We start from the raw sequence: 72,089 nt of genomic DNA on the forward strand, positions 1-72,089 counted from the left end.
CTCGACTGGGCCACTTAAACAGACATGAACATATTCATACAGGAGTGAAGCCTTACTCCTGCCCTGACTGTGGAAAGAGTTTCTCTCGACTGGGCCACTTAAAAAAACATGAACTTATACATACAGTAGTGAAGCCTTACTCCTGCTCTGACTGTGTGAAATGCTTCATTACATCAACTGATCTAAAAGTTCATCAGAGAACACACACAGGAGAGAAGCCTTACTCCTGCTCTGACTGTGGAAAGAGTTTCTCTCTACTGGGCAACTTAAAAAGACATGAACGTATACATACAGGACTGAAGCCTTACTCCTGCTCTGACTGTGGAAAGAGTTTCTCGCAAATGGGCCAGTTAAAAAGACACCAAGGTAAACATAAAGGAGAGAAGCCTTACCACTCGTAATGTGGCAAGAGTAACTCAAGTGAAAGTCACCAAGTAAAATACTACTTGTGTAAAAGGCTGAAATTATTTGGTTGTAAATATACTTATGTATCAAAAGTAAAAGTATGAATAATTTGAATAGAGAGAGAATTACCATTACTTGGAGCTGAATAGAGGGAGAACTACCATTAACCTCTACGGGATGGGTGTCCCTAAACCAGGACGGTTGTTGCTAACGTGCGCTAATGTGACTAGAATGACGTTGAATACAACAGCTAACTTTCCGGGACATAGACATGTCTTAAATGGTCAGAAAGCTTAAATTCTTGTTAATCTAACTGCAGTGTCCAATTTAACAGTAGCTGTTACAGTGAAAAAATGCCATGCTATTGTTTGAGGAGAGTGCACGACAATAAAAAAACGTATCACGGCAACTGGTTTGATACATTCACCTCTGAAGGTTAATAATGTACTTACATTCAGTAATCTTGCTCTGATTTGTCATCCTGGGGGTCCCACAGATAAAATGTAGCATAGTTTCGTTTAATAAAATCAATGTTCAAATGTAGGAACTGGTTTCTACATTTTGAACCCCTGCTGTCTCTGGCTCCACACCCACTCCGCCCGGCCATCTAGATGTGTGAAAGTTAGTGTATAAGCTAATGGCCCATCATGTATGACATTCCTGGGAGTGTGTAAACTTAATTTTTTTATTACCATAGCATTTTTATATGTTCTCTATAGTTATGTACTTAAAGGACCAATTCGGGAAACATTTGGGAAAACTCCTGGCAGACTTGATACAGTGCAGTAATGTAATTCTTCACTGCATCAGTCAAACTGGTGGCCAAAATCTAAATTACACGTAGACTCCTATCTGAAAGTATGGCCTTTCTCTTCCATTTCAAAGATGAAAAAGCTTTTTTTGTTTGTATGATCTTTTACCAGATATGTGTTATTCTCATACATTAATTTCACATTTCTACAAACTTCAAATTGGTTCCTTTCAAAAGGTATCAAAAAGATGCATGTCTTTGCTTCAGGTGCTGAGCTACAGGCAGTTACATTTTAGGTAAAAATGTAAAAAAAAGGGTACGATCCTTGACTTCTTATGGATGGGTGGCAGTATTGAGTAGCTTGGATGACTGACGTGCCCAGAGTAAACTGCCTGCTACTCTGGCCCAGAAGCTAAGATATGCATATTATTAGTAGATTTGGATAGAAACTGTTTGAATGATGTCTGTGAGTATAACATAACTTATTTGGCAGGCGAAACCCCGAGGACAAACCATCCAGGATTTTTTTTTTTTAGGTCACTCTCTCTTCAATGGGTTTTCATTGAGAATCTAGAATTCTAAGGCAGTTGCTTGCAGTTCCTATCGCTTCCACTGGATGTCAACAGTCTTTAGACATTGGTTGATGTTTTTCCTTTGTGTAATGAAGAAGTAGCCCTGTTCAGAATGAGGGTAGAGGGAAGTGTACTTTTTGATAGAGGCGCGCGACCTGAAAAGCACACTCCACTTTGTTTTCCTCCGGTATTAAACGCAGTTTATCCCGTCTTAAATTTGATTGATTATTTACGTTAAAAAATACCTAAAGTTGTATTAGAAAAGTTGTTTGAGGTGCTTGGACAAAGATTACAGGTAACTTACGAGATATTTTGTAGTCATGTTGCGCGAGTTGGAACGGGTGTTTTTCTGTATCAAACGTGCCAAATAAATGGACATTTTACAACGGGAATTAATCGAACAAAAGGACCATTTGTGATGTTTATAGGACATATTGGAGTGCCAACAGAAGAAGCTCGTCAAATGTGAATGAATTATATGTTATTTCTGAGTTTTGTCGCGCCTGGTGGGATGAAATATGATTGTCTGTATTTGTTTGATGGGGTGCAGTCCTCAGATTATAGCATGGTTTGCTTTCACAGTAAAGCCTTGTTGAAATCTGACACGGTGGATAGAATAACGAGAAGTTCAGCTTTTAAGTTGGTGTATTGCACTTGTGAATGTATGAAAGTTAAATATTTGTAATAATTTTTTATTTTTATTTGGCGCTCTGCCATTTCACCGGATGTTGTCAAATCTATCCTGTTAACGGGATTTCAGCCATAAGAAGAGGTTTTTAAGTGAACCAGACGGTACAATTGTGTCGTTGTTTTTTATATTACGGATAGCCGGGGGCACACTAACACCGTTTACAAATGAAGCATTTGTGTTTACTGAGTCCGCCAGATCAGAGGCAGTAAGGACGACCAGGGATGTTATCTTGATAAGTGTGTGAATTGGACCATTTTCTATCCTGCTAATTATTTAAAAAAATGTAACGAGTACTTTTGGGTGTCAGGGTAAATGTATGGAGTAAAAAGTACATTTTCTTTAGGAATTTTTGGGAAATAAAAGTAAAAGTTGTCAAATACCCCAAAAAACGACTTAATTTTTACATAAGTACTTTACACCACTGCATGCATCCATGCCGTGTGTCAGCATTGCAGGCTGGTGGTGTAATGGGTGGGGTGTGTTTTCAGGGCACACATTGCTCAACTTTTATCAAGGGGACCAATGTTTGAATGCCACAGGATATCTAAACATCATTGCCAATCAGGTGCATCCATTCATGGCAGCAGTGTATCCATCTGCAAAATGATTTTTTTCAGCAGGATTATGCCCCATGCCACAAGGCTTGTCCAGGAATGGTTCCAAGAACATGACAGTGAATTCAGCTTACTGCAGTGGCCTGCCGAGTCACCAGATCTCAATCCAATTGTGCATCTGTGGGAGGAGATGGAACGAGCTATTCGGAGTAGATCCACTCCCAGCCAACTTCACACAATTGTGGGAAGCATTGGAGTCAACATGGACCAGCATCCCTGTGAAATGCACACAACACCTTGGACAGTCCATGTCCTGCTGGTCTGAGGACAAAGGGGGTGCAACTCAATATTAGGAAGGTGTTTCTAATGTTTTATACACTCAGTGTATATCAGATAAAGATGGTGTAATGATCAGTTTTTAGCATTAGTTTGGGGGGATTGTTTTATATTTCTAAACAACTTTTGTTTAATGATAAACAGACTATGAATTGTATTTTAATACTGGATGTATTATTTTAGTCATTGATGAATGTATTTGAATAACTGTGTTGAAGTTAATTGATCTGGCGGCAGGTAGCCTAGCGGTTAAGAGTGTTGGGCCAGTAACTGAAAGGTCGCTGTTCATCTAATCGGCTCGGGACCAATCTGCCACTGTGCCCTTTAGCAAGGCAATTAACCCTTTTTTGTCCTGTAAGTTTCTCTGGATAAGAGCATCTGCTAAATGACAAGAATGTAATGAAAAATGTTTGTACGTGAATTTGTGCTGGGCAGCCACTTCTCTTGTGTATAAATAAATGAAATAAACAGTTTGAAGTGAAATACTGTATATACAATACACAACATTACCACTTTGTTTACCCTGGTCAGAGGGACAGGACCATAGTAAGCTAGACTATGTAGCTGCTGTTGTTAGTAGCCTACAGTTTCCACGCAATACAGCATGTCAGATCACTATTGATTAGGTGTACAGGCTGCTACATTTATACAAGAGTTTCTGCCTGTGTCTGTCAGGAGTGATGTGTTATCAGGCTTGTTAAATAACTACTGGAGGGAAGTGGAGAGCCGCCTTGACCTTTGTGCCCGGCCCACCCGACATGGTCAAGAGAGGCAAAGGACATGCAGCAGCACTCCGATGTGAAGCACAGCTGTCACAAAAATGTACGATTGTAGTACATTGAAAAATATATAGCATGGTATTTTCGTGGAATGGTAGTGACCAAAAAAACATATGTTTTTTATTGTACTAAACCTAGGAACATAGAAGAAACTGACAGATGTGTCATAATAGCCTGGAAGTAAAGCTGCACTGGGAGACACATTTGAAATGGATTACATAGAATACATGCAGCAGGGTGGAGACAATCACAGTAAAATGTTATTTAAATGTATTGTTGGAAGGGCTGTGGTCACCATTCATGTAATACATTAAATATATACATCAGATGGTATTGGGGAGCTATTTCATAGGGTTTTCATGGGTACATTATTTTCCCATTTCAATCTTTTACCAACCAACAATATGCTTGGTGTGACTGTTATGGGCAGAGCAGACCATCTGATATGCCCTTAAATATTGTGATTATCAACCTGGAATTAAAATGTACGAGGACCAGTGCTTCTACAGTGAAACACATCTCACATCTGTGCTGTTTGAGAGTGATGTTGTTGGACTACATTGTATCATTGTTTCCTCTTCTGAGGTCACTGGTGGGGAACAACATAATTTAAATTCACAGAGACAATGAGTCCTTCAAGTTTAGCACTATATCCACACGTTTAAATGATCTGTTTGATGATGAAGGGGGAGATTGAATTTACAATGGGGGTTGGCAACTAGGTTTGGCCTCCAGTCAATTTGTTGCCTAACTTGTTATCAGGTTTCAGGTAAGACCCAAGTGCAGACTGTGTAGAAGTAACAATGTTTATTGTAACAGTGGCAGGCAAACGACAGGTCAAGGCAGGCAGGGGTCGATAATCCAGAGTAGTGGGGCCAAGGTACAGGACGGTAGGCAGGTTCAGGTCAGGTAGAGGTCGGTATAAGGTACAGGACGGTAGGCAGGGTCAGGTCAGGTAGAGGTCGGTATAAGGTACAGGACGGTAGGCAGGGTCAGGCAGAGGTCGGTATAAGGTACAGGACGGTAGGCAGGGTCAGGTCAGGTAGAGGTCGGTATAAGGTACAGGACGGTAGGCAGGGTCAGGTCAGGCAGAGGTCGGTATAAGGTACAGGACGGTAGGCAGGGTCAGGTCAGGTAGAGGTCGGTATAAGGTACAGGACGGTAGGCAGGGTCAGGCAGAGGTCGGTATAAGGTACAGGACGGTAGGCAGGGTCAGGCAGAGGTCGGTATAAGGTACAGGACGGTAGGCAGGGTCAGGTAGAGGTCGGTATAAGGTACAGGACGGTAGGCAGGGTCAGGTCAGGCAGAGGTCGGTATAAGGTACAGGACGGTAGGCAGGGTCAGGCAGAGGTCGGTATAAGGTACAGGATGGTAGACAGGGTCAGGTAGAGGTCGGTATAAGGTACAGGACGGCAGGCAGGGTCAGGTAGAGGTCGGTATAAGGTACAGGACGGTAGGCAGGGTCAGGCAGAGGTCGGTATAAGGTACAGGACAGTAGGCAGGGTCAGGTCAGGCAGAGGTTGGTATAAGGTACAGGACGGTAGGCAGGGTCAGGTAGAGGTCGGTATAAGGTACAGGACGGTAGGCAGGGTCAGGGGTCGGTATAAGGTACAGGACGGTAGGCAGGGTCAGGCAGAGGTCGGTATAAGGTACAGGACAGCAGGCAGGCAGAGTGGTCAGGCAGGCAGAGTGGTCAGGCAGGCGGGTTCGGAGTCAGGACGGGCAGGGGTCAAAACCAGGAGGGCGAGAAAAGAGAGACTGGAAAAAGCAGGAGCTGAGACAAACCGCTGGTAGGGTTGAACAAACAAGACACACTGTCACAGACAGACAGAAAACACAGGTATAAATACCCTGGGGATAAGTGGGGAAGATGGGCAACACCTGGAGGGGGGTGGAGACAAGCACAAGGACAGGTGAAACAGATCAGGGCGTGACACTTGTAGCTAGTCTGTGGGCCAGAACATAATTAACCTGTTAACAAATAGCCTATAGCTGCCCAATTCAAAGTCCGACACAGTGTAGGCTACACTACACATTTAACACGTGGTTAGTGGACTAATCAATTCAATGACCATAACATAATACTGTTGATCTGATTACAGTGGTAAAATCACCAATGTCTATATTATTTAAAAAAAAAATTTTTAACCAGGTAGACTAGTTGAGAACAAGTTCTCATTTACAACTGGGACCTGGCCAAGATACAGCAAAGCAATGCGACACAAACAACAACACAGTTACACATGGAATAAACAAATATGCAGTCAATAATACAATAGAAAAAGTATATATAAAGTGTGTGCAAATGAGGTAGGAAAGGCAATAACTAAGCCATAGTGGAGAAATAATTACAATATAGCAATTAAACACTGGAGTATGCAGAAGATGAGTGTGCAAGTAGAGATACTGGGGTGCAAAGGAGCAAAATAAATCAAATGTATAACAGTATGGGGGATGAGGTAGTTGGGTGGGCTATTTACAGTGAGGGGGAAAAGTATTTGATTCCCTGCTGATTTTGTACGTTTGCCCACTGACAAAGAAATGATCAGTCTATAATTTTAATGGTAGGTTTATTTGAACAGTGAGAGACAGAATAACAACAACAAAAATCCAGAAAAATACTTGTCAAAAATGTTATAAAATGATTTGCATTTTAATGAGGGAAATAAGTATTTGACCCCTCTGTAAAACATGACTTACTACTTGGTGGCAAAACCCTTGTTGGCAATCACAGAGGTCAGACGTTTCTTGTAGTTGGCCACCAGGTTTGCACATCTCAGGAGGGATTTTGTCCCACTCTTCTTTGCAGATCTTCTCCAAGTCATTAAGGTTTCGAGGCTGACGTTTGGCAACTCGAACTTTCAGCTCCCTCCACAGATTTTCTATGGGATTAAGGTCTGGAGACTGGCTAGGCCACTCCAGGACCTTAATGTGCTTCTTGAGCCACTCATTTGTTGCCTTGGCCGTGTGTTTTGGGCCATTTTCAATGCCCTGGCTGAGGGAAGGAGGTTCTCACCCAAGATTTGACGGTACATGGCCTCGTCCATCGTCCCTTTGATGCGGTGAAGTTGTCCTATCCCCTTAGCAGAAAAACACCCCCAAAGCATAATGTTTCCACCTCCATGTTTGATGGTGGGGATGGTATTCTTGGGGTCATAGGCAGCATTCCTCCTCCTCCAAACACGGCGAGTTGAGTTGATACCAAAGAGCTCCATTTTGGTCTCATCTGACCACAACACTTTCACCCAGTTGTTCTCTGAATCATTCAGATGTTCATTGGCAAACTTCAGACGGGCGTGTATATGTGCTTTCTTAAGCAGGGGGACCTTGCGGGCGCTGCAGGATTTCAGTCCTTCACGGCGTAGTGTGTTACCAATTGTTTTCTTGGTGACTATGGTCCCAGCTGCCTTGAGATCATTGACAAGATCCTCCCGTGTAGTTCTGGGCTGATTCCTTACCGTTCTCATGATCATTGCAACTCCACGAGGTGAGATCTTGCATGGAGCCCCAGGCCAAGGGAGATTGACAGTTATTTTGTGTTTCTTCCATTTGCGAATAATTGCACCAACTGTTGTCACCTTCTCACCAAGCTGCTTGGCGATGGTCTTGTAGCCCATTCCAGCCTTGTGTAGGTCTACAATCTTGTCCCTGACATCCTTGGAGAGCTCTTTGGTCTTGGCCATGGTGGAGAGTTTGGAATCTGATTGATTGATTGCTTCTGTGGACAGGTGTCTTTTTTACAGGTAACAAACTGAGATTAGGAGCACTCCCTTTAAGAGTGTGCTCCTAATCTCAGCTCGTTACCTGTATAAAAGACACCTGGGAGCCAGAAATCTTTCTGATTGAGAGGGGGTCAAATACTTATTACCCTCATTAAAATGCAAATCATTTTATAACACTTTTGACATGTGTTTTTCTGGATTTTTTTGTTGTTATTCTGTCTCTCACTGTTCAAATAAACCTACTATTAAAATTATAGACTGATCGTTTCTTTGTCAGTGGGCAAACGTACAAAATCAGCAGGGGATCAAATACATTTTTCCCTCACTGTACATATTTTATTGTTATTTAACCTTGATTTAACTAGGCGGTTCTTATCGACTTAAATAAATCCACAAGGAGTCAGTAGAAACCATATTTGTTTAAACAAGTCAGCCATATCAGCTATGTTTTAAAAAAGGCAGTAAATGAGGCCGAATGAACTGCCGGACGAGGCTCCGGTGGCTGATAGCCAGGTGCAGCGGTGGTAAGGATTCACTCCATGGTGCTGAAAGCAAAGCATTATGTTGGACTAACTGAAATTCAAATGGTTTATTGGAGCTGTTATTGCCATAATATAGACTTGGTACTTTATCAAATCTTCTGTATACCACCCAGTGGTGTAGCTTCAGCCGGTGTGGTTGCACCAGGGCCCGCGGCGTACATGAGCCCGGTGACGAGCCCGGATCTACGGAGCCACGGGCCCCCAACGTAATTTGAATTCCGCCCTACCATGACCAATTATTAATTGTTGACGTGAGCCCATCATGCCCACGATTTGAGGAGAAGATCTTTCTTTAATGTCAGCTATATGATAAATTATCCCACTGATGGTTTCACCAACAAGATGTTTTTTGACACTACATAATTGGCTAAATAAATCATATTATTCAATAGTTTCAATACCATGTTAAGATAATGAAATGCATTCTTGGATTCATTGTGCAAATACTCTCCATAGCTTTGTTGTTTCTGTCATCGTTTAAAGAAACAGTTGAGTTAGCTATCAAGAGACAACGGGCGCAAAGAAAATTGAGAGAATGTTGAGAATAGAAAATTACGGATTTAAAAATCAGCAATGTATCAACACAAAAGTGGAGCCCAAAAGAGCAAGGCCAAAAATTAGAACGCAAAGGAGGTATCAAAGCGTGTTAAATTAGATTCAAATGCAGTTCGATTCAAATGCAATTAGATTCAAATGCAGTTCAAGTACAGCCATTGCTAGCACAAGCAATGTAGTGGGACAAGAAGAGGATGTAGGTTTATCGTCGCCAGCAGCAGCTTTTAACGGGTCAAGTGAGCCAAGGCCAAGCTGTTCCTGTCACGTCCTGACCAGTAAAAGGGGTCATTTGTCATTGTAGTATGGTCAGGGCGTGGCAGGGGGTGTTGTTTTTGTGTGTTTTGGGGTTGGTTTGTTTCATGGGGATTTGTTCTAGTTTTCATTTTCTATGTTCATTTTCTATGTGTGGCCGAGTATGGTTTCCAATCAGAGGCGGGTGTCTTTCGTTGTCTCTGATTGGAAACCATACTTAGGCAGCCTGTTTTTTCCTGTGGGTTGTGGGTGGTTGTTTTCCGTATAGTCTATGTTACCTTACGGAACTGTCATGTGTCGTTTTGTTATTTTTTGTTTAAGTGTTCACGTTACTCTAATAAAAGAAGATGAGCACTCTATACGCTGTGCTTTGGTCTGTTCAATACGACGGTTATGACAGGACCACCCACCAAAGAAGGACCAAGCAGCGTAAGAAGGAGCAGCAGGAGGAATGGACATGGGAGCAGATATTGGACGGCAAGGGATCCTGGACATGGGAGGAGATCCAGAAGGGATGGAATCGCCGTCCATCGGAAGAAGTGGAGGCAGCAAGAGCAGAGCGGTGATGAGAGGAGGCTCTAAACGCACCTAAAGGCAAGACTGAGAGGCAGCCCAATTTTTTTTTAAGGGGGGGCACAAGGGGAGTTGGGAAGAGTCAGGATGGAGTTCTGAGACAACTTCCCGGGCTTACTATGAGGAGCAAGTGATGGAGCAGACACCGTACTTTGCGGTGACGCGCACTGTGTTGTCAGGGCGCATAAAAAAGCCGGTGCGAACTGTGTCCGCACCCTGCAGTGATCGAGCAGAGTTGAGTATCCAGCCAGGGCGGGTTGTGCAGGCCGTGCGCTCCAGACCTCCAGTGCGCCTCCAAGACCCAGTGGACCCTGTGCCTGCTCCGCGCACTCTACCGCCAGTGCGCCACCATAGCCCAGTACGCCCTGTTCTTGCTCCCCGCACTAGCCCGAAGGTATGTGGAACTAGTCTGGCGCCTCCTATACCAGTCCCACGTAGCAGACCTCCAGTGCGCCACCATAGCCCGGTAAGGCCGGTGCCTGCTGTGAGCACATGGTCCGAAGTACGTCTCCCCAGTCCGGTGAGACCAGTTCCAGCGCCCCGAAGGAAGCCTCTAATGATGGTCAATGGTCCGACGTCTCCAGCAATAATCCATGGCATGAAGCCTCCAGTGATGATCCATGGCCCGGAGCCTGTAGTGTTAATCCATGGCACGAAGCCTCCAGTGATAACCCATGGCCCGGAGCCTCCAGTGATAACCCATGGCACAAAGCCTCCAGTGATTATCCATGACGCGGAACCAGTAGTGATGACCCATGGCACGGAGCCTGCAGTGAAGGTCCCCAGTCCGGAACCTCCAGCGATGCTCCTCAGCCCAGAGCCTTCAGCGGTGGTCTGCAGCCCAGAGCCTTCAGCGGTGGTCTGCAGCCCAGAGCCTTCAGCGGTGGTCTGCAGCCCAGAGTCTTCAGCGGTGGTCTGCAGCCCAGAGTCTTCAGCGGTGGTCTGCAGCCCAGAGTCTTCAGCAACGGTCTACAGCCCAGAGCCTCCAGCGGGGGTCGGCAGCGCAGAACGGGAGCTACGCCCGGAGCCAGAGCCACCTCCGAAGTGGGAGGATTGGCGAAGGTGTAGCACAGGAACCGTCGTTGACGGTGGACACCCTCCCTTCCCTCCCTTTAGGTTTGGGGTTGTTTTGTGGGGTTTTTTGTTTTGAGGTGCAGTCGGGGTCTGCACCTTCGGGGGAGGGGGGTACTGTCACATCCTGCCCAGTAAAAGGGGTCATTTGTCATTGTAGTATGGTCAGGGCGTGGCAGGGGGTGTTGTTTTTGTATGTTTTGGGGTTGGTTTGTTTCATGGGGATTTGTTCTAGTTTTCATTTTCTATGTTCATTTTCTATGTGTGGCCGAGTATGGTTTCCAATCAGATGCAGGTGTCTTTCGTTGTCTCTGATTGGAAGCCATACTTAGGCAGCCTGTTTTTTCCTGTGGGTTGTGGGTGGTTGTTTTCCCATATAGTCTATGTTACCTTACTGAACTGTCGTGTGTCATTTTGTTATTTTTTGTTTAAGTGTTCACGTTACTCGAATAAAAGAAGATGAGCACTCTACACGCTGCGCTTTGGTCTGTTCAATACGACGGTTATGACAGTTCCATCGTACCAGACGAAGCAACTTTGACAGAGGAGGATACAGGTTGTCAGGTATTGGCGGATACGAACCTGAGCACAAGCCAGGCCGGACAAACTATCCCCGGGCCGGGCGAGGAGGAAGAGGAGCAGGGCAAGTCTAGAATTGTGGCTGAGGAAACAGGTGGAAGTGGGACAGGCGGCCTTTTTACCTATCCAACTGGCAGGGGGCGTTATGCAACAAATGTGGATGCAAAAGTTAAACAGCACGTTATTGCATTAGGCTCGTGTAAACCTACTGGCCCATTCACAAGAGATGACGAAAAGCGGTGTTTTTCCTAGTCGTATTACACCACTACAACCAAGGCTGGAATCAAATTACCACATACATGGTTATGTTATTCGGCCAAGCTAGATTGCGCGTATTGTGAGCCTTTCTGGCTGTTCGGAGATCGGAGTGCCCCTTTCTTTTCTGATGCGTGGGGCGAATGGGGTGAGAGATTGGCGCCATCTAACACCCAAAATAGCATGTCATGAGACATCCCAGATTCACATGGGTGCCTGTTTGGTATATGAGCAATGGAAGCTCAATGGCACTATTGACGCAGAAATGGAGAGAGGCGTGCGTAACGCAGCAAATTTCTGGCGACAGGTGTTGGAGCACATAGTTAATGTAACTCTCACACTTGCATCATGTAATTTGGCCATCAGCTGGGGCACTGTGAAAAGCCGGGGCAGGTCAACAGTGGGAATTTTCTCAGTATAATTGAACTGCTGTCATTTTACGACCCAGTTCTAAATAACTTTTAGAACGCCCCACAGGATCCGTTAACTATCTCAGTCCTCAAATCCAAAATGAGCTGATTTATATCTTAGCGGAGCGAGTGAAGTGTGACATTCAGGGAGAGATGCAGGGAGCCCCATTTTTTTCTATTATTATGGACACCACACCGGATGTATCCAAAGTAGACCAATTAAGCCACGTTTATCGCTATGTGAGAGTGATAAGGGATGCAAATAATGTCGCCATAGATCTGACCATCACAGAGTCGTTTTGGGGATTTCTGGAGACTTTAACATAAAAACCTTGGGCAGCATACAGGATAAGGGGCTGGATATGTCTAAATGTCGTGGGCAGGGGTATGATGGAGCTGCTAACATGAGCGGGGTCTATTCGGGTGTGCAGGCCAGAATATCCGAAAAGGAGCCGCTTGCTGTTTATGTGCATAGTGCAGCGCATAATCTTAACCTGGCTCTCAACGACTCTATCAGAAATGTGCCAGAGATTAAACAGTTTAAACAGTATGATACTGTTGAACTGTTATACACCTTCTTCAGGTATAGCATGAAGAGATGGTCAATGTTGAGTGGTAAATTTGATTTTGCATCAGAAAATGTAACTCCAAAACGACTGGGTCCCACCCACTGGTCATCTAGATATGAGTCCCTTGTCGCCCTGAGATACAGATATGTAGACGTAATGAAGGCCCTCACCAAGATTGTGCTTAAGTGACAAGAAGGATGAGATGGATGATGCAGCAGCACTTCAATTTTAGAAAATGTGAACGTCATCTCCAAAATGCTACAGGCCACAGACGTAGACCTGCACAGGGCAGTTAGCCTACTCAAGGACATTATAGAGGTCCTGTCCGGATTCCGGCATGATTTTGAGAAGGCCAAAGTCACTGCAAAGACCCTTGCCGACAAATGGGGAGCTCAGAAGTCTTTTGAAGACACTCGGAGAAGGAAAGCAAGGAAGGCGAGGCATCATTTTGATGAGCTATGCGAGGACGAGTGTTTGATGGGGAGAGTAGTTATAGAGTCAACATCTTTAATGCAAACCTTGACATCGTTATTCACCAGCTGTCAAACAGATTGTAAAGCCTGCGGGCAACATCGAGTCTGTCTGACTCCATCCGTCCCACTACCCTGGCCAACGCAGATGATGATGCGCTCTACGAGACGGCAAGCCGACTGGCTGAACATTACAGCAAAGATATATCAGCAAGCTTGGGGCGGCAGGTAGCCTAGGTCCTCATGGTTCCCCACTGTTAGATCTAAACTCAGCAGAAAAAGAAGTGTCCTCTCACTGTACAACTGAGTTTATTTTCAGCAAACTTAACATGTGTAAATATTTGTGTAACCCTCTCACCAGGCTCGAATATGACTCACAATATTAACTTATGCAGAGTATCTCAGCAGCATGGGATGTTTGGTGAGAAGGACATCTCCAATAAGAATTCCTATTGTAAACTATCTAGGGTTATGACAATAGGGTATTAACTTCAGAATAAATGATTATAGGTTTCTGTTATTGAATCAGGATAGGCCATCCCATGCATTAAATTAAATTGAGACAATCAATGACTCCACCAACTCAATATACATAACGTTCCATATGTGTATTAAAACATTTTCAAACACAAATACATTTTCAGACACAACAAAAGAAATAGAAAATAATAAACCCCAATGAGTCCAAATTATTTCAAGTTCGCTTAAATAAACCGTTGGCGCGCGTTGGAGCTCAAAAAATGATGACACCCAAAAATATCCTGAAGCACCTCACGTTGTGGTTACTCACTGCTTGGTAGATATTCCCTCAGCGAAGTATGGCAGTTCCATGCAGGTTTCCTCACAAAGTCCAAGGCAAGCACAGCTACCCATGCAGACAGTACTCCTTAGCCGTAACCGATATCCCATGGGAACACGAACTCATTAAGCTTCCCAAGCAATTATCTCCCAGTGTCCCACGATGCTAGGCTAACCTCAATGCTGACAAATACCTCCACGACGAGACGGTAGCTTCAGTCTTTACTAAGTTTTAACAAAATTATAACAACTCTTTTATAAAATAAAACATGCATTTCCCTTCATATCCTAGTAGGTATGGGTTTTGTTCTAGTTCTGTCGTCTTCTTTTATAATTTCTTTACCAACCGTCCTAAGGTAAAAACGTCCATCCTTTTCATCAACGTCTTTTTTCCTCTCTTTTTTTTCCCGGCCTCCCGTTAACCAGGTCAACTCCCATTGGCCACAACTTAACGAGCGACCTTATTGGTCAAAACTTACAATTCAAAGTAAAACAAACTATTCACTTATACATTAAATAAATATTTCTTCAAAAGCATAATGCATTAACAACATTACAGTTTAGGAGCAATTCAATTATCTTTTAAATATATATAACCAATTAATTATAACAAATAAACTCAATACCTGGTTCAAACAAGGGTATTACATTTGTATGAACATAATAAGATTCAACAACTGAGACATAAACTGAACAAGTCCCACAGACATGTGACTAACAGAAATTGAATAATGTGTCCCTGAACAAAGGGGGGGTCAAAATCAAAAGTAACAGTCAGTATCTGGTGTGGCCACCAGCTGCATTAAGTACTGCAGTGCATCTCCTCCTCATGGACTGCACCAGATTTCCCAGTTCTTGCTGTGAGATGTTACCCCACTCTTCCACCAAGGCACCTGCAAGTTCCCAGACATTTCTGGGGGGGAATGGCCCGAGTCTTCACTCTCCAATCCAACACGTCCCAGATGTGCTCAATGGGATTGAGATCCGGGCTCTTCGCTGGCCATGGCAGAACACTGACATTCCTGTCTTGCAGGAAATCACGCACAGAATGAGCAGTATGGCTGGTGGCATTATCATGCTGGAGGGTCATGTCAGGATGAGCCTGCAGGAAGGGTACCACATGAGGAAGAAGGATGTCTTTCCTGTAATGCACAGCGTTGAGATTGCCTGCAATGACATCAAGCTCAGTCTGATGATGCTGTGACGCACCGCCCCAGACCATGACGGACCATCCACCTCCAAATCGATCCCGCTCCAGAGTACAGGCCTCGGTGTAACGCTCAGTCCCTCGACGATAAACGCAAATCCAACCATCACCCCTGGTGAGACGAAACCGCGACTCGTCAGTGAAGAGCACTTTTTGCCAGTCCTGTCTGGTCCAGCGATGGTGGGTTTGTGCCCATAGGCAACGTTGTTGCCGATGTCTGGTGAGGACCTGGCTTAAAACAGGCCTACAAGCCCTCAGTCCAACCTCTAAGCCTATTGCGGACAGTCTGAGCACTGATGGAGGGATTGCGCGTTCCTGGTGTAACTCGGGCAGTTGTTGTTGCCATCCTGTACCTGTCCCGCAGGTGTGATGTTACATGTGGTCTGCCACTGCGAGGACGATCAGCTGTTCATCTTGTCTCCCTGTGGCGCCGTCTTAGGCGTCTCACAGTACGGATATGCAATTTATTGCCCTGGCCACATCGGCAGTCCTCATGCCTCCTTGCAGCATGCCTAAGGCACGTTCACGCAGATGAGCAGGGACCCTGGGGATCTTTCTTTTGGTGTTTTTCAGAGTCAGTAGAAAGGCCTCTTTTGTGTCCTAAATTTTCATAACTGTGACCTTAATTGCCTACAGTCTGTAAGCTGTTAGTGTCTTAAACAGGTGCATGTTCATCAATTGTTCATGGCTCATTGCACAAGCATGGGAAACAGTGTTTAAACCCTTTACAATGAAGATCTGTGAAGTTATTTGGATTTTTTATCTTTGAAAGTCCAGGTCCTGAAAAAGGGACGTTTCTTTTTAGCTGAGTTTAGATTAACTCTAATCATCCTTCTGGAAATCAGACTTTTAAAATCTAGACTAGGACAAGTCTGAGACTATTTTAAACCGTGTCTGAGATAAGCCATTTTAGTTAGTACAGTTTAAAAGTGCAATTTATTCAAGGATTAGGCTCAATCTGTGTCCGCGGAACTGCACCATAGAGTTTACTAGATGAATGAAGTGACGATCCATTCAGACCAGCCTTACTGATTGAACTTTCATAACTACATTTGTGCAGTTGGAAGTTCTTCAGTGATGTGTAATGTCATAATTCAACACAGCAATAGACTGGGTCATAACTTATGGAGGTCAAATTTATGAAGATAATTTATAGCTAGAACCTGGTTTTACCATGAATAACAGATTTCCCAATCTTCTCCTCTTCTTCATCTTTAATGATGACATTCAGCTCCAGTGTTTGACTGCAGTCTTCCAGCTTCAGTGATGCCATCTCCGGATCCTGCAGTGCAAACTGGGCTCCACTGTCACAATCAGGACCCAGTGACTGTAGGTTTGTACTCAGTGTGGAAGGAGAAAGGCAGTCTGGGTTTGTACTCAGTGGTATTCTGGAAACTCTGGATAGGATGCTAATCCAAAATAGAGGTCTGAGCTCAACCTCCTGGTCCTCCCCTGTGCATTCCACCCCCTCTCATTGTACTGTATGCATGAACACATTTTGATAAATGGCTTCCTAAAATGCTGTGGTGCTTACGAACACAATAGGAAAGGTTGTGGTAGATGTGGGCCATCACAGGTGAGCTCACAGCTCTTCCACTCTGAACAATGGGACATGGAAAGGGTAATGCAAGCTTCCTCTCTGGTTCCATTCCCCAATAGTAAGTGAGTCATACTTGAATTGTGGTATTAATTTAATCTCTGGACTTTTGCACCATAGAAAACTTTTAAATGATTTGAATTTGTTTTGTTTTATTTCACTTTTATTTAAATATGAAAGGAGGCTAGCTAATTGGCATGTAGAGGGGTAGTGACATGCATTGGGTAGATAGACATATGATTTAGCATGCTATGAATTAAACAAAAACATTTTCTGTATAGATAACCCATTGACTGAGCAGCACAAATGAATGTAGAATATGAATTTGTCATTAGCGGATCAATCAAGTTCAATGCAGTTATCCAAATACATTATTCATCAATGACAAAAATAATAAATCTAGTTTTAAAAGACAATTTAATAAAAGAGTTTCAAAGTATCATTAAAAAAAAAAATCGCTTAGGGAGAGATTGAAATTGACAAATGTTACCTGGAGAAAAATGAGGGTTTAGTAATTTCTACATTTATTTCAGGGGAGGGTCATGTCATTTGGAATCAATTAAATGTCATATTTCTCAGGGTTTGAGAATTAGTTGCTTATTATATCATGATGCCTCTCATCCCTGATTCTCTGCTGGGTGAGCAATATCAAGTGTAGTCTCAATTAAACGATTGTTAAGTTCTGAACGAACAGAGTAGAAACAGACTGACAACTAGTAAAAGCACAAACCAGATTTATTCAACCCGCTGGATGCTTCAGATGAAAATACAACATACAAGTACATTATTATACTTTCCAACTAGGCCGAGTCACCACTCACAGAGATAATCAGTCTGTATTGATAAGATGACCTAAGTCTGTTCCTCTTACTGGTATTGTTATGGCCCTGACTGAGTCCAGAGCAGCGTGAGGTGTGTGAGATAGGACTGTGGTTAGTGTCGTTGGGGTGGGACCCAAATGATTGTGCCATTATCCAATACATAGCCTATAATATATAGGCTACCGCACATTACACACAGAAAAACATAAAAGCCCATGCTCTTTTGGGTAAATACATGAAACTAGCTCCAGTAGGCTAATCTTTGAGTGTGGACTGTATTATATTGTATTATCTGGACTGGAATTACTCACCTCTTTCATTCCATGAACTGTGGAGAGAACATGCCAATCTGGTGCAGGACATGCGGCCTACAAAGTTACAATTATAAGCTAGCAAATGTGATATTCATTTTGAAATATAATAGGGACTATTTTACATTTGTATAATTAGTAGGCAGATGCATATGGATTCATAATATTTCCCCTCATGTTATTAGCCTACCTCCTTTTTCTATGGTTGCTTCATTCCTTCCTGACTTTCAACAGTTAAATAAGTCCTGTTGTCCTCATCTTTATTATTGTAATGACATGCTTGAATAATATTGGACTACAATATAATATAGGACTACAATAAGATAATATAGGACTACAATAAGATGCAGACGGCTTTCTCTTCACGAAGATTGAATGGTTTTGGGTCTGAATCAATAACTGCTATATATTCTACCACCATTGAGCGTTGGCTCTTTCAAACTACTCGTGAGTTCTATTGGCTGCTGTAATGAATATTCAGCAAAAAAAGAGCTTGCTTCTCTCTTCCAATAGTCTGTTAGTAGAAGAAATGCGAGTCCAAGAGCTAAGGAGGGTTTAAGGAGAGGCCAGCGGAACACAGGTGCGTATTGCACAAGAGACAGAGGCTATAAGTTATTAGCTTATTATGCATAACCCATTATTAATAATCTTAATACTGTGTTGACTTTATTAACTGAAAGAAATAGGCTACCACATCACACCCACGGAAAGTATTCAGACACCTTGACTTTTTCCATATTTTGTTACATTACATAATCTACACACAATACCCCATAATGACAAAGCAAAAACGGGTCTTTAGAAATGTTTGCAAAAAAACCCAAATACTTATTTATTATATTTATTTAATATATATATATATATATAAATAAGACCCTTTACTCTGTTGAAGCACCTTCAGCAGCGATTACAGCCTCGAGTCTTCCTGGTTATGACACTACAAGCTTGGCACACCTGTATTTGGTGAGTTTCTCCCATTCTTATCTGCAGATCCTCTCAAGCTCTGTCAGGTTGAATGGGGAGCGTCGCAGCACAGCTAATTTCAGGTCTCTCCAGAGATGTTCGATCGGGTTCAAGTCCGGGCTCTGGCTGGGCCACTCAATGACATTGAGACTTGTTCTGAAGCCACTCCTGTGTTGTCCTGTTGGAAGGTGATCCTTCGCCCCAGACGGAGGTCCTGAGCGCTCTGAAGCAGGATTTCATCAAGGATCTCTGTACTTTTCTCTGTTCATCTTTCCCTCGATCCTGACTAGTCTCCCAGTCCCTGCGGCTGAAAAACATCCCCACAGCATGATGCTGCTTCCACCACGCTTCACCGTAGGGATGGTTCCAGGTTTCCTCCAGACGTGAAGCTTGGCATTCAGGCCAAAGAGTTCAATCTTGGTTTCTTCAGACCAGAGAATCTTGTTTGTCATGGTCTGAGAGTCCTTTAGGTGCCTTTTGGCAAACTCCAAGCGGGCTGTCACGTGCTGATTGGTGGAGTGCTGCAGAGATGGTTGTCCTTCTGGAAGGTTCTCCCATCTCCACAGAGGAACTCTGGAGGTCTGTCAGAGTGACCATTGGGTTCTTGGTCACCTCCCTGACAAAGGTCCTTCTCCCCCAATATCTTAGTTTGGCTGGGCGGCCAGATCGGCCATTAACTTGATACTTGTAACCTCACTTTTGAGAAAATGGACTTTGAATATTTTGGTACCTACTGGAGAGTTCTTCTTTGCCCATTCAGCATCGTTCACACCCTCTTAAGCTTTAGCCCCACAGCTAACTGGCTAACATTGGCTTGCTTGCTAGCTACTTCCAGACACAAATGAGAGGACACCCAACTGACCATTTTACTCGCCCTAGCTGGTTAGGCTGTTGTCATGTTATCCAGATCATTGGTGACTAACTGTGCTGCTGGCAACAATTTATTTACGCTTTTTTGCAGATGTTTACTGACTCTGGCCACATTCAACTGGTGTTGAGCGTTCATAAATTCATCAGTTATTCTGCGCTCCGGCATACTCGGACTGAATTTACAAATGCAACTGAAATGGTTACTTGCATAGTGGAGTCTTTTAAGACATGTAGCTAGCTAGGTAAACAATTAACCATAATCCCAATTCATGACGTTACTACCCTGCATGAATCTGCAGGTAGCTAACCAACCAGGTTGAATGTTAGCTAGCTAACATTAGGCTATAACTAGCAAAGCAAATGGCTCTGAGATACAAATAATAAGATCATACATGTAATGTAAGCTAGCGAGCCAGCCAGCCAGCTAACGTTAGCTAGATAGCTAACAGTACACTTTAGCTTGAAATGAAACCCCTGTCAAAATTAGAAACGTGTAATATCTGAAAGTCTAGCTAGCTACATTATCTTACCCGTATACATCATGGATGGATGCGTCTCCCTGTCACAGATGCCATGTTTGCCCTTAGTTTGAAGATGTAATCCAGAGACATGGGTTTTCTCCATCTCCTTAGCTAACATACTCTAATTCCACTGATTTCAAACTCGGTCCTCCAGAAAAGTGGAGAGCAACACTTATGCAGAAGTACCAACTAGGCTCGTAATTTAAACAAATGTATTCGTATTTACAGATGGCACATCACAGACTATACTAAAACAATTTTTTAGCACGGCTGTGCTGCGGTCATAGGTAAGAGTACCGTAGACCAGCACAGCCGTGCTTAAAAAAAATTAAAATTAATTTTTTTTTTAAAGTTGTCCAGAACCTCTAGTGAACATTTGCTTTTATACAATGGGTTACCAATTAAATTTTTAAAAAACAGGTCAAACAGTGCAGCTGGAATAACAGCAAAGTAGCTGCATCTGCATTTGTTTAAGCTGTTTTGGATTTCACATGGCATAGAAAATGTGCTCTCTGGTCAGGACACTGTTCAGAGAAGCTAGTCAGGACACTGTTCAGAGAAGCTAGCCATCTACACAGCAAACACAATCATTTCAAACTGACGCTGGTAACACAGCAAACTAGCTGCATTTCATGTCGTTTTACCTGTTTTTCTATCAACATTTCTTTGTATATATCCATAAAAATCACGCTGATTCATGATTTTGATTGGCTGAGAAAAGATGTCCGTTCATTCTATTGGATAGGTTGCCAGAGACTCGATCCAGTCAAAGTATTTTTATTCTGTATCTACGGATGCGACCAAGTCGTTTCTTATCCCTTGCTTGATCGCTAGCTAGCCAACTACGGCTAACAGTCACGTGAAACCGTGTAGCTAGAATAACAGCCAACTAGCTGCATTTAATTTATTTTTACTTGTTTTTCTATTGACATTATTTGTATATAATATATATATGCTGAAAACTGATCATCACACACATGCTGTGTCTACTTGCTCATTCACACAGAAAACTACAGAGGGAAGCAGTACCATCCAGTCAACCATCAGACTACATTGTTTCAACAAGAGAAACCTAAGAGGATATTCAACACTAAGGGCCAATCCAAGGACATCTCAATATCTTTGCAGTAGAAGCTAACAAAACACACAAAAACTGACAAGCTGCACACTGATCAGTAAAGAGAGGCTAACATTCTGTAATGCTCCTTTTCCTCTGCACAGTTCTCTCACAGTGAGAAACAATAGGATTACAGTAGTGTTCTACACTTTCTTCATTTGATCCAATTCACTTACCACTTCTTTAATGAGAATTAAGTGATGGAGTGACTTTAATCTTAGCTGGTCTGAGAGAACTGTTACCAAAAAAGGATACTTTAAAACGGGTCCATTGTCAATCCCCTGAAAACGTAAGATTTTAATATGCAAAAGTCTTGGCTTGTGTGTATCTGTTGGTGTGCTTCTCTCCTGTGTGTGTTTTCTGATGAACTGTTAGAGCACTTGATGTTGTGAAGCATTTACCACAGTCAGAACAAGAGTAAGGCTTCTCTCCCGTATGTGTACGATGGTGTGTTTCTAAGTTTCCCAGTCGAGAGTAACTTCCCCCACAGCCAGAGCAGGAGTATGGCTTCTCTCCTGTGTGCACTCTCTGATGAACTGTCAGAGCACTTGATGTTGTAAAACTCTTTCCACATTCAAAGCAGGAGTAAGGCTTCTCTCCTGTGTGTATACGTTGGTGTTTCTTTAAGCTGCTGTGTCGAGAGAAATTCTTTCCACAGTCAGAGCAGAAGTAAGGCTTCTCTCCTGTGTGTATACGTTGGTGTGATTTCAAGCTGTCCTGTAGAGAGAAACTCGTCCCACATTCAGAGCAGGAGTAAGGCTTCTCTCCTGTGTGTATTCGTTGGTGTTTCTTTAAGCTGCTGTGTTGAGAGAAACTCTGCCCACAGTCAGAGCAAGAGTAAGGCTTCTCTCCTGTATGTATACGCTGGTGACATTTTAATGTATCAATTTGGCTGAAACAAGTCCCACAGTCAGAGCAGAAGTAAGGCTTCTCTCCTGTATGTATTCGCTGGTGACTATTTAACTTATCCAATTGGGAGAAACTCTTTTCACAGTCCGAGCAGGAATAAGGCTTTTCTCCTGTATGTAAACGTTGGTGTATTTTTAAGTTGCTCCGTTGAGAGAACCTCTTCCCACAGTCAGAGCAAGAGTAAGGCTTCTCTCCTGTATGTATTCGTGCATGTGCTTTTAAGGAATCCAATAGGGAGAAATTCTTTCCACAGTCAGAGCAGAAGTAAGGCTTCACTCCTGTGTGTATATGTTGGTGTTTTTTTAAACTGCTCAGTTGAGAGAATCTCCCCCCACAGTCAGAGCAGGAAAAAGGCTTCTCTCCTGTGTGTGTTCTCTGGTGAACTGTTAGGTCAGATGATGTTGTGAAGCATTTTCCACAGTCAGAGCAAGAGTAAGGCTTCTCTCCTGTGTGTATATGTTGGTGTCTTTTTAAGTGGCTCTGTCGAGAGAATCTCCCCCCACAGTCAGAGCAGGAGTAAGGCTTCTCTCCTGTGTGCACTCTCTGATGAACTGTCAGAGAATGTGATGTTGTGAATCTTTTCCCACAGTCAGTACAGGAATACAGATTCTCTCCTGTGTGTATTTTTAGGTGTATTTTTAGCTTTGATAGAAATGGGAAAATCTCCTCACAATGTGGGCAGTGGTGAGACCTCTTAGCTCTGTGATCATCCTGCTGTTGCTCTCTGGATGTAGAGGATGTCTCAACGTGACCTGTGTGAACAACATCAGAAGAAAAAAGTCAGTGGTACAAATATTATGAACACCTGCTCTTTCCATGACAGACTGACCAGGTGACAGCTATGATCCCTTATTGATGTCACTTGTTAAATCCACTTCATATCGGTGTACATGAAGGGAAGGAGACGGGTTAAAGAAAGATTTTTAACATTTTTTTTACATTTTAGTCATTTAGCAGACGCTCTTATCCAGAGCGACTTACACAAAACAGATTTAAGTGCCTTTGAACAGGGTATGATCGTAGGTGCCAGGTGCACCGGTTTGTGTCTAGAACTGTAATGCTGCTGTGTTTTTCATGCTTAACATTTTCCCATATGTATCAAGAACAGTCCACCACCCAAAGGACATCCATCAAACTTTACAACTGTGGGAAGCTTGAGTCAACATTGAGTCAAAACTGGCCAGCCTCTCTGTGGAATACTTTCAATGACTGGAACGAATTGCAAAAAAATAAATAAAAAAAGGTTAAAAAAGGTAAAAAAAATAAATATATATATATATATATATATATATATATATATATATATATATATATATTTATTTTTTCGCTGAAGCTGGAGACTTATAATTTTCCTCACTAACTTTAAACATCAGCTCAACGATCGCTGCAGCTGTACATAGCCCATCTGTAAATAACCCACCCAAGCAAGCGCTGTGTGCATATTATGTGTGCCAAATAGGTGCTGTTAGATTACAAGAAAAATGTTCTGACTATTTGGAACAACGTAAACAACAAAATAAATTATAAGCATAACCGAGTCTGTTGAATCATTTGGTTAAGCCTTTATTACAGCATAGCAAAGATAAAAAAACAGCTGAATTTTTAAAATTGTTTATCCGACATGTTGCGTGAGGCTTTGTGCTCACGGAATCAGTAGGCTATTAAAAACAAACAGGCAACACAAGCAGGATCGGTCTTATTTCTGCAGCTATACACTACCGGTAAAAAGTTTCAGAACACCTACTCATTCAAGGGTTTCTTTATTTTTAATATTTTCTACATTGTAGAATAATAGTGAAGACAAACTATGAAATAACAGATATGGAATCATGTAGTAACCAAAAAGAAAAGTGTTAAAATCAAAATATATTTTATAGCCATTGTTTGACACACGTTACTGGCTCAGACCACTGTTTTGGGAAACGAGTACCGGTAAGTTTCATTATGAAAAATTATCTAAACGGGCAAATTTATGAACGCGATGTGCTTTATCTATTACCTAGAGCACAAGTTGACTACAGCTGTTTAAAAAAGTCACTTAGCAGAATGCTATCAAAATGCTAACAAGCACTAAGGAATCCTCATAGAGAATACTAAATGCTAATGAGCGCATTGCGAACATTTTGTACAGTTTCTGACAAACTATACAAATATACAGGTAACTCAAAAACACTAGTCAGTTTGCTGCACCCCCAAACGAATATTAGCCTGCAAGGCTCTTGATCCAGGAGGGCATTCTCTGCTGTTACCAAGCGAATGCTTGATTTTAGAAGAAGCTAACCACTTAGCTAGGTAGCTAACTAGCTACTAAATTAGCAAACCATTTAACACATTGTAGACTGTTAACTTAACAGATGTTAGATATCTAGCTGGCAAACATTTAGTTGTGAATTCCATACTGTAATTAGATGGCGCATGCTGCACAACAGTGATTGACTGAAAAGGCTCTGGGGCCTGTTGCACAAAAGTAGAATTAAGACATCCGGGATAAATGACTCAGCTGAGCTCAATGAAGCCAAAACATGTGCGTCCAGGCTTAATTGGTTGCACAAAGACCAAGCCAGGATGAGCAGACACGGATTCATTAAGCCAGGTGAAACCAATCCTGGATAGGTGCGCGCTCACGGCTCACTCAAATAGACCCCGCCACAGATCACAGATTAACTGATTTACCATGGCAACTAGAGCCGCGTACTTTTCCCCGTCGGAAGCACAAATCCTCATGGAGGCATACGAGGAGGTAAAATATATAATTAAGAAGAAAGGCAACACCGCCACAGTGATAAAGCAAAGAGAAAAAGCGTGGCAAAGTATTGCAGACCGCCTGAATGCGTAAGTAGTGCACAATTACACAGTCACCGCTCCGCTGAAACATCACAATTACAATTCAAATATTTAATTCACATCTCCAAAAATGCAGTTGTACTGTAATTATGAAACGGTTAAATTTTTAATTGAAATGCACTGCAGATATGAGTGAAATTGTGTAAAGTAACTCCATCACACTGTATAAAGCTATGATAGATTTTTTGATATTTTTACTGAAAACAAGACAAAAATACCAAGTAATTTTTTGCAGTGTGACTCCATTAAATGTGTGTGTGTGTGTGTGTGTGTGTGTGTGTGTGTGTGTGTGTGTGTGTGTGTGTGTGTGTGTGTGTAGATTAAACATGAACGGGCCAAAACGGACATGGCAGCAGGTCAAAATCAAATACAAGAACATTCTGCAGAATGGTATGGTCCCTGACTAATATTTAACAAAGCACAAGCATATATTGTACCCAGAAGGTGCCTGCTCACACATTGTCTGTACTGTTTTAGCAGTGAAAAAGAATACCCACAGACAAGGCACGGGTGGTGGGTCACCAAAGGCTGACCTTACCCCAGCAGAGGACATGGCCTTGGAGCTAAATAAAGGCAGGCCCGTCTTAGAGGGGATCCCTGGGGGGGAAAGAGACGAGCATAGGTTCCTCCCAAGATGCCACCCGCTTCATTCAAGGTATGTCCTTCCATCTCTACATGGGATACAACCACATTCATATTGAATCAATTTGGACTGTCTGACTTTGGTTTACCTATTGCCTTGCAGTGTCTGGCAGCACTGTGTTCCTGTTAGAGCCACCAGCACAAGCACCAGACGATGCTGATCCAGTGAGTACTCCATCAAAGGCATACTGTAGGCCTGGCATGTCTTGTCTACTAGCTTCAATATGAATCCGATTAAATGTGATAGGGTGAAGGCCCCAGTGCAGCAGCAACAGCACATGATGGAGACGATGATGAGGAGGAGACCATCTCTCTGGATTCCAGAAGGCATGAGGTATCATGTTAAGACTGTGAAAGTACTATTTACTCTACAATGGTGAGGAGTCCTCATCAAAATCAAAAAATCTAATTTCTTTTACAGGACCCAGATGCTATACAGTGGGAAAACCAGCCTGGCAACATAGTGCGTATTAATAAAAGGACACCACATCCTGCCAAATTCCAGCTGCGCTAATTGTATTGTGTTCACAGAGCTCACAAGCTATCAGAAAGTTGTATGGCAACCACCTCCGGCGCCAAATAGAACTGGCAGACATAGACATTCAGTACAAGAAGAAAAAGATGGAAAATCTTGCACTGGAGTCCGAAATAAAAAAGAGGACAATTAGGAAACTGGACCTTGAAATAAAAAACTTGAGAGGGAGGTGAGATATGCCTTCAATGTACACTGTATGCTAACTGTAACACAAATGTATTAATCATTATTTTTCTTTCCTCCCCAGCTCCAAGAAGATGACACAGCTCAAAATAAAAATTAGGTATATTCTCGTAAAGTCAAGTGAGCCATGACATATGAGCTCTTATTGTGAGCACACAGGACGGTGGCATCTTTCTAAGGTTTTTTTTATTTTCCCAGCAATCAGTACAACCAAGTCATCGTTATAAGGCATCGCCCTCTTTTGCCCACCCCCAGCACCAGGTGTGGCCACTAGCCTATATGAAGGCCCAAAATTGTGTGTTCCTTTCTGCTCTGACAATGGCATGCCCATTCGTGCGAGATGTGGTGGATGAAGAAGCACTTGTGCTGAGGAGAGCCTTCAGGCGAGAAAGGGTCTTCAGGGACCGGTTGGACCCACTGGCCTTCCCTGATGACCATCTATATGAAAGATACAGGTTTTCTGCAGATGGCATCAGGTATCTATGCAGACTACTGGGTCCCAGGATTAAGCACCGCACTGCACGGAGCCATGCACTGAGTGTGGAGCAAATGGTTTGTGTGGCCGTGCGCTTTTTTTCTAGTGGAGCCTTCCTGTACTCAGTGGGGGATGCAGAACAGCTGAACAAGGCCACAATTTGCCGCACAATAAGGAGTGTGTGTCTGGCTATCAAAGCATTAGCAGATGTCTTCATCTCCTTCCCTGGCCACAGAAGACTCTGTGACATCAAAGAGGAGTTCTATAGGATTGCAGGTAAGAGGATCTACAAATTACAGGACAACTGTTAACACATAGTAGGATACTCATTACTTTGTGTGACAGGTTTCCCCAATGTCATTGGTGCAGTGGACTGCACACACATAAGGATAAAAGCCCCCTCAGGTGCCCATGAGGCCGATTTTGTGAATAGGAAATCCTTTCACAGCATTAATGTTCAGGTGAACATAACTTTTTGATATTGTCCATTGACGAACACTCTGCATTGCCAGTGATGTGCATTGATTGGTGTAATATTCCTCATCTTATGATTTCAGATGGTCTGCAATGCTGACTGTGTGATCAGCAATGTTGTGGCAAAATGGCCTGGCTCAGTCCATGACTCCAGAATCTTTCGGGCCTCTGAAATCTATCAGTGCCTATCACAAGGTAAGCCACACAACCCCTATTTATAACCATCATGGCTGTGTCAAGAATATCACTGTGTTTATGAGGTAGTAATGATGAGATTTTGTGTTGACAGGTGAATTCTCTGGTGTGCTGCTGGGAGACAGGGGGTATGGCTGCCAGCCTTTTCTCCTGACACCTTTCACAGACCCCCAGGAAGCACAGCAGGCCTACAACCATGCCCATGCCAGGACCAGGGCCAGAGTTGAAATGACCTTTGGCCTCCTGAAGGCACGCTTTCACTGCCTTCACAAATTAAGGGTCAGCCCTGTTAGGGCATGTGATATTACTGTGGCTTGTGCTGTCCTCCACAATGTGGCCTGCCTGAGGAAGGAGAGGGCCCCCAGAGTGCCACCAGCCATGGACTGGGACAATCCGGCAATCTTCCCTGATGACGACAGTGGTCGGCTGCTGAGGGACCAATATGTGTTGAATTATTTTAGTTAGTATGTGTGCTTTCAATTTTGGTTAAATATGTCCTGCGGTGGCAGAGGAATTGGGTTTTTTTGGGTTCGTTTTTTTACGAATTTGGCCTCTTATGATGTTTGTGCGGTATACTGTGTGTAATACAAGGCTGCAGGGAGGCTACTGCATCCATTCATTTGTCTGTTCAGTTGATGTGTATGGATTTGTCCTGCATTTATTTTAGTGTGCAGACATGCAGGGTGTGTTATATACAGACCTTTGAATGTGTATGTATCATTTTGTATAATATGCTTGGATTCTGTGCTTTCCATCTTGTAGTCACTGTGACTTCAGTTTCGAAAGGAGCTGATGGTTTACCTGCTTTGTTTTGTCCTTATTCAATAAAGGAACATAATGTTACACATTGTGTTTTTATATTCATATGGAATGTGTATTTGTTTATATGACAGAGTACTAGGGCCACACTGAAGAAAAAGGATAAAGTCATAAATTTATGAGGCTGGTTCTTTCTGCAGAAAAGCTACATATTGTTTTTACAGTTTTGATACTTATGACAATGTGATACTTAATATTCTGGCACATCAGCATGTCTTTGTTTATGAAACCATACTGAAGTACAATTTCACGAAATGCCCCACATCTGTCATTTTAACAACTGTCCTCCTTTAAAACAACCGGTTACAATATTATTACTTGTGTTTTTTTCCCCTCTGTGGCCCTAATATTCTATCATTTTATATATAGCCTTATAGTCTATGGGAAACTGTAAATTATCTAATGATAGCAACATAATCTAAAAATTATTTTTTATCCAAAATCATTGAAATTAATGATCACAAACGTTTAAATAATGACAGTGGGTCTAGTTATGTGATAACAATGTATAGTGAGCAGTGAAATAACTAGTGGTTTCCATTTGTGGTGACTGCTGACTGACATTAGGGATGAGATTAAATAGATCCTGGAATTTAGCCTGGTCTGGAGCAGGCTAGCTCCACAGAATAAATCTCCATGGTAATTTATACCATAACATATCCTCCTGCCCCCTATCCATCTTTAGTGCAACCGGATTACGGATCAATTGAGCCAGGATCACCAAGATATCCTGGCTTAATCCCTTATCCTAGTTTTGTGCAACAGGCCCCTGGTCTCTTCTCGTTGTGTGTTTGTCATCAAACACCACGTGACTGGGGGACTACCGTAAACTACATAATAATGTGACAGATGTAATGAAGAAAACAATGTTCTTTATCTCCTAACGTACTGAAAATTGACATTAGTCATTTAGCAGACGCTCATATCCAGAGCAACTTACAGTAATGAGTGCATACATTAATACTTTTTTCATACTGGTCCCCCATGGGAATCGAACCCACAACCCTGGCGATGAGAGGACCATGATCTACCAACTGAGCTACACAGGACAGACATCTACCTTCTCAATGAAACAGTTCATCATGAAACAGTTCTACTGCAACTTTTCATACACAGTGGGAAGTTGGAATGAATAACAAACTTAGTTAGATAGAACCTGTGCTTACCATGAGAAACAGATTTCCCAATCTTCTCCTCCTCTTCATCTTTAATGTTGACATTCAGCTCCAGTGTTTGACTGCAGTCTTCCAGCTTCACTGATGCCATCTCTGGATCCTGCAGTGCGAACTGGGCTCCACTGTCACAATTAGGACCCCAGTGACTGTAGGTTTTAGATTTGGACTCAGTGTGGAAGGAGAGAGGCAGCCTGGGTTTGTCCTCACTGTTGATGTTACCGGTCTCAGACTTAATCTCAGTCGGCCTGTAGTAATAAAGACAAACGGACACAAAAGTTAAATGTCTTGGCAGTTCAGGTACATTGTATATTCTCTAAAAATATTATAATTTTTTCTTGTTCAATTATCTAATTTCAACAGGTCAGGTAGCTAAGCATTGACAGCAAAACACTAATTGACATTTGACAAGTATACACTATAAATTAGGCTACACAACGTAAGTGCACTTAATCTATAGTAGATTTCCCAAATTCACATAAATGACAAAAAAACATTTAGTACAAGGTTGCAGTTTGTTTTAGGCAGCACTATGTACCATTTTACGGCAAGCTGTACCAGAGCGTCAAGTCTAGGTCAAAAAGGCTCCTTAACAGCTTTTACCCCTAAGCCATAACACTGCTGAACAATTAATCAAATGGCTGCCAGAACTATTTGCATTGACCCCAGTGAGGTCAACGCTTGTTGTATTCGGCACGTGACACACTTCACTGTATTATTTCACTCAAAGACCAATTGTATTTCCCGTTCACACCAGTAACAATTATAGATAAAGATGGAAACTGAATGTGTCTGAATATTAGTACACATGTAGAAAACTGATCATCATTACATTCAGCTTCAAAACAGTAGTGCAACCGTAAAATTGCCTCTCTTTGACGCAGACAGAGTGGGCACCGCCATTTTCCCAGCTCGTGAATTTTACACAAAACGACATGTAAAACAAACTCCGAAATCTCAAATAAATTGATTCTTTATTAAATTACCTTGACGAAATGATGTACATCCACTCAGGCAAACCGAAAGTCTCTAACTAGCTAACGTTATGTAAATTGAACATTATTTTTATCACGTTCTTCACTCACTCTGACATAAAAATAGAACATAAAACCTTAACTAAACGTGATAATACCTTAAAGTTTTTTATGACATGTTCTTTCGATATTAGAAAGTTTAAACGTGCTATTACATACCTGTAACAATGAATTTGAAACGGAGACAAAAGTAATCGACTCTACTGCACAATTCTGGCGCTTTCTTTGTTATGAAGAATGATGCGCGCCTGACCGGAACTTCCTGTTCTCCCACTACAGCCACAGAGTTCCTAAACCAAGAGACGCAACAACGCGAGACTTGCGAGAACGCTTGGGAATCAGACCAAGCCGGGGTTTGAGAAGTTAAGGAAAGAAGTGAACAATTCTGATGCTTTTGCAGCGCCTAATGGGGATCCTAATAAATACCAAAAAGATTAGTAGGTTGATACTCTTCTTCCAACATCAGTAAAACCGATTGACTTTCCTCCTTCTTTCCATCTACACCAGGGGCGAAAATCTGATATCAACTTTGGGGGGGACAATTACATGAAATTTTCTCAAGAGCAATTCCTGAGGGGGACACCAAAAGTAGTGCTGTAACACATAGCCTACATTGTAATATGGTAAATGTATATTGAGGAACCAAAGAAATAAGGTGTTTGCCGTACTCCTAACTACCGGTACCCAAAACTACACAACTACTCACAACAGCAATACCATTGCCTTTAACAAATCTTAGTTCAGTCACCAGTTTAAGTTGAGAGTGGGGGTATCAATGGCATTTTCCAATTATGTTCCTATTTTACAAGTAAAAAAAATGGAGAACCTTTCATAATGTTGCCAAACAAAGACTCAACAAACTTACCTGAGACTCCCTGTCTCTGCCAGTCTGTCCCTGCATATCTGTCCCCAACTCTGCTGTCTGTGTGCCATCTGTTGCCTGCTCTGCCTAATGACATCATTGTGAAACATTTCTATTAGAATTTCATTTCTTTCTTATGAACATTTTATCAACTAATCTTTGAGATATTAGGCTACTAGGGTTCTTACTTTGCGTTTTGGTGTACTGAAAAATACTCTGATGTCCGTCTTTTATTTTTCTGCCATTTTTCTACCTGGTTGGCTGGCTACACACACACACAGTGTGTAGGTTATTTACAGTAGGAGATGGGCTTCTATCATCTTATCTTTTATCATTCTATTTGGGCTTCGATCTAAAAGGTAGCTAGCAAATGTGAAACGGATTAAAATGACAAGAGTTGACAGCTGTATGAGTTCACCATTTACACAACATATGCTGCAACCTTTTGTAATTTTAATAGTTTGTTTCATATTGGCTGGCTTCCAACAATAGCTGAATTTGCAAAGCTAGCGAGCACCAATTCAGTTTCAGTGGTGTTTGCTATAATCTTTGCTACCCGGGTTAAATAAAATAAATAAATAAAAGTTCCCTTGAGACAATTTAGCTTTTGCAACGAGACCATTAAATATATTTAAGACAATGGTAGAAGAGAGTGTAGTTCTGTTCAGTTTGGACTTCAGTTTATCGCTAACCTTATCACAGGGACTTTGAAGCACTAACTTACATCATCTGCATGCTGATCTCGGAATAAATTGACGATAGCAAAGATTCCATCTTTGACGAGGCCACATAAATGGAATAGGTACTAGCTAGCTTAATAGTTAATATTTGCGCACTAGCTCTGCATATTCAGCTAGTGTGTGTGCGCGATTGACTGGATTAACCTCACGTCAGTTACGTTCATTGAGTGCCTTTCAGACAGTGGCTACGACCCCTCTGTTCCCTTGCCAGTGGATCAAACCATTGTGAGGAAAAGGGTGGGGGGGTCGCAATCTTTTGAAACTTAAAAACACGCTATTAAGTGTCTATAATCAGCACAATTGCTTTCATTGCGTATTATTAATATTATTTAAATTACATAGTTATGTTTCAGTGATATATTGGGGGGGACAAATCATATTTTTCCAAGTTGGGGGGGTCGTGTCCCCCCCGTCCCCCCCGGGATTTCCGCCCCTGATCTACACACGGTTTAGTGCTCCAAACACTCCAGGAATCTTCTGCATAAGAAGATGAACCTCATTGTCCGAGGAAACTCCAGATATAACACATTTTGTACGACCTTTACATAACACCTTTATTAAACTCACCAGATCATTTTCTATCAATGAATGTCGACTTGATGAAGCAATAAGGCACAAGGGGGTATGGTATATGGGCAACACACCACGGCTAAGGGCTGTTCTAAGCACAACGCAACGCGGAGTGCCTGGCCATATACCACAAACCCCAGGGGTGCCTTATTGCTATTATAAACTCGTTACCAACGTAATTAGAATAGTAAAAAGTAATGTTTTATCATACCCCTTGTATATGATCTGATATATTACGGCTTTCAGCCAATCAGCATTCAGGGCTTGAATCAGGTTCATTATTGTAAATAAATACCCTTTGCGCATGTGCATAACTATAGATAAATCCGACAGGAGAGTTTGAGAGATGAAAGCTGGCAGAGGATCTCGAAATCTCTGAGCAAGAAACATTTGGATGAACATAAAAAAAACGAATGTTAGGCTAATTTATGGCAATTGTGCAGTTATTATGTGCCAGATTGTAAGACTACAACCGTTATAAATGACCTATTTGCGAGATTGACTTGTCATTTCAAAAGACATAGGCAACAGACTAAAATCTGAGTTTATGTTTCTAATTACATTTTGACATAGTTTGCTTGGATAAAGGCAGGTAGCCTGATAGACCTACATATCATTTCAGATAGTCTACAGTAGCCTAGACAAGATGTAGGCAAGATGTAAACTGAACGATTTAGCAGCTTGCTTACTTCAAATTTCCAGACTAATTTATTCAACATGAAAGGGAGGCAATTTCTCAATTACCTGCTGGAATAGGCTACTGAGGGATGGGCTCATCATTTCAATCACTGAATTAAATATGAACAATATGAATATTAACTGAATATCGTTGTCAACAACAGCCAGTGTTTTTTAACATTTGTTTTACCTGTAGCCTAATCTGACTACTGTTACTGTCAATCTAATGCGTTCATAATAAAATTAATAACATTTCTGTTTGAAAAAGCTAGCCTTAGCTTTCCTAACTGATTGAGTATATTGGTTCCTGACTTTCCTGAAAGGTTGCATATCACGGTGGCTATTCGATGCTAATGCAGAACGCCACAGGATGTTTTTGTGCTGGTCAAGGGCAATCAAGTCTGGGGTGAACCAAGGGCTATATCTGTTCTTAGTTTTACATTTTTTGAATGGTGCATGCTTATTTAAGATGGATAGGAAAGCACTTTTAAAGAGCAACCAGGCATCCTCTACTGACAGGATGAGGTCAATATCCTTCCAGGATACCCGGGCCAGGTCGATTAGAAAGGCCTGCTCGCTGAAGTGTTTTAGGGAGCGTTTGACAGTGATGAGGGGTGGTCGTTTGACCGCAGACCCATTACGCATGCAGGCATTGAGGCAATGATCGCTGAGACCCTGATTGAAGACAGCAGAGGTGTATTTAGAGAGCAAATTGGTCAGGATGATACCTAAGAGGGTGCCCATGGTTTCGGATTTAGGGTTGCAACTGGTAGGTTCCTTGATCATTTATGTGAGATTGAGGGCATCTAGTTTAGATTGTAGGACGGCCGGGGTGTTAAGCATGTCCCAGTTTAGGTCACCTAACAGTACGAACTCTGAAGATAGATGAGGGGCAATCAATTCACATATGGTGTCCAGGGCACAGCTGGGGGCTGAAGGGGGTCTATAACAAGCGACAACGGTGAGAGACTTGTTTCTGGAAAGGTGGAATTTTAACATCAGCACTCCATTATTGGTCAGACCAACCATACCCAGGTGCATGCTGATCAGCGTAATGTTTACATAGCAGGTTAAGAGAACTAACCTGGCAGGTTGGGATAATTCACATGGCCGGTTTGGAGAATGAAGTTAACATTAGGAAAATGGTTAGGATAATTAACGTGGCCGGTTTGGATAATGAGGTTAAGGTTAGGAAAAAGGTTAGGGGTTTGCTTAGATAAAATGCTACAGTTGTCAAACAATCAACTGGTTGTGCAACAATCAAATCAGCCACACAAAACGGTCTTGAGTGGCAACAAATCTTCTCAATTAGCTGATTCACTTTCCATACACCCACCTCTGTTGATCCTCCCACTTCAGTCAACACGCCCACTTTCAGACACAATCTATATATGCTGTTACCAAAGACTCTTGCTTATGGCTGGCTGAGCTAGCTAGATTTTTCTACCCAGAGACCACCAAAGAAAATCCTGATTGGATATTTTTTTCTCTTCAGTGTTAACCCTTCTCTTTCCAACAACAACTGAAGAGATGAAATTAGAAAATGTTTACAATTATTGTTAAAACGAAATACAAATGAAAATAATTGTAACGATGAAATACAAATTAGAAACTAAATTTTATTTTAAAAAATATATACATTTTTATCAAGCCTTAGCCTTCTCTGAAGGCCCTCATGGCTCCCCACTGCTGAGATCTAGATTAAATCATCCTGACTTAAAATCTAGACTAGGACAAATCTGAGACTATTTTAAACCGTGTCTGAGAAAAGCCATTTCAGTTAGTACAGTTTAAAAGTGGAATTTATTCTAGGATTAGGCTTAATCTGTGTCAGCTGCACTGCACCATAGAGTTTACTAGATCAATGAAGTGACGATCCATTCAGACCAGCCTTACTGATTGAACTTTCATAACTACATTTGTGCAGTTGGAAGTTCTTCAGTGATGTGTAATGTCATAATTCAACACAGCAATAGACTGGGTCATAACTTATGGAGGTTTAATTTATTAATAGCATTTATAGCTAGAACCTGGTTTTACCATTAATAAAATATTTCCCAATGTTCTCCTCCTCTTCATCTTTAATGATGACATTCAGCTCCAGTGTTTGACTGCAGTCTTCCAGTTTCACTGATACCAACTTTCGATCCTGCAGTGCAAATTGGGATCCACTGTCACAATCAGGACCCAGTGACTGTAGGTTTGTACTCAGTGTGGAAGGAGAGAGGCAGGCTGGGTTTGTACTCACTGTCAATCTGTCAACTCTGGATAGGATCCCAGTCCTAAATAGAGGTCTCAAATCGACCTCCTGGTCCTCCCCTGTTCATGCTACATCCCTTCCCATTGTTACTGTGTGTATGAACACATTTTGAACAATGGCTTCCTAAAATGCTGTGGCGCTTACTAACACAATAGCAAAGGTTGTGGTAGATGTGGACCATCACAGGTGAGTTCACAGCTCTTCCACTCTGAACAATGAGGCATGGAAAGGGAAACGCAAGCTTCCTCTCTGGTACCATTCCCCAATAGTAAGTGGATCATACTTGAATTGTGGTTGTAATATTGTCCCTGGACTTTGGCACCATAGAAAACACTAAATAAATTTTTAAAAATTACAAATATACTGCTCAAAAAAATAAAGGGAACACTAAAATAACACATCCTAGATCTGAATGAATGAAATAATCTTATGAAATACTTTTTTCTTTACATAGTTGAATGTGCTGACAACAAAATCACACAAAAATAATCAATGGAAAATCCAATTTATCAACCCATGGAGGTCTGGATTTGGAGTCACACTCAAAATTAAAGTGGGAAACCACACTACAGGCTGATCCAACTTTGATGTAATGTCCTTAAAACAAGTCAAAATGAGGCTCAGTAGTGTGTGTGGCCTCCACGTGCCTGTATTACCTCCCTACAACGCCTGGGCATGCTCCTGATGAGGTGGCGGATGGTCTCCTGAGGGATCTCCTCCCAGACCTGGACTAAAGCATCCGCCAACTCCTGGACAGTCTGTGGTGCAACGTGGTGTTGGTGGATGGAGCGAGACATGATGTCCCAGATGTGCTCAATTGGATTCAGGTTTGGGGAACGGGCGGGCCAGTCCATAGCATCAATGCCTTCCTCTTGCAGGAACTGCTGACACACTCCAGCCACATGAGGTCTAGCATTGTCTTGCATTAGTAGGAACCCAGGGCCAACCGCACCAGCATATGGTCTCACAAGGGGTCTGAGGATCTCATCTCGGTACCTAATGGCAGTCAGGCTACGTCTGGCGAGCACAATGTAACTCCAAGTCAATCACACTTCTGTGAAATCAAACTGTCCACTTAGGAAGCAACACTGATTGACAATACATTTCACATGCTGTTGTGCAAATGGAATAGACAACAGGTGGAAATTATAGGCAATTAGCAAGACACCCCCAATAAAGGAGTGGTTCTGCAGGTGGGGACCACAGACCACTTCTCAGTTCCTATGCTTCCTGGCTGATGTTTTGGTCACTTTTGAATGCTGGCGGTGCTTTCACTCTAGTGGTAGCATGAGACGGAGTCTACAACCCACACAAGTGGCTCAGGTAGTGCAGCTCATCCAGGATGGCACATCAATGCGAGCTGTGGCAAGAAGGTTTGCTGTGTCTGTCAGCGTAGTGTCCAGAGCATGGAGGCGCTACCAGGAGACAGGCCAGTACATCAGGAGACGTGGAGGAGGCCATAGGAGGGCAACAACCCAGCAGCAGGACCGCTACCTCCACCTTTGTGCAAGGAGGAGCAGGAGAAGCACTGCCAGAGCCCTGCAAAATGACCTCCAGCAGGCCACAAATGTGCATATGTCTGCTCAAACTGTCAGAAACAGACTCCATGAGGGTGGTATGAGGGCCCGACGTCCACAGGTGGGGGTTGTGCTTACAGCCCAACACCGTGCAGGACGTTTGGCATTTGCCAGAGAACACCAAGATTGGCAAATTCACCACTGGCGCCCTGTGCTCTTCACAGATGAAAGCAGGTTCACACTGAGCACGTGACAGACGTGACAGAGTCTGGAGACGCCGTGGAGAACGTTCTGCTGCCTGCAACATCCTCCAGCATGACCGGTTTGGCGGTGGGTCAGTCATGGTGTGGGGTGGCATTTCTTTGGGGGGCCGCACAGCCCTCCATGTGCTCGCCAGAGGTAGCCTGACTGCCATTAGGTACCGAGATGAGATCCTCAGACCCCTTGTGAGACCATATGCTGGTGCGGTTGGCCCTTGTTTCCTCCTAATGCTAGACCTCATGTGGCTGGAGTGTGTCAGCAGTTCCTGCAAGAGGAAGGCATTGATGCTATGGACTGGCCCGCCCGTTCCCCAGACCTGAATCCAATTGAGCACATTTGGGACATCATGTCTCGCTCCATCCACCAACGCCACGTTGCACCACAGACTGTCCAGGAGTTGGCGGATGCTTTAGTCCAGGTCTGGGAGGAGATCCCTCAGGAGACCATCCGCCACCTCATCAGGAGCATGCTCAGGCATTGTAGGGAGGTCATACAGGCACGTGGAGGCCACACACACTACTGAGCCTCATTTTGACTTGTTTTAAGGACATTACATCAAAGTTGGATCAGCCTGTAGTGTGGTTTTCCACTTTAATTTTGAGTGTGACTCCAAATCCAGACCTCCATGGGTTGATAAATTGGATTTCCATTGATTATTTTTGTGTGATTTTGTTGTCAGCACATTCAACTATGTAAAGAAAAAAGTATTTAATAAGATTATTTATTTCATTCAGATCTAGGATGTGTTGTTTAAGTGTTCCCTTTATTTTTTTGAGCAGTATATTTGAGTTTAACCATTACATTTGTTGTAATATTTGTTCTATCTTTTCTGGAGGACAAAACTGAAATTGTAGCCAGCTTTGTATGGCTTGATTAAGAAAGGGCAATACTATAAACAAAATTTCATTTTCAATTAGTCGGAAATGAGAAGTAATCTGTATGAAGGCAAAAAAGCAATTTTTGAACAAAGGATGAGTTTTTCTTAAACCCAAATTGGTTTTCCAGTAGATTAAGTATAATTTATGTATGAGTGAAGGTTTTAGTGAGAGATTTAAAGCTTTAATATTTAATCATTTTAGCCCACCAAACTCATATTCATTATATAAATAGGCACGTTTAATTTTGTCTGGCTTAGCATTCCAAATAAAATGAAATATTTTTTGCTCATATGGTTTTAAAAACAAATCATCTGGAGTAAGCAATGCTATTAGTAAGTAAGTAAACTGTGATTGGACCAAAGAGTTAATCAATGTAATTTTTCCATAAATAGACAAGTATTTACCTCTCCATGGTTGCAGAATCGTATCAATTTTTGCTAACTTTCTATTGAAATTAATTGTGTTAAATGAATTTATATTTTTTGAGATGTGAATACCAAGTATGTCTACTTCACCATCCACCCATTTTATTGGTAAACTACAAGGTAGTGTCAACACTATTTTTTTAACGATCCAATACGTAATATGGTACACTTGTCATAATTATGTTTTAAACCTGAGGCGCTAGAAAAGTGATCAAGATATTCAATGAGACTGTGCAGGGATCCAGATTGCATACTTAAGAAAAAACTCGAGTCATCAGCATACATTGACACTTTTGTTTTTATCCCATGGATTTCTAACACCTTGATGTTCTTGTTTGATGTAATTGTAATAGCTAGCATTTCAATGGCCATAATAAATAGATATGGAGACAACGGACAGCCTTGTTTTACTCCTGTTAAAAGCTCAATACTTTCTGAGAAGTAACCATTGTTTACTATTTTACATCTGGGGTTGCTGTACATAACTTTAACCCATTGTATAAGAGATTCACCAAAATTAAAGTATTCCAGGCATTTATATATAAATTCGAATCGTACTTTATCAAACACCTTTTCAAAATCTGCTATGAAGACCAGACCTGGTATCTTCAATGTTTCATAATGTTCAATTGTTTCAAGTAATTGTTGTATATTATCTCCAATATATCATCCATGTAAAAAACCTGTCTGATCAGGATGAACAATATCTGGTATAACCTTTTGTATTCTATGCTATTGTAACAGTGTAGGTTCCGTCCCTCTCTTCGCCCCCAACCCGGGCTCGAACCAGGGACCCTTGCACACATCAACAACTGACACCCCACGAAGTATCGTTACCCATCGCGCCACAAAAGCCGCGGCCCTTGCAACGCAAGGGGCAACCCTACTTCAAGTCTCAGAGCGAGTGACGTCACCGATTGAAACGCTATTAGCGCGCACCACCGCTAACTAACTAGCCATTTCACATCGGTTACACTCACCCCCCCTTTGACCTCCTCCTTTTCCGCAGCAACCAACGATCCGGGTCACGGCACCAATGTAACAGTGTAGGTTCCGTCCCTCTCTTCGCCCCCAACCCGGGCTCGAACCAGGGACCCTTGCACACATCAACAACTGACACCCCACAAAGTATCGTTACCCATCGCGCCACAAAAGCCGCGGCCCTTGCAACGCAAGGGGCAACCCTACTTCAAGTCTCAGAGCGAGTGACGTCACCGATTGAAACGCTATTAGCGCGCACCACCGCTAACTAACTAGCCATTTCACATCGGTTACACTATGCATTTCGCCAGGATTTTCACATCACAGATGTGAAGTGTTAGAGTCCTCCAGTTTTTTAAATGGACTGGATCTTTATACTTACCACCTGGGTCCTGTTTTAGTAGTAATGAAATCCGACCTTCTTGTTGAGTACCTGAAATTCTACCATTTGTATAAAAGTAATTAAAACATGCTATTAATGGATCTTTGAGTACATCAAAAAAGGTCTGATATCCCTCTACTGGTATACTGTCAAGCCCTGGTGTTTTTCCAGACAGAAAAGATTTTATTGCCTCAGAGCTCCTCTTCTGTAAGTTGGCCTTCACACCGGTCTTTCTGTAAATGTGTTAATTTTACATTATTATAATTATTAATATTATTATTATTATTATTATTATTATTATTAGGAAAGAAATCCTTACAGTTATCATTCAGTGGAAATGGAGACTGAAAAGAAAAATATTTTAAGCATATGTTTTCTTCCTCTTTCAAAATTTAATTTGGTGAATCATGGATAACTCCATCATTTGTAATGAGTTTCTGTAAATTCTTTTTCTTAGAATTTCTGTGTTGAAGATTCAAACAATTGTGTGTATTTTCCCCCATTTTCCATCCAATTGGCTTTATTTTTGTAATACATTACACTTGATTGTTCTTGAATAAGTACCTCCAGTTCTTTTTGTTTTTCCTGTAACATATTTTGTGCCTCTATAATACAGTTTCCATTACCATCTACCTGCTCTGTTACTTCCTCTATTTCCTTTATTAGTCTAATCTCTTTAGACCTAAACCGCTTTTGTTTTAATGATGAGTATTGTATTGAATGGCCTCTAAAAGTATATTGAAAGTGTCCCCTACAATAAGGGGATCTGCTATGTTGTACAAAAAAAAAGTAAATTATGAATTATTTTGTCTTTGTTAAGAACAAATTGTCATCCAATAGGCTTTAATTAAATTTCCAATATCCCTGTCCATGTGGAAATTCTGTAAGAGCTATGTGGAGGCCAATTAGATTGTGGTCCGATCGCATACAGTCTCATATTAATACTTTAAAAAAAAACGTTGATGCCAGCAAGAACAAGACTAGGAAGTAATCAAGACGGCTAGCTTGATTAAGCCTCCTCCATGTATAACTCACTAGGTCAGGGTTTTTCAACCTCCATATATCCACTAGTTCTAATGTATCCATGATCTTTGTAATCTCCTTAAGTGCTTGAGGGTGATAGTTTGTAGAATGACTTCCTTTACATTGAGGTTCTTAAAACCGTATTATAATCTCCCACCATAATAATAGATTATTTCGTTGCTTGTGAGCTCAACAGATTATTAAATATATTTTCAAAAAAGTGTGGATCATCATTATTTGGACCATATAGATTAATTAGCCAGATCTGTTTTTGGTCCAATAGCATATTTAAAATAAACCATCTTCCTTGCGGATCTATTTGCACAATCGGATAAAAATGTATATTAATTAGTATAATCACCCCTTTTGAGTTTCTTTGACCATGACAAAAATATATTTCTCCCTCCCATTCCTTTTTCCACCCAACCTCATCTATAGTTGTAGAATGAGTTTCCTGTAAACAATATGTACGATATTATTTATCTTTTAGCCATGTAAAAAAAAATATATATATACATTTTATGAATACTTGACCAGTCTCAACGTCAACAGTGAAGAGGCGACTCCGGGATGCTGAGCCATATCTCAGACTGGCCAATAAAAATAAAAGATTAAGTTGGGCAAAAGAACACAGACACTGGACAGAGGAACTCTGCCTAGAAGGCCAGCATCCCGGAGTCGCCTCTTCACTGTTGAGGTTGAGACTGGTGTTTTGCGGGTACTATTTAATTAAGCTGCCAGTTGAGGACTTGTGAGGCGTCTGTTTCTCAAACTAGACACTCTAATGTAATGTACTTGTCCTCTTGCTCAGTTGTGCACTGGGGCCTCCCACTCCTCTTTCTATTCTGGTTAGAGCCAGTTTGCGCTGTTCTGTGAAGGGAGTAGTATATAGCGCTGTACGAGATCTTCAGTTTCTTGACAATTTCTCACATGGAATAGCCTTCATTTCTCAGAACAAGAATAGACTGATGAGTTTCAGTAGAAAGTTCTTTGTTTCTGGCCATTTTGAGCCTGTAATCGAACCCACAAATGCTGATGCTCCAGATACTCAACTAGTCTAAAAAAGGTAGGTTTTATCGCTTCTTTAATCAGAACAGTTTTCAGCTCTGCTAACATAATTGCAAAAGGGTTTTCTAATGATCAATTCGCCTTTTAAAATGATAAACTTGGATTAGCTAACACAACGTGCCATTGGGACACAGGAGTGATGGTTGTTAATAATGGGCCTCTGTAAGCCTATGTAGATATTCCATCACAAATTTCCAGCTACAATAGTCATTTACAACATTAACAATGTCTACACTGTATTTCTGATCAATTTGATGTTATTTTAAAATGGACAAAAAAAGTGTTTTTTTTCAGAAAAAGTGACCCCAAACTGTTGAATGGTAGTGTACGTTCGTTGTCACTGTTGATATTGTCCTGCAACGAGCTGATCTCCTGGAAGAGATCAGCTAAGGAAACCTAAGAATTTTCTTAGTACCTCTGACTTTGCTAGGTTTCTGTCTATTCGGTGCTGGCTGGCACCCCTTCTATTCCCATGGGGGGTTCCTGTGGACCCACTTTGACGTGGTGGTTTGTTGACCTTTGCTGATTCTGATTTGATAAGCTACAGGTGACAGTTTCACCACAATCTCGTGAGGCCCTGTCCAGTGGGGCAGGAACTTTGCCGCAACGCCCGCAGGGTTGGTGTATATGTAGTACCACACATAATCCCGACCTCAAACACCTTTTTGTCATAATGGGTCTTGTCACCTTCTGCACTTCTCTCCAACTTTCCTTGAGCGTACGCAAAGGTAGTTTGGAGGTGGGTTCGCAAGTCTGTCACGTGTTGATGAGCCATGTAGGCGGTGGCTGCTGGCGACATCTCCCGGTTGGTACAGGAGATGCAGTGGAAGTGTAATTTGCCGGCCCATCATCATCTCGATTGGTGTTATTCCTGTAGACCTGTTGCGTGTGGCTCTGATCGCAATCAGTACCAGTGGGAGTTTGAAGTCTCAATCTTTGTGGTTGGCTGCCACATATTTCCTTAGGATTCTGACGATGTGGGGAGATACTTGTCACATCTGGCCGACCTGGCAAATAGGCCAACCCAGTTGATCTGGATCGAGCTCGAAAATCTAGCTGTCCGGGTTCTTAGCTTTGCTCACAAGCTCCAGAAGAGACAAAATTGGCAAAAGGCCCATTGGCAATTTTTTATTTTACCTTTATTTAACTAGGCAAGTCAGTTAAGAACATTTTATTATTTTCAATGATGGCCTAAGAACAGTGGGTTAACTGCCTTGTTCAGGGGCAGAACGACAGATTTTTACCTTGTCAGCTCAGGGATTCGATCTTGCAACCTTTCGTTTAGTAGTCCAACGCTCTAACCATTAGGCTACCTGCCGCCCCAATGTGGGCAGTAGTAGTAGTGCCCAAGAAGTTAATGAAGTTGGGATACATGTTTGACAGAAACAGTTGTTTGAAAGGCAATAGCTCTTCCATTCCTGTTTCAGTGAGCATGCCAAAGTAAGCTGAACGAAACCTATGATAGTATGCTTGTGAGTGTTCATTTCGAGGTTGTTTGACATTGTTAGCCAACGAGCTATCGTGTTTGCGAGTGGCAGAACAACTGAATTCAACTTTCAAAGCCGTGGAAAGTTTAGCGTAGTCATTTTGCCACGTGTTGCTGTTGTAGACGGATGAACCGTGTCACGTGTCTGTTGGACATTAGCTTCAACAGGTAAAGCCTGTCAGTATTTGTAGCATTAGGGTAGCCATCCAAGGCATCCTCTATGTCTGCTAAGAACGTCTGTGTTGTTTGGCTTTCCTGGACCGGGGTCAAAAACGCAGAGGTTTGACGATTTTGTCAAGGCGATCCCTGCCAAGTGCGCGGGGAGCATCTGCACCCTCCTGTGGGGAATTGTGGGCCAAAAGGCCAAGAGGAAAAGCCAAGCTTTGGTTGTGTTGGCGAGGAGGCGCCAGGTTACTGTGGGCCGAATGGCCAAGAGGAAAAGACTGAGGGACCCCTAAGAGAGGTGAAGTCTGAAATCTCCTGTCGTCTACATTCCTTCGTTCCCTGAGCTCCTGTTGTGAGCTAGGTTGCTCGTTTAGGTAGTCCCACGATAGCGCGTGACTGTTCTGGAGTTCCTCAAGATGATACCTAAGGGTGGTATTCTGCTGCATCACAGAGTCCACCTCGGAGTTGAGGGTGTTTATCTTAGACACGTAGGTGTCGCACTTGCTCCGCCCGGCCTCATACTTATCTGTCATGTTTTTCAGGGAGAGGTCTCGAGTGCGGAGCGAGAAATTAAGTGATGCAATGTCCTCCTTTTGCTTGTTCTCAAATGCAGTTCCTCGGCTAGCAGTTGTTTGTCTTTGTCGGCTTTTATTGTCAACTTCCTGGTTCTCCACCTGTACCTTCAACTCCACAGCTTCCTGCTCGTGCCTCTGCTGGGCACTGAGGTATTGGACCACTGTCCATCTCTGCTGGTGGGCATAGTTTAGGGCTAGACTGGAGAGGACCTTCACAAGGTCTGTGCCTGATGGTCTATTGTGGAGAGCGTCTGTCGCAATATCTGCAGTTTTTTCGCTGATGGCATTGTGATCTAACATTCTCAGCCCCTCGGCATAGTTAGGATTGGCATCACTGCGGAGGTCAGCGATCAATCTTTCCGTGATTGATTGGAGGTTCACTTATTAGCGAGGGAATGGGTGGCAACTCATCCGATAGCTTGCTCATTATAAAGATGATCAGTTATTTCAATTTATATAGTTAGGGTTGAGTTGGAAGCTGCAAACACGACTTAAATCAGTTTATAGACGTCAATGAATCATCAATACTGGATCAGTAATGTGGGAGTTGGGAAAGTTCTATTGATTTATCAATATTAATGATAAATTCAACCTTTATCGGCTATTTGGGCATTAAACTTTAAAATACCTGAAAGCGTTGCTGTATCTATGTTAATGTGGAAAAGGTTAACAATGTCTCAATCAGTTTGTGTATTATCCCAATAAACGACCTGAAAAGGTAGTATGGCAATTTAACTTATTTATTAAATTGAATGAGACAATGATATCCAATCAGTTGAGATTGGTTGGATACCATACAGTGTACCCCGTTGTAACAAACGTGAGCAACAACCTCTCACTCAACGTCAACAAAACAAAGGTGATGATAGTGGACTTCAGGAAAAAGCAGAGGGAGCACCCCCCTATCCACAGGACAGTAGCGGAGATGGTGGAACATTTTAAGTTCATCGGCCTACACATCACAGACATACTGAAATGGTCCACCCACACAGTGTGGTGAAGACGGTGCAACATCGCCTCTTCAACCTCAGGAGGCTGAAGAAATTTGGCTTGTCACCTAAAACCCTGACAAACTTTTACAGATGCAGAATTGAGAGCATCCTGTCGGGCTGTATCACTGCCTGGTACGGCAACTGCACCGCCCTCAACCGCAAGGCTCTCCAGAGGGTGGTGCGGTCTGCACAACACATCACCGGGGGCAAACTACCTGCCCTCCAGGACATCAACCACCCAAGCCACTGCCTGTTTACCCCACTACCATCCAGAAGGCAAGGTCAGTACAGGTGCATCAAAGCTGGGACTGAGAGACTGAAAAACCATTACTAACACAGAGGCTGCTGCCTACATACAGACTCAAATCATTGGCCACTTTAAAAAGTGCCACTTTAATAATGTTTACATATCTTACAATACTCATCTCATATGTTGCATCTTGTCTATGCCGCTCATCCATATATTTATATGTACATATTCTTATTCCATCCCTTTAGATTTGTCTGTATTAGGTAGTTGTGGAATTGTTAGATTACTTGTTAGATATTACTGCATTGTCAGAACTAGAAGCACAAGCATGTCGCTACACTCGCATTAACATCTGCTAATCATGTGTATGTGATCCAATAAAATTTGATTTGAGCATATGGTTGCTGTCACAAGAAATTATAAAAATGTAATTACTTGCTATTCATCACCACCACTTATCCCTGAAAGCTGAAATCCCACTGGATTCCAGCAAAGGCAGGACTTCCAACAATACCAGATCAGTAATGTGGGAGTTGGCTCTAATGAGCTCGCAAATGTAATTTCAATTCAAATAATGTTATTGATGAATCACACCTGTCTAGGCTATTTGGAAATTAAACTTTAATTAACCTGAAAACGTTGCTTAATCTAAGTTAATGTAGAAAGTTCAATCAAATCATATCATACACTATAACCTGAATTATTTAAAAACAACTACTGGCAATTCTTCACCACCAGAGGTCACTAATAGCTCATAGCATTATGTAAATCCCCTACACTGATTTGTGTCAAATATACAACACACGTCAAGGGAAAAGTTTGTTTAATGAGTTACCGTTTCCCAAATTAACTCAAAGAATATATAGATTTCATAGCAGTCACCAATTAATTCATTTGCTCAGTCTCATTCTGAATGTCGCATCATTAGTAAATCTGCACAAACCCGGGTCTCACTAATTATTCCGTACCACACAAATTGAGTTGATTATTTATTTACCAATGAGCTAAATGATAACACAAGATACATATACACAAACAGTCTAGGTTATTGGTTAAAACTTCATACAATGGCAACAGGTCCCTAGTGGACCAACACAAGATGGAGATTTACAGAGAGAGATTGAGAGATAGAGCGCAAATGAGAAATTCAACACTTGGATACATTTGTAAACTATGCTTAGTTTCAGCACTAACACCTTGACCTGAACTGCCCCTGTTATGGGTAAAAAGTGTAATGCATGTATTTACGTGTTGCCACAGTAAGAGCAGAAGAAAGGCTTCTCTCCTGTGTGTGTTCTTTGATGAACTTTTAGCTCAGATGATGTTATGAAGCATTTTCCACAGTCAGAGCAGGAGTAAGGCTTCTCTCCTGTGTGTATACGTTCATGTTGTTTTAGGTGGCTCGATTGAGAGAAACTCGCCCTACAGTCAGAGCAGAAGTAAGGCCTTTCTCCAGTGTGTGTTCTCCGGTGAACTTTTAGAACAGTTGATGTTATGAAGCATTTCCCACAGTCAGAGCAGGGGTAAGGCTTCTCTCCTGTGTGTATACGTCCATGTTGTTTTAGGTAGCTCGAGTTAGAGAAACTCTTTCTACAGTCAGAGCAGGAGTAAGGCTTCTCTCCTTTATGTATACCTTGGTGACATTTTAAGTAGCCCAGTTGAGAGAAGCTCTTCATACAGTCAGAGCAGGAGTAAGGCTTCTCTCCTTTATGTATACCTTGGTGACTTTTTAAGTGAACCAGTTGAGAGAAATTCGCCCCACAGTCAGAGCAGGAGTAAGCCTTCTCTCCTGTGTGTATACGTCCATGTTGTTTTAGGTAGCTCGAGTTAGAGAAACTCTTTCTACAGTCAGAGCAGGTGTAAGGCTTTTCTCCAGTGTGTGTTCTCTGGTGAACTTTTAGAAAAGTTGATGTTGTGAAGCATTTTCCACAGTCAGAGCAAGAGTAAGGCTTCTCTCCTGTGTGCATTCTCTGATGAATTGTCAGAACCCCTGATGTTGTGAATCTCTTCCCACAGTCAGTGCAGAAATACAGATAGCTTTGATAGAATTGGGAAAATCTCCTCACAATGTGGGCAGTGGTGAGACCTCTTAGCTCTGTGATCTCCCTGCTGTTGCTCTCTGGATGTAGAGAATGTCTCAACATGATCTCCTGTGTGAACATCAGAAGAACCAGTCAGTTGGTGTAATATAAAGTGCCAGTCAAAAGTTTGGACACACCTACACATTCAAGGGTTTGTAACGCCCTGGCCATAGAGAGGGGTTTTTGTTCTCTATTTTGGTTAGGCCAGGGTGTTACATGGGTGGGCGTTCTGTGTTTATTTTTCTATGTTAGTTTGTTTCTTTGGTTGGCCGTGTGTGGCTCCCAATCAGGAACAGCTGTAGTTCGTTGTTGCTGATTGGGAGTCATACATATGCAGCCTGTTTTTCCTTTGGGGTTTGTGGGTGATTGTTTTCTGTTTAGAGTATTTCCTGACAGGACTGTTTTGCTGTCGTCTTTTGTTTATTTTTGTATTGTTCTCTTTTTCAATTAAATTTCAAGATGAACACACATCCTCCGCTGCACCTTGGTTTCATTACTACGACAGCCGTTATAGGGCTTTTCTTCATTTTAACTATTTTCTTTCATTGAATAATAGTGAAAACATCAAAACTATGGAATAACACATATGGAATCATGTAGTAACCCCCCCCAAAAAAGTGTTAAATCAAAATAGCTTGTATTTTAGATTCTTGAAAGTAGCCGCCTTGACAGCTTGGCACACTCTTGGCACTCAACCAGCTTCACCAGGAATGCTTTTCCAACAGTCTTGAAGTTCACACATATGCTGAGCAATTGTTGGCTGCTTTTCCTTCACTCTGCAATCCAACTCATCCTAAACCATCTCGATTGGGTTACGGTCTGGTGATTGTGGAGGCCAGGTCATCTGATGCAGCACTCCATCACTCTCCTTCTTGGTCAAATAGCCCTTACACAGCCTGGAGGTGTGTTGGGTCGTCTTGTTGAAAAACAAATGAGTCCCACTAAGCCCAAACCAGCTGGAATGGCGTATCGCTGCAGAATGCTGTGGTAGCCATGCTGGTTACATGTGCCTTGAATTCTAAGTAAATCAGACAGTGTCACCAGCAAAGCACCCCCACAACGTCACACCTCCTCCCTGCTTCACGGTAGGAAATACACATGCTGAGATCATCCGGTCACCTACTCTGCGTCTCACAAAGACACAGCGGTTGGAAGCAAAAATCTGAAACTTGGACTCATCAGACCAAAGGACAGATTTCCACAGGTCTAATGTCCATTGCTCGTGTTTCTTAGCCCAAGCAAGTCTCTTCTTATTGGTGTGATTTAGTAGTGGTTTCTTTGCAGCAATCCGACCATGAAGGCCTGATTCACACAGTCTCCTCTGAACAGTTGATGTGTCTGTTACTTGAACTCTGAAGCATTTATTTGGGCTGCAATTTCTGAGGCTGGTAACTCTAATGAACTTATCACCTGCAGCAGAGGTAACTCTGGGTCTTCCATTCCTGTGGCGGTCCTCATGAAAGCCAGTTTCATCGTAGCACTTGATGGTTTTTGCGACTGCGCTTGAAGAAACTGTCAAAGTTCATGAAATGTTCCGGATTGACTGAGCTCCAGGTCTTAAAGTAATGATGGAATGTCATTTCTCTTTGCTTATTTGAGCTGTTCTTGCCATAATATGAACTTGGTCTTTTACCAAATAGGGCTCTCTTCTGTATACCACCCCTACCTTGTCAAAACACAACTGATTGGCTCAAATGCATTAAGGAAAGATATTCCACAAATTAACTTATACAAAGGCACACCTGTTAATTGAAATGCATTCCGGGTGACTACCTTATGAAGCTGGTTGAGAGAATGCCAAGAGTTTGCAAAGCTGTCAAGGCAAAGGGTGGCTACTTTGAAGAATCTCAAATATATTGATTTGTTTAACACTTTTTTGGTTACTACACAATTCCATATATGTTGTTTCATAGTTTTGATGTCTTCACTATTATTCTACAATGCAGAAAGAAAAACCCTTGAATGAGTAGGTGTCCAAACTTTTGACTGGTACTGTACATGTCAATCAAATTTATTTTACAAGGCCCTTTTTACATCAGCAGTTGTCAAAGTGCTTTACAGAAATCCAGCCTAAAATCACAAAAGAGCATGCAATGCAGATGTAGAAGCACAGTGGTTATGACAAACTTCCTAGAAAGCAGGAACCTAGGAAGAAACAGAGAGGAACCAGGCTCAAAGGGGTGGCCGGTCCTCTTCTGGCTGTACCGGGTGACATACACTACATTTAAAAAAAGTTTTGGGGCACTTATAAATGTCCTTGTTTTGAAAGAAAAGCTATTTTTTTGTAAAATAAAATATCAAATTGATCAGAAATAGTGTAGACATTGTTAATGTTGTAAATGACTATCGTAGCTGGAAACGGCAGATTTTTTATGGAATATCTACATAGGCGTACAGAGGCCCATTATCAGCAACCATCACTCCGGTGTTCCAATGACACGTTGCGTTAGCTAATCTAAGTTTATCATTTTAAAAAGGCTAATTGATCATTAGAAAACTCTTTTTTTTTAAATGATACACTTGGATTAGCTAACACAACATTACATTGGAACACAGGAGTGATGGTTGCTGATTACGGGCCTCTGTACACCTACGTAGATATTCAATATAAAAACAATATTTAAAAAAGCAGTTTCCAGCTACAATAGTCATTTGCAACATTAACAATGACTACACTGTTTCTGATCAATTTTATATTTTATTGGACAAAAAAAGTGCTTTTCTTTCAAAACAAGGACATTTCTAAGTGACCCCAAACTGTTGAACGGTAGTGTATGTATTCATATCAGTAGGCTGTACAACACAAAAGGGGAATAAAACTACTCTAAGTGGGTAAGAGTTGAAAGCTAAAAAGGGGAGTGTCATCCTCCACTCACTATCACAAGGGTTAGTAATGTTAGAGAATTTCCAGTCATCTGGTGATTTTCAGTACCTATAATGTTCTCTTTGAAGCAGAAAGAAGAATCGATATAAGGTTAAATATTAGACATGTGTAAGCAGAATGAAGGCTGAGCCCATTTGAATGTACGGAGCTGGATCAATATCGAGTTAACCATTAGACATATAAAAAACAGTAAGCAGAATCCGTGTGGATGAGGCAAGGTAGACCAACACAGACGTGACTGGTCTGGGCTATATCTGATCTTGTGAAGGCTACTGGACATGGGTTAATCATATATAGACAACATCAGCCTGAACTTGTGAAGACCTATGGACAGGAACATTAGCTAATCAGTTATAGGCACCATTAGACCTGCAGTAGGAGTGTGCATGTCTGTGTGTCACGCCACCAATAGAATCTATGACCTAATGTCTGAGCCAATAAGAAAGGCAGCAAGATTAGGGTGGCCAAGGCTAGAAGGTATTAATCATTTACATAAAGTGGAGTGACAATGTTACATAAGGGTAAAACTGTATAAAAGCTGAGTACTGAGAATCAGTTCTTCCATGGAATTGCTCGGCTTTGTTACTTTTGTAATAAAGTCTATTTGAATTCACAAGCTCCGGTATCTGAGAAATATTTGATTCAATATTTCCACGACAGTAACTACAGACTAATTTCATAGAAATTTTAAAAACACTGGCAGTTTGTATACTTCACTTATTTAGTCTACTCTCTGATCACTCCAGATAGCCCAGTGAATAAAACAAATGTCGGCAATACTGCTGTCAAACCATGCAAGTCTGAGTAGCATGAAATAACATCTAGCTTCTCATTGAAACAGTTCTACTGAAACTTAGAACGAACAACACACTTAGACAGAACCTGTGCTTACCATGAGAAACAGATTTCCCAATCTTCTCCTCCTCTTCTTCATCTTTAATGTTGACATCCAGCTCCAGTGTTTGACTGCAGTCTTCCAGCTTCACTGATGCCGTCTCTGGATCCTGCAGTACAAACTGGGCTCCACTGTCACAATCAGGACCCAGTGACTGTAGGTTTGGACTCAGTGTGTCAGGAGAGAGGCAGGCTGGGTCTGTCCTCACTGTTGACGTTACCAGACTTAGACTTAATCTGAGTCGGCCTGTAGTAACAATGAGAAACAGTCAAGTTATTGTCTTGACAGTTCCGGTACTTTCTTTATTCTCTAAAAATATATTATATTGCTTCTTGTTCAATTATCTAATTCACCACATGACTTGGACTGAAATAGGTGCCGGTACTGTTTATATTTACATGGACGAGCTCCACAATACTGTTGAGCTAATCTTCTATAAGAAGAACATGAGCTCAAGCAGTAGAAATTTGAGGTGCCGGTACTCAGCTCCGGTATGCTCCTGTCCAAGTCAAAAACTGATCTCATTTCAATAGATCAGGAGGTAAGCATTGACAACAAAACATGAATTCATCCAAATTAGACCCTTTAAATAAGTGCGCTTAACTTACAGTAGATTTCACAAATTCACATAAATGCACAAAACCATATAGTACGAGGTTACTGTTTGTGAGACCGTGAAATTGTCTCTCTCTGTGTCACGTCCTGACCATAGTAAGAGGTTATTTTCTATGGTAGAGTAGGTCTGCACTTGGTCTCCTCTTTACGAGATCTGTTACAGAACAACCCACCACAAAAGGACCAAGCAGCGTGCCCAGGAGGAGCAGGGATCCTGGGCCAGGGAGAGGAGAGAATGGAGGACGTCCTGGACATGGGAGGAGGTAATGGCAGGGGACAAGACCCTGCCATGGAAGCAGGTGGAGACAGCAAGGGAGGAGCGGCAATGTTACGAGGCGCTATATCGACCAAGAGGCAAGTGCGAGAGGCAGCCCCACAACGGTTTTTTTTTTGGGGGGGGGGCACACGGGTACTTTGGCAGAGTCAGGGTGGAGACCTGAGCCATCTCCCCGTGCTTACTGTGGGGAGCGGGTGACGAGGCAAGCACTGAGTTCTGCGATGATGTGCACTGTATCGCCAGTGCGCATTCACAGGCCGGTGCGATCTGTGCCCGCGCCCTGCATTTGTCGAGCTAGGTTGAGCATCCAGCCAGAACGGGTGGTGCCAGCTCTACACTCGAGATCTCCAGTGCGCCTCCACGGCCCAGTATGTCCTGTGCCTGCTCCTCGCACTTGCCCTGAGGTGCGTGGTACTAGTCTGGCGCCTCCTATGCCAGCCCCACGCATCAGGACTCCAGTGCGCCTGCCCAGTCCGGGGTATCCTGTTCCTGCTCCCCGCACTTGTCCTGAGGTGCGTTACCAGTCTGGCGCCTCCTATGCCAGCCCCACACATCAGGCCTCCAGTGCGCCTGCCCAGTCGGGGGTGTCCCGTTCCTGCTCCCCGCACTCGCCTTGAGGTGCGTGTTACCAGTCTGGCGCCTCCTGTGCCAGCCCCACGCATCAGGCCTCCGGCGACAGTTCCCAGTCCAGAGCTTCCGGCGATAGTTCCCAGTCCGGAACCTACTGAGACGGCCTGCGGCCCGGAACCTACTGAGATGGCCTGCAGCCCGGAACCTACTGAGACGGTCTGCGGCCCAGAGTCTTCAGCGACGGCCTGCAGCCCAGAACCTCCAGCGGCAGTCTGCAGTACAGATCCTCCGCCGATGATCCACGGTCCAGTGGCACAGAAGCAGAGGGATCAGCGGGCGGAGCAGGGGTTACTACCAGAGCCGCCTCCTCCACTGGGGGACGTGCAGGTTCTGGGTACTGCACATGAGCCACCATAGACATTAGCCACCCACCCTACCCTCCCTTTGTGTTTTTTTTTGGGGGGGGGTACTGTCACGTCCTGACCATAGTAAGAGGTTATTTTCTATGGTAGAGTAGGTCAGGGCGTGACAGGGGGGTGTTTTGTTCTATGTTTTCTATATCTATGTTTAGTTTTAGTTTTCTATTTCTAGGTTGATCTCCAATTATAGGCAGCTGGTCCTCATTGTCTATAATTGGAGATCATATTTAAGTAGGGTTTTTTTTCCCACCTGTGTTTGTGGGTTGTGGTCTTCTGTTTAGTTGATATTCCTGACAGAACTGTACGCTTTCGTTTTGTTATTTATCTTTAGTGTTCTGAGTTTAAATAAATATTCATTATGAACACTCAACACGCTGCGCTTTGGTCCGCTCCTTCCGACAGCCGTTACACTCTGATGCACCCGCACTGAAGTCCGTTGACGCAGACAGAGTGGGCGCCGCCATTTTACCAGCTCGTGAATTTTACACAAAACCAATAACATCTCAAATAAATGGATTATTAAATTACCTGGAGGAAATGTAGATCCATTCAGACAAACCCAAAGTTTCTAGCTATGGGACTTTGTAAAATAGTTATCACGTTCACTGTTCGACAGAAAAATTACATCAAACCTGATAATACCTTAACAGATTTGTTACCTATCATGGAAATGTAGATCCACATGTTCTTTCGATTTTAGAAAGTTTAACACCTGCTATTACATACCTGTAGTAATACAGAAACAGACTGCACAGTTCCGGCGCTTTCTTTATACTGAAGAATGGTGCATGCCTGCCCGGAACTTACTGTTCCCCCACTACCACAGTGCAGCCACAGATAGATATTTCACTGGATGTATAAATGTGAAGCATTCGCTAAATTTTCCACTCACTACCAAATAGGGTAGTCAGAGGAAACCCACTGGCCGGCAGTGGTTGAAGATGGATTTTTGCCGAAATTCTGCAAATGTTCTAAACGATGAAAAATCTGATCTTAATACAGTTCTGTTCCCAAAACTAAAATCAGTTGTGAACAGAGTGGACTAAGTTTTGTAGACTTCACCCTTTGCAACAGTAAAAAAAAAAAATGCATTGTTTAGAAGGAACGCAAAGGCGAATTGAGTTTTTGCACACAAACGCTTCACAGAGGCGTTCCCTAACAGAAATATGCAGATATGTGCTAGAACACACCAATAGGATATCATTAGCTCATGCTTGGTATTGCCCACTGACTCAACTGTTCCCATTGGAAACCACCGGCTGTGGTCCATCTTGGTTTAGTTATAAAATCTTTGGCACAACCGTCCGTGTATTCAGGGATACCCCAGGAGTAAAACTATAATTTAGCAATAGAGGATCAATAGCTATTTATTTTTTAAATAGCCTAGCAGTGGATTGTGTGTAGCCAAATCACAAGGCATGACTACAGTCGGGAACGTGTGCCAAATCTGTCAGTGAACAGCATGCAGCCAAAACAGGCCTTTAGCAATATTTCTAATACAGTCACTGGAAAACACAGGTTGTAAAGCAAATGGATCCTGCTGAAAATAAAATACTAATCTGTCTGTATGTTACCAAGTTATCAACTTCCAAATAGGCCTATTGAGCAAACAGCACTGTTTTACAAAGTAAAGCAAGAGAGAGATGAGCTTTTGGCCGGTGAGTGAGCTGCACATCATTGGGTGAGTCAGTGAAACTGTAAAGCTTGTTTAGGACTATAACTTCCTCCTCATATTGTACAATGTGTTTCTCCTCACACCATGGCCTAGGCTATTGATGGATTAGAGACAAGGTCGTTTTTATTGATTTGCGATTCTCAGTTTGTCAGTGTCAAAGTAGCCTGTCATTTTGGTCATTTGTGAGGTATTAAAAAAGATTCTGCGAAAGTCTCCAGTCATCTAAAATTATGTAGAACTGCATGAAATCCATTTACAAAAGGCCACATTTTTCCCGGACTCCAGGCTACAATAAATGTACTCCATGTGTGCAACTTCTGCAAGCGGCTCCACACCACTGCTCTATGCCAGTACGCTAAAGCCATGATAATGCATGCAATGCTTTATTATAAAGGTATTTTATGTGTTCTGGTACCTCAGAGACCCCCAGGTCACCCCCCTCTTGGGCTCACTTTTGGTTCCAGCACCTCCCAATTTACAAATTAAGCACTGGAGAAGTGGGTAGCTGCCGCTGCCTATTCCGGGACCCATCTCCTTTGCATAGAATTTGTGAGGATGTTGATTGTGGCCTGTGGAATGTTGTCCCGCTCATCTTCAATGGCTGTGCAAAATTCCTGGATATAGGAGGGAACTGGAACAAGCTGTCGTACACGTCGATCCCAAACATGCTCAAAGGGTGACATGTCTGAGTATGCAGGCCGTGGAAGAATTGGGACATTTTCAATTGTGTACAGATCCTTGCGACATGGGGCTGTGCGTTGTCATGCTGAAACATGTGGTGATGGCGGCAGATGAATTGCAGGACAATGGGCCTCAGGATCTTGTCATGGTATCTCTGTGCATTCAAATTGCCATCGATAAAATGCAGTTGTGTTGGTTGTCTGCAGCTTATGCCTGCCCATACCATAACCCTGATACCACCATGAGGCACTCTGTTCACAACATGGACATCAGCAAACTACACGCCCACACAACGCCATTCACGACAGTCTGCAGATGTGAGGCTGGTTGGGAATACTGACAAATTCTCTAAAACAATGTTGTAGGCGGTTTATGGTAGAGAAATTCACATTAAATTCTCTGGCAACAGCTCTGGTGGATGTTCCTGCAGTCAGCTTGCCAATTGCATGCGCCCTCAAAACTTGAGACATCTGTGGCATTGTGTTGTGACAAAACAGCACATTTTAGAGTGGCATTTTTGTATTTATTAGAGATCCTCATTAGCTGCTGCCAAGGCAGCGCCTACTCAGCTACTCTTGTCCTGCACCTGTGTAATGATGATCATGCTATTTAATCAGCTTCTTGATATGCCACACCTGTCAGGTGGATGGATTATCTTGGCAAAGGAGAAAAGCTCACTAAAAGGGATGTAAACAAATTTGTCTACAAAATTTGAGAGAAATAAGTTGTCAATTTCTGCAGTACAATTGACAACCATAGCTATAAATGCTAAAAAGCCCATCTTGCTGAAGCACATATTCTTCCCATCTCTCTCTTGGTCTGCCTACTCACAGGAATCCTCTCGGGATCCCTCACCCTGTACCCATATTCCTCTGTCACTCTCTTCACTGCTTCACCATACTACACTTTCTGTACTACTGTAACCCTGGCAACCTCAATCTGCCTTTCTCTCACCTGACACCTCAGATCTACAAATGCCATGATGATCTGGATAAGACTGCCGAATCTGGGCAATGGTAAGGATCTCTGGGTTAACCATGTTAACTAAATTTAGTCATTAATAAATACTCTACATTTATTTAAATAGACAATTTTGTGAACCGCCTTGTGCAAGTTTTAAATTGACACAATAGCTGTTAGCAAAGGTGTCAGCTGGAGATGACATGCAGGAGGTTGTAGTGATTTGTTGTTTTGCATGATGTCTGATAGGAAATAGCCAAATATTAATAAAAAAGTCACCTTGTCCGAGAGAGATTTACAAGGTTATCAAAACATCATGACAGGTAAGCCTACATGAAACACAGCCCTTATTTTACGTGTTTCTAAAACCATCTATGGGAAAAATGAATGAAAAGGAAAAATGATTGGAACCATTTCCCTGTTTGACCGCTAGATTTTATGGCAATATGCATATTCTAAATGTAATAAAAAATAAAAACGGATCAATTTAATTAAGTATTCATTCCCTTTACTCAGTACTTTGTTGAAGCACCTTTGGCAGCGATTACAGCCTCGAGTCTTCTTGGGTATGACACTACAAGCTTGTCATAACTGTATTTGGGGAGTTTCGCCCATTCTTCTCTGCAGATCATCTCGAGCTCTGTCTGGTTACATTGGGAGTGTCACTGCACAGCTGTTTTCAGGTCTCTCCAGAGATGTTCGATCGGGTTCAAGTCTGGGCTCTGGCAGGGCCACTCAAGGACATTCAGAGACTTGTCCCGAAGCCACTCCTGCGTTGTCTTGGCTGTGTGCTTAGGGTTGTTGTCCTGTTGGAAGGTGAACCTTCGCCCCAGTATGAGGTCTTGAGCGCACAGGATCAGGTTTTCATCAAGGATCTCTGTACTTTGCTCCGTCCATCTTTGCCTCGATCCTGACTAGTCTTCCAGTCCCTGATGTGGAAAAGAATCCCCACAGCATGATGCTGCCACCACCATGCTTCACCGTAGGGATGGTGCCAGGTTTCCTCCAGACGTGACACTTGAGATTCAGGCCAAAGAGTTCAATCTTGGTTTCATCAGACCAGAAAATCTTGTTTCTCATGGTCCGAGAGTCCTTTCGGTGTCTTTTGGCAAACTCCAAGCAGGTTGTCATATGCCTTTTACCGAGGAGTGGCTTCCGTCTGGCCACTCTACCATATATGCCTGATTGGTAGAGTTCTGTAGAGATTGTTGTCCTTCTGGAAGGTTCCCCCATCGCCACAGAGGAACTCTGGAGCTATGTCGGAGTGACCATTGGGTTCTTGGTCACCTCCCTGACCAAGGCTCTTGGAGGAGTTTCGATAATATCCTTGTCCTAAAATCATTGACACTCACATGCAATCTTAACACCATGTGCAAAGGGCCTTTGGGTAACGTAGCATATATTCAATGGTATCTCTTTTTCTCACGTAGGCTGTTCATTTCTGATCTTTGATAATTTTTTTGGTTTATGAAGCTACTAGCAAAAGACCCTGTGTTGTGGATCATCTACAACTATTTTGGACTGTCCATACTGTAACGTTAGTCTCTGGCTTCACTAACTAGCGTTACTGTTATAGGTGGAGCTATTCTTTGCTACTTTTCAAAAACGAATACTACGTGATATTTCACATACCTTGCTAGATATGCCTTTTGTTATGATATTTCACATAACATCTTGCTAGATATGCCTTTAGTTTTGTTCGTGAGGAGTAATGGCAGAGAGAAGGCAGGAGACACTTTATCTTGATTAGTGTCGCTTAGGTTAGACTGCTCCCTTTAATGGATCAGTCGTCCACCAGGCTACACTCTATGATTAGAGGGAGGTGGGAGAGGAAGTGTTGGGTGTCTCGGTTAGGGAGACAGTGGAATGGGGTTCAGTGTTTTACTGTTAGGATATATTTGTTTTTTTCCAACAGATCTTTACACATTTCCCACCACAAAATATTCCTGCGGTCCTTGTGGTTACTAAACATATTTTAGATATGTCTTTATGCTATAGCTTATTCCACATTTACATCTTTGGTTAAATGCAAAACTACTTTGTGGAATGTCCGTGGAGTTTGTAAACTATCCAAGCTTAAGCAGGTTATTACTAGGCTTAACCTCTCTGGGGTAGGGGGCAGTATTTTGACATCCGGATGAAAAGCGTGCCCAAAGTAAACCGCCTGTTACTCAGGCCCAGAAGCTAGGATATGCATATAATTGGTAGATCTGGATAGAAAACACTCTAAAGTTTCTAAAACTGTTACAATAATGTCTGAGTATAACAGAACTGATATGGCAGGCGAAACACCAAGGACAAACCATCCCAAAAAAATAAAATAATTCAGCTTACCACAATTTAATGGCTAGTATTTTAATAATAAGGCCAAGTCCTCCCAGGTTGCAGTTCCTAGGGCTTTCACTAGATGTCAACAGTCTTCAGAAAGAGTTTCAGGCTGGTGTTTGGAAAAATGACCCAGAAATTGTAATTTTTCACAGTGGCTCCCATTTTGGCTGTAGTGTTTCCAAGCGCATGGAGGAAAGCACGTTCTTTCTTATCTTCGGTAATGAATATACTATTCTCCGTCTTAAATTTTATCGTTTATTTGCGTATTAGGATACCTAAGGTTTGATTATAAACGTTGTTTGACTTGTTTGGAAGTCACGTTTGGGATTCATTTTGTATGCATTTTGATGGAGGGAAAATGAGTGGATTATTGACTGAAGCGCGCCAGCTAAACTGAGTTATGGATATAAAGAAGGACATTATCGAACAAAAAGACCATTTGTGATGTAACTGGGACCTTTTGGAGTGCCAACAGAAGAAGATCAAAGGTAAGGCATTTTTTATATTGCTATTTCTGACTTTTGTGTCGCACCTGCCTGGTTGAAATATGATTTTCATGTTTTTGTATGCGGGGCGCTGTCCTCAGATAATCGCATGGTTTGCTTTTGCCGTAAAGCCTTTTTGAAATCTGACACAGCGGCTGGATTATCAAGAAGTTAAGCTTTATTTTGATGTACAACATATTTTCAAGAATGTTAAATACTTGAATTGAGTATTTTTGAATTTTGCGCTCTCCAATTTCACTGGATGTTGGTCAGATGCTCCCACGTACCCTATAGAGGTTAAACAACTTCATTAATCTATTATGTTCCTACAAGAAACTCACTTGAAGGATGAGCTACTTAAAGTATGCAGGAGATGGCATCCTGTTTCTCCTCTCATTCTCATGGTGTTATGGTTTTAATACACAAATCTGTTCCGTTTCAAGTGGATAATATAATAACTGATACATTCTGATACAGGGAACTCTTGAATGAGCATATTCATCCGGTTAATGTTTATTGTCCTAATGATGAAATCCCAAGTTTTTTGAGAATTTATTTCTATTGATTACCAGGGAGGCTGGCTAAGTCCTAATGGCAAGGAATTTTAATTGCACTCTTGATCCTCCTCTAGATCGCTCCTCTGGTTAGACACTTCCCACTCACAGAGTAGAAAAATTAAAGTCCTTAAGGAAATGCTGTAATTTCTATGTGAACCTTGGAGGACTCAGAACCCAAGTAAAAGGGAGTATTCATGTTACTCGTCATATTTAAATCATATTCTCGTATAGACTACTCTTTAGTTTCTTGCTCATTGCTTCACAATGTAGCAGGAAGTAGATATGATAGTATTGTTCAGAGTGACCGTTCCCTTGTGTCATTATTCTATAGGATACAAAACTAGTAAAATGATCCTCGAGAGGGTGTTTGCATCCCAGATGGTTACAGGACTTCTTACATTACGTTGGAGTGCATATAGATGTTTATTTTACATTGAACACTGACCAAACGTCAGTGAGTACCAGATAGGAGGCTTTCAAAGCATGTATTTGGGGTCAGGTCCAGACAGGCTCCCAATAGATATTTAGAAGACATTTAAGGACAAACTTCTAGGTCCACTTCTAGATATGTACAGTGTAATGGGGTATATATATCATATATATTTCAGCAGAGGACTGGGTTGATATGCTGTAGAGCTCAGATACAGACAATAAACACCCACCTGAGATTATTGCAATACAATTGCACAATGAGAACCCATATCACCCTTGTTAAGCTCCACAAATTTGACCCTAATTCCCCAGACCTGTGTGTTAAATGTAACACGCATTTAGGCACCTTGTATCATTGCCTGGTGGAATGTGCGGATAAACTTTTTGGAGCTCAGTACTGAGCTATATCGCTGAGATGATCTCTAGCCCAATACCACTAATCCCTAAACTATGCCTCCTAAATCTTTACCCAGAGAATATCTCTTTACATAGGAGAGGAGAGAAAATAAAATGGTTGACCTCAGTCTATTACAAGCTAGATGATCAATTGCTCTCCACAGGAAGTATGTCAGTTCCCTCACTTGGTCATTGGTTAAAATAATTAACATCAAGCCTGGCTTTTGAAAATGTACAAACATTTCTAAAAAACCTGCTTCCTTTGTGAGGAACATTGATGATTTGTTTTACTTAATCTATTTTAGAATAAGGCAGTAATGTAACAAAATGTGGGAAAAGTCAAGGGGTCTGAATACATTCCCAATGCACTGTATGAATTCATATAAGAAGGCTGTGCAATACAAAAGGGGAATAAAACTATTCTAAGAGTGGGTAAGTTGGGGCATGTCATCCTCTACTCACTATCACAAGGGTTAGTAACTACACAGACTAATTTCATATCATCCTCCACTCACTATCACAAGGGTTAGTAACTACACAGACTCATTTCATAGAACTTTAAAACACTACTTCAATTATTTTGTGATCACTCCAGATAGCCCAGTGAATAAAACAAATGCTGGCAATACTGGTGTCAAACCATGCAAGTGTCATTAGCATTAAATAACATCTACCTTCTCCTTGAAACAGTTCATCATGAAACAGTTCTACTGCAACTTTTCATACACAGTGGGAAGTTGGAATGAATAACACACACTTAGTTAGATAGAACCTGCTCTTACCATGAGAAACAGATTTCCCAATCTTCTCCTCCTCTTCTTCATCTTTAATGTTGACATTCAGCTCCACTGTTTGACTGCAGTCTTCCAGCTTCACTGATGCCATCTCTGGATCCTGACGAGCAAACTGGACCCCGCTGTCACAATCAGGACCCAGTGACTGTAGGATTGGACTCAGTGTGGAAGGAGAGAGGCAGGCTGGGTCTGTCCTCACTGTTGATGTTACCGGACTTAGACTTAATCTGAGTCGGTCTGTAGTAATAAAGAGAAACGGACACAAAAGTTAGTCTTGACAGTTCTGGCACTTTCTTTATTCTCTAAAAATATTGTTTATATTTAAGTGCAGGAGCTCCACAATACTTTTGAGCGAATATTCTATTAGAGGAACATGAGCTCAAACAGTAGACATTTGAGGTGACGGTACTCAGCTCTGGTAAGCTCCTGTCCAAGTCAAGCACTGATCTCATTTCAAAGATAAAGGTAACTAAGCACTGACGAAACATTAATTCACATTAGACAAAGTATACACTTTAAATTAGGCTACACAACTTAAATGCACTTAATCTATAGTAGATTTCCTGAATTCACAAATGCATAAATGCTTAAAAAAAACATTTAGTACAAGGTTACCGTTTGTTTTAGGCAGCACTATGTACTATTTTCCTGAATAACCTTGTCTTCACTGTATTATTTCAATCAAAACCAATAGCATTTCCGTTGACACCATAGTAACATTTCTAGATAAAGATAGAAACAACTTAATGTCTCTGAATATTAGTACACATGTAGAAAACTGATAATCATTACATTCAGCTTTAAAACAGTAGTGCAACCGTGAAATTGTCTCTCTCTGCCTGAACTTAACATTTTTTTTATTGTATTCACAGAAACGTCCCTGTATTGATGTGTAATATTGTTATTATTGTTGTTGCAATAAAAACAAAAAGTCAGTTGACGCAGACCGAGTGGTGCCGCCATTTTACCAGCTCGTGAATTTTACACAAAACCAATAACTTGCAAAACGAATTCAGAAATCTCAAGTAAATATATTCTTCATGAAATGACCTTGAGAAAATGATGTAACGTTACATCCACTCAGACAACCCCTAAAGGCTCTAATTTAACTATGTAACTTAGTTATCATGTGCTTCATTCGGTTTGACACAAAAATTACACATCAAACCTTTACCAAACGTGATAACAACTTAACGGATGTATTACCTAAAATGGTATTCCATATTATTTCGATATTAGAAAGTTTAAACGTACTATTACATACCTGTAGTAATAAATAGAAACGAACACGAAGGTTATCTTCTAGACCGCATCGTTCTGGCGATTTCTTTATACTGAAGAATTGTGCGCGCCTGCCCGGAACTTCCTGTTCTCCCACCAACACCGTCCGTGCCTTCTGGGATCCTTGGGATGGCCCAACCCCATTACCTGAGAAGGGGGTCGTACCCTTCTCCAATCCCCGAGCTGACAAGGTAAAAAGCTGTTGTTCTGAACTTGGCAGTTGACCCATTGTTCCCCAATGGGCTGTCACTGTAAATAAGAATTTGTTCTTAACTGACTTGCCTTGTCAAATAAAGGGTAAAACAATCTAGATGGAAAATGACTGAGCAGATGATATAGCCACATCTTCAATTTAAGCCTACTAGAAAGTGTGTGCCCTCAGGCCTGGAGGGAAGCTAAAGTCATTCTGCTTCCAAAGAATAGTAAAGCCCCCTTTATTGACTCAAATAGCTAATAAATAGTCAACAAACTTCTGGAAATAATGATGTTTGGGAAGGACACTCGACACTCAACCCTTACACAAATTACTGATGATTGGCTGAGAGAAATTGATGATAAAATTATTGTGGGGGCTGTCTTGTTAGACTTCAGTGCAGCTTTTGACAATATCGATCATAGTCTGCTGCTGGAATAACGTATGTGGCTCAACTATCTGTCTATCGCCTCCTTTGAATTCCATGCTGTCACAGTTACCAGCCCTTTCAAGCTTAACATCCTTATCATTTATCGCCCTCCAGGTTCCCTTGGAGAGTTCATCAATGAGCTTGACGCCTTGATAAGTTCCTTTCCTGAGGATGGCTCACCTCTCACAGTTCTGGGTGACTTCAATCTCCCCACATCTACCTTTGACTCATTCCTCTCTGCCTCCTTCTTTCCACTCCTCTCCTCTTTTGACCTCACCCTCTCACCTTCCCCCCCTACTCACAAGGCAGGCAATACGCTTGACCTCATCTTTACTAGATGCTGTTCTTCCACTAATCTCATTGCAACTCCCCTCCAAGTCTCTGACCACTACCTTGTATCCTTTTCCCTCTCGCTCTCATCCAACACTTCTCACTCTGCCCCTACTTGGATGGTATTGCACCGTCGCAACCTTCGCTCTCTCTCTCCCGCTACTCTCTCCTCTTCCATCCTATCATCTCTTCCCTCTGCTCAAACCTTCTCCAACCTATCTCCTGATTCTTCCTGCTCAACCCTCCTCTCCTCCCTTTCTGCATCCTTTGACTCTCTATGTCCCCTATCCTCCAGGCCGGCTCGGTCCTCCCCTCCTGCTCCATGGCTCGATGACTCATTGCGAGCTCACAGAACAGGGCTCCGGGCAGCCGAGCGGAAATGGAGGAAAACTCGCCTCCCTGCGGACCTGGCATCCTTTCACTCCCTCCTCTCTACATTTTCCTCTTCTGTCTCTGCTGCTAAAGCCACTTTCTACCACTCTAAATTCCAAGCATCTGCCTCTAACCCTAGGAAGCTCTTTGCCACCTTCTCCTCCCTCCTGAATCCTCCTCCCCCTCCCCCCTCCTCCCTCTCTGCGGATGACTTCGTCAACCATTTTGAAAAGAAGGTCGACAACATCTGATCCTCGTTTGCTAAGTCAAACGACACCGCTGGTCCTGCTCACACTGCCCTATCCTGTGCTTTGACCTCTTTCTCCCCTCTCTCTCCAGATGAAATCTCGCGTCTTGGGACGGCCGGCCGCCCAACAACCTGCCCGCTTGACCCTATCCCCTCCTCTCTTCTCCAGACCATTTCCGGAGACCTTCTCCCTTACCTCACCTCCCTCATCAACTCATCCTTGACCGCTGGCTACGTCCCTTCCGTCTTCAAGAGAGCGAGAGTTGCACCCCTTCTGAAAAAACCTACACTCGATCCCTCCGATGTCAACAACTACAGACCAGTATCCCTTCTTTCTTTTCTCTCCAAAACTCTTGAACGTGCCGTCCTTGGCCAGCTCTCCTGCTATCTCTCTCAGAATGACCTTCCAGATCCAAATCAGTCAGGTTTCAAGACTGGTCATTCAACTGAGACTGCTCTTCTCTGTGTCACGGAGGCTCTCCGCACTGCTAAAGCTAACTCTCTCTCCTCTGCTCTCATCCTTCTAGACTTATCTGCTGCCTTTGATACTGTGAACCACCAGATCCTCCTCTCCACCCTCTCCGAGTTGGGCATCTCTGGCGCGGCCCACGCTTGGATTGCGTCCTACCTGACAGGTCGCTCCTACCAGGTGGAGTGGCGAGAATCTGTCTCCGCACCACGTGCTCTCACCACTGGTGTCCCCCAGGGCTCTGTTCTAGGCCCTCTCCTATTCTCGCTATACACCAAGTCACTTGGCTCTGTCATATCCTCACATGGTCTCTCCTATCATTGCTATGCCGACAACACACAATTAATCTTCTCCTTTCCCCCTTCTGATAACCAGGTGGTGAATCGCATCTCTGCATGTCTGGCAGACATATCAGTGTGGATGACGGATCACCACCTCAAGCTAAACCTCGGCAAGACGGAGCTGCTCTTCCTCCCGGGGAAGGACTGCCCGTTCCATGATCTCGCCATCACGGTTGACAACTCCATTGTGTCCTCCTCCCAGAGTGCTAGGAGCCTTGGCGTGACCCTGGACAACACCCTGTCGTTCTCCACTAACATCAAGGCGGTGACCCGATCCTGTAGGTTCATGCTCTACAACATCCGCAGAGTACGACCCTGCCTCACACAGGAAGCGGCGCAGGTCCTAATCCAGGCAATCCAACCCCTACAACTCATCCAGAACGCCGCAGCCCGTCTGGTGTTCAACCTTCCCAAGTTCTCTCACGTCACCCCGCTCCTCCGCTCTCTCCACTGGCTTCCAGTTGAAGCTCGCATCCGCTACAAGACCATGGTGCTTGCCTACGGAGCTGTGAAGGGAACGGCACCTCCGTACCTTCAGGCTCTGATCAGGCCCTACACCCAAACAAGGGCACTGCGTTCATCCACCTCTGGCCTGCTGGCCCCCCTACCTCTGCGGAAGCACAGTTCCCGCTCAGCCCAGTCAAAACTGTTCGCTGCTCTAGCACCCCTATGGTGGAACAAGCTCCCTCACGACACCAGGACAGCGGAGTCAATCACCACCTTCCGGAGACACCTGAAACCCCACCTCTTTAAGGAATACCTAGGATAGGATAAAGTAATCCTTCTAACCCCCCCCATAAAAGATTTAGATGCACTATTGTAAAGTGGTTGTTCCACTGGATATCATAAGGTGAATGCACCAATTTGTAAGTCGCTCTGGATAAGAGCGTCTGCTAAATGACTTAAATGTAAATGTAACTACGTCTCCTTATGAATAATGTGGAAATTGAGCAAGTTGAGGTGACTAAACTGCTTGGAGTAACCCTGGGTTGTAAACTGTGATGGTCAAAACATATTGATACAACAGTAGCTAAGATGGGGAGAAGTCTGTCCATAATAAAGTGTTGCTCTGCCTTCTTAACAACACTATCAACAAGGCAGGTCCTTAGTTTTATCGCACCTAGACTACTGTTCAGTAGTGTGGTCAGGTGCCACAAAGAGGGACTTGGGAAAATTGCAGTTGGCTCAGAACAGGGCAGCATGGCTGGCCCTTAAAAGTACACGGAGAGCTAACATTAATGACATGCACGTCAGTCTCTCATGGCTCAAAGTGGAAGAGAGATTGACTTCAACATTACTTGTTTTTTTAAGAGCTGTTGACAAGCTGAATATACCGAGCTGTCTGTTTAAAATACAAGCACATAGCTCAGAAACCCCTGAATACCCCACAAGACATGCCACCAGAGGTCTCTTCACAGTCCCCAAGTCCAGAACAGACTATGGGAGGCGCACAGTACTACATAGAGCCATGACTACATGGAACTCTATTCCACATCAGGTAACTGATGCCAGCAGTAGAATCAGATTTAAAAAGCAGGTAAAAATACCACCTTATGGAACAACGGGGACTGTGAAGAGACACACACAAAGGTACAGACACATGCATAAGCACACATTGTGATATTGTTGTATGGTGGTATTGAACATTTTGTGTTGTGGGGGTGTGGTGGTGTAGGGATGTCATATGTACTGTTTTATCTTTAGCTCATTCAGTACAAACATAGTTCACTGTTTCATCTGTTGTTTTATATGTCATGTTGATGCTTTAGTGTGTTTGGATCCCAGGAAGAGTAACTAATGGGGATCCCTGATAAATACACAAATACAAACCCCTCCAGGAATCTTCCTCTTATACCACCTTTATATACCTTTTATACCACCTTTATATAACACCTTTATTAAACTCCAGATATAACATCTTTTATACCACCTTTATATAACACCTTAGTAAACTCCAGATATAACACCTTTTATACCACCTTTATATAACACCTTTATTAAACTCCAGATATAACACATTTATATAACCTTTATTAAACTCCAGATATAACACCTTTATATAACACCTTTATTAAACTCCACATATAACACATTTTATACCACCTTTATATACCACCTTTATTAAACTCGATATAACACCTTTTATACCACCTTTATATAACACCTTTATTAAACTGGAGATATAACACTTTTTATACCACCTTTATATAACACCGTTTATATCACCTTTGCAGCAGCTAATAGGGATCCCTAATAAATACAAATACCTGATCTTCGCAGCACCATTCTTACACCTTCACATCATTGCACTGTGGTTCTTCAATGTTTTCCAGATTTAAAATAATAAAAAATAGTCAAATAAACATAGGCCAATGGAAACCTGTCTACTGATGCCATCTCTGGATGCTGCAATGCAAACTAGGCTCCACTGTCACAATCAAGACCCAGTGACTGTAGGTTTGGAATGTAGAAGGAGAGAGGCAGGCTGGGTTTGTCCTCACTGTTAATCTGTCAACTCTGGATAGGATCCCAGTTCTAAATAGAAGTCTGAGATCAACTTCCTGGTCCTCCCCTGTGCATGCTACACCCCCTCTCATTGTTACTGTTTGTATGAAAACATTTTGAACAATGGCTTCCTAAAATGCTGTGGTGTTTACTAACACAATAGGAAATGTTGTGGTAGATGTGGACCATCACAGGTGAGTTCACAGCTCTTTCACTCTGAACATTCATATCAATGACTCACCCTGAAATGGGCCATCAATACCAGAGTTCTACAATACTGTTTACATAATCAACTGGACGTTTCAACAGCCTGACCCTCAATATAGTCTTGGGCATATATTGAGCTCTAACAAAGGGGCGTGGAAAAGGTCTGTTGAAATGAATACTGTAGTGCTGTGAGAAAGGTAACACAAGCTTCCTCTGGTTCCATTCCCCAATAGATAGTGGGTAATTCTTGAATTGAAAGGGAAATGATTGTACACACTTACTCATTCAAGGGTTTTTCTTTATTTTTTATTATTTTCTACATTGTAGAATAATAGTGAAGACATGTAAACTATGAAATAGCACATACGTAACAATGTAGTAACCAAAAAAGTGTTAAACAAATCAAAATATATTTTATATTTGAGATTATTCCAAGTAGCCACCCTTTGCCTTGATGACAGCTTTGCCCACTCTTGGCATTCTCTCAACCAGCTTCATGAGGTAGTCACCTGTAATGCATTTCAATTAACATATGTGTGAATTTGTGGAATTTCTTTTCTTCTTAATGTGTTTGAGCCAATCAGTTGTGTTGTGACAAGGTAGGGGTGGTATATTTGGTAAAAGACCAAGTCCATATTGTGGCAAGAATTGAGCTCTATCAAAGGGGCGTGGAAAAGGTCTGTTGAAATGAATACTGTAGTGTTGTGAGAAAGGTAACACAAGCTTCCTCTGGTTCCATTCCCCAATTATTATGTTATGGTCATTGAATTGATTAGCCCACTAACCACGTGTTAAATGTGTAGTGTAGCCTACACTGTGTAGGACTATGAATTGGGCAGCTATAGGCTATTTGTTAATAGGATAATTATGTTCTGGCCCACAGACTAGCTATAAGCTCAGCAACAAACTGACTGGAGGCCAAACCTAGTTACCAATCCCCGTTGTATATTGTAAATTCAATCTCCCCCTTCACCTTCACCATCATCAACAAACAGATAATTCAAACGTGTAGACATAGTGCTAAACTTGAAGGTGAACTGAAATGTCTTGTGAACTGAAATGTTGTTGCCCACCAGTGCACTCAGAAGAGAAAACAATGATACAATGTAGTCTAACATCTCTCTCAAACAGCACAGATGTGAGATGTGTTTCACTGTAGAAGCACTGGTCCTCTTACATTTTAATTGCAGGTTGCATATTACAATATTTAAGGGCATATCAGATGGTCTGCTCTGCCCATAACAGTCACACCAAGCATAGGGTTGGTTGGTATAAGATTGAAATGGGTAAATAATGTACCCATGAAAACCCTATGAAATAGCTCCCTAATACCATCCGATGTATATATTTAATGTATTACATGAATGGTGACCACAGCCCTTCCGAAAATACATTTACATTTAAATTGTGTTTTAAATGTGATTTTTTTTCCACTGTGCTGCATGCATTCAATTTCAAATGTGTCTCCCAGTGCAGCTTTACTTCCAGACTATTATGACACATCTGTCAGTTTCTTCTATGTTCCTAGGCCTAGTACAATAAAAAACATTTATTGTTTTTTTTTCACTACCATTCCACGAAAATATCATGCTATATATTTTTCATTATACTACAATTGTACAGTTCTTCACATTGGAGTGCTGCTGCAGGCTCTTTGTCTCTCTTGACCATGTCGGGCGGGTAGGGCACAACGCACAAAGCACAAGGCGGCTCTCCACTTCCCTCCAGTAGTTATTTAACAAGCCTGATAACACATCACTCCTGACAGACACAAGCAGAAATGTAGCAGCCTGTACACCTAATCATTAGTGATCTGACATGCTGTATTGTATGGAAACTGTAGGCTACTAACAACAGCAGCTACATAGTCTAGCTTACTATGGCCCTGTCCCTCTGACCAGGGTAAACAAAGTGGTAATGTTGTGTATTGTATATACAGTATTTCACTTCAAACAGTTTATTTCATTTAATTATACACAAGAGAAAAAAGTGGTTGCCCAGCATAAATTCATGTACAAACATGTTTCATTACATTCTTGTCATTTAGCAGATGATCTTACTCAGAGCGACTTACAGGACAAATCAGGGTTAATTGGCTTGCTCAAGGGCACAATGGCAGATTTTTCACCTAGTCGGCTCGGGATTCAAACCCGCAACTTTTCAGTTACTGGGCCAACACTCTTAACCGCTAGGCTACCTGCCACCAGATCAATTAACTTCAATACAGTTATTCAAATACATTCATCATCAATTACTAAAATAATGAATCTAATATTAAAATACAATTTAATATACACAAGTAGTCGATTCATAGCCTGTTTATCATTAAACAAAAGTTGTTTAGTAATATAAAACAATCCCCCCAATGTCAAGCGGCTCAAGGAAGCAGGAGGGGTGAAGTCAGGCGCAGGAGACAAAAGTCTGTGAACACACGTTTAATAGATATCCACACTTGCCACAAACAGGTAGGGCAGGGCAACAATACAAAAGCCCAATAAACAGCCCGAACAGAGTGTAGGGACACAGCCCAAAACAGGCTGCCTCAAAGCACACAGGCAGAGGGAAAAACACCTGTCCCCCCCAGACAAACGACCTGACGAAAATGAATCACGCACAAAAAACAAACCTACACAGAAAGACTAAATAACCCCCCCCCCCACTAATGAACTAATACAAAACAGGTGCGAACCTAACCTAGACCAAACCAACAGAAAATTAAACAGAGGATCGGTGGCAGCTAGTAGGCCGCCGACGAAGACCACCGAGCGCCGCCCGGGCGAGGAGGGGCGCCACCTTCCGTCGATGTTGTGACACCCAAACTAACGCTAAAAACTGATCATCACACCATCTTTATCTGATATACACGGAGTGTACAAAACATTAGAAACACCTTCCTAATATTGAGTTGCACCCCCCTTTGTCCTCAGAACAGCCTCAATTCATCAGGCATAGACTGTCCAAGGTGTTGAGAGCGTTCCACAGGGATGCTGGTCCATGTCGACTCCAATGCTTCCTACAATTGTGTCAAGTTGGCTGGGAGTGGATCTACTCCAAATAGCTCGTTCCATCTCCTCCCACAGATGCACAATTGGATTGAGATCTGGTGACTCAGCAGGCCACTGCAGTAAGCTGAATTCACTGTCATGTTCTTGGAACCATTCCTGGACAAGCTTTGTGGCATGGGGCATAATCCTGCTGAAAAAATCTATTTGCAGATGGATACACTGCTGCCATGAAGGGATGCACCTGATTGGCAAGGATGTTTAGATATCCTGTGGTATTCAAACATTGTTCATCTTTTATCAAGGGGCCCAATGTGTGTCCTGAAAACACACCCCAACCATCACACCCCACACCTTCACCCTGACACATGGCATGGATGCATACAGTGGTGTAAAGTACTGAAGTAAAAATGATTTAAACTACTTTAGTAGTATCTGTACTTTACTATTTATATTTTTGACAACTTTTACTTTTATTTCACTACATTCCTAAAGAAAATAATGTACCGTTTACTACATACATTTTCCCTCACACCCAAAAGTACTTTTTACGATTTGAACAGGACAGAAAATGGTCCATTTCACAAATTTATCAAGATAACATCCCTGGTCATCCCTACTACCTCTGATCTGGTGGACTCACTAAACACAAATGTTTCATTTGTAAATGATGTCTGAGTGTTGGAGCGAGCCCCTGGCTATCCGTAATATAAAAAACATGACACAGTTGTACAGTCTGGTTTGCTTAATTTAAGGAATTTGAAATTATTCATACTTTTACTTTTGATTCTTAAGTATATTTACAACCAAATACTTTTAGACTTTTACTAAAGTAGTATTTTACTGGGTGACTCACCTTTACTTGCGTAATTTTCTATTAAGGTATCATTACTTTCACTCAAGTATGACAGTTAGTTACTTTTTCCACCACTGGATGCATGTACTCGTGGTTTCCTCCATACCATAGTCATCCCATC

General features: G+C 42.3%; 1 protein-coding gene across 1 annotated transcript; it reads right to left on the reverse strand.

The window, feature by feature from the left end:
- Nucleotides 1-20,227: 20,227 nt before the first annotated feature.
- LOC106574943 (zinc finger protein 658B-like) lies at nucleotides 20,228-47,864 on the reverse strand. Its single transcript, XM_045696789.1, has 2 exons — nucleotides 46,935-47,864; nucleotides 20,228-22,777 (listed from the first exon to the last, which is right to left on the reverse strand). Exons 1-2 carry the CDS (start codon nucleotides 47,846-47,848, stop codon nucleotides 21,589-21,591), a joined length of 2,103 nt encoding a protein of 700 aa, XP_045552745.1. The 5' UTR covers nucleotides 47,849-47,864; the 3' UTR covers nucleotides 20,228-21,588.
- Nucleotides 47,865-72,089: the final 24,225 nt, after the last annotated feature.

This window comes from Salmo salar, chromosome ssa16 (assembly GCF_905237065.1).
Source record: "Salmo salar chromosome ssa16, Ssal_v3.1, whole genome shotgun sequence".
NCBI lineage: Eukaryota > Metazoa > Chordata > Actinopteri > Salmoniformes > Salmonidae > Salmo > Salmo salar.

Excerpts from the sequence above, each read along its gene's own strand:
- LOC106574943 (XM_045696789.1), bottom strand. The coding sequence starts at position 47,848 with ATGTTCACACAGGAGATCATGTTGAGACATTCTCTACATCCAGAGAGC. Across the intron at positions 22,778-46,934 it reads TGCTCTTACTGTGGCAACAC|ATTCACAACATCACATTCTC; the intron begins GTAAATACATGC and ends CTGTGGGAAAAG.